Source organism: Musca domestica, unplaced genomic scaffold (assembly GCF_030504385.1).
Source record: "Musca domestica strain aabys unplaced genomic scaffold, Musca_domestica.polishedcontigs.V.1.1 21, whole genome shotgun sequence".
Taxonomy (NCBI): Eukaryota; Metazoa; Arthropoda; class Insecta; order Diptera; family Muscidae; genus Musca; species Musca domestica.
In genome coordinates this window covers 8,783,007-8,855,095 of record NW_026712258.1, presented here as the reverse complement: position 1 = coordinate 8,855,095, position 72,089 = coordinate 8,783,007, and the positions used below count along the sequence as shown (strand labels likewise).

The 72,089-nt window shown below is 34.7% G+C and overlaps 1 protein-coding gene and 1 long non-coding RNA gene across 2 annotated transcripts; one reads left to right on the top strand and one right to left on the bottom strand.

Annotated features, from left to right (window-relative positions):
* The first annotated feature begins 21,129 nt into the window (after positions 1–21,129).
* LOC109613532 (uncharacterized) lies at positions 21,130–21,944 on the top strand. The gene is made up of 3 exons (XR_002195046.2): positions 21,130–21,227; positions 21,344–21,606; positions 21,669–21,944. It is a non-coding gene; the product is annotated as an uncharacterized LOC109613532 (long non-coding RNA).
* A 5,879-nt stretch (positions 21,945–27,823) lies between these two features.
* On the bottom strand, positions 27,824–58,811 carry LOC101892813 (uncharacterized). Its single transcript, XM_020038483.2, has 3 exons — positions 58,679–58,811; positions 56,155–58,212; positions 27,824–30,198 (listed from the first exon to the last, which is right to left on the bottom strand). Exons 2-3 carry the CDS (start codon positions 56,948–56,950, stop codon positions 29,027–29,029), a joined length of 1,968 nt encoding a protein of 655 aa, XP_019894042.1. The 5' UTR covers positions 56,951–58,212; positions 58,679–58,811; the 3' UTR covers positions 27,824–29,026.
* Positions 58,812–72,089: the final 13,278 nt, after the last annotated feature.

Below are 72,089 nucleotides of genomic sequence, written 5' to 3'. Positions count from 1 at the left end.
ATCGGCTGTGGGGCGCTTTATTGTCCCGAGAATTGTCCCATTTGCGCAAATCTCAAAAGCATGATATCTTTTAATAAGCTTATAACTGATTGGTCGGATGTGTAAGGTATGTAGGTTTTGTAGTTTCAATAGAAACTTCCTGTGCTACAAATGAAGCATCTTACACGAAGATTCGAAAGAAATTTTATCATAGCATCAAAAGCAATACGCATATGAAATAAAATATCTTTCAATTATGCATGGGAGTTGATATCTAAACACGAGGCTCTACCATTACCACATGTTATGAAAATTAACAAATCGCTGTTTTTTTTATTTTCATAATTAACCTTAATTATGCACTTCCTAAACCTACAGAAAAACCTCAATCGAAGCTGACCCAACTCCAGTTGCAATGAGTGGAGAGCAGACGTTCTCTCTTTTGTGCCCACTTACGACTTCAGCTCCATCGGCTAACCATTTCTACTTACAGCATCAATATGGTCGACCTGGCTAAAATTATATGTATAAACTTGAAGCGAAGCAACAGTCAGCCGCCGCCTCTGACGACGACAACGATGAAGTCGAAGACAATCGGACAAGTGATCGCACAGTCAATTTGCACACAGACTTTCTATGGCTGGTATTCATAAGTTTTGGTTAGTAGCGTTAAAAATTCATTGCTGACCAGATTGTCCGCATTCCATTCGCTCACAACAACAACGAAAACACCAAACAAAACAACCTAACATCGAGTCGTCGTTGTCGTCAGTCACTTGTTCGGCTGACGGGAGTTGGATACTTCTTGGATGCCAATAAACGACTGCTTAGCAGCGACTTGCCTTGCTGACTGACTGACTCAACGACTAGGTCGGGGTATGGCTGGTGGTGATTACTATAAAAGACCAAATTAACAGCTATCCCACAAACAAACACGGTGTGTTCAGTGTTCGTTCCAGCGGACATCATCGGTTTGTATCTATGAATGGGGATGTTGGCTTGTGACAGTGACGGCAATGGCGATGATGCTGTTGGTACCGGTGGGGTAGGGAGAGCGGGGAGGGGCAAACTATTTGCTAGTTTATCAATAAGCAACCCAAAAACAAATCTTTAACCGCAAGATTCCTATGAGTACATACATGGGCGTGTGTGTGTGAGTGTTTGTATTTATTTCTTGGACACATACCCGTCCCTCCTTGACGTATCCGCCTAAAGTTAACGCCGATAACGTCAACGGGTTTACTACAGGTTGTATGGATGGGCACAGTGGTGCGTAAGGGAATTAATTTCTATAAAAAAGATAGTTCGAACGGGGTCAGTACTTCTGCATATTTCGATAAAATGCATTTTAAGAAAATGGTTTGTGGCTACAACCATTTGGTAGACATTTGGCAATTTTCAAAAAATTCAAGTCCATTAAAAAATCTGTTAAAATCTTAAAAATACCGAATGTAGCTGTATATTGGGATCTATACGACGACGTGGATCTGCATACGTAACTTTTGTCATAAGCCTGCACAGACAATTTTCTGGCATAGGATGTAGTATCCATTACGAACTTCGAATACAAAATTTGAAATAATTACGGTAAATAATGTCGCTAAAATCATCAAAATACCGAATATCGGGGGAACCGTTATATGGGGGCTATACGAAGATGTGGACCTACATGACCCATTTTCTGCCTTATGCTGTAGTATCTATAACGAACTTCGAATACCAATTTTGAAACAATTCCGTTGAATAATGTCGCTAAAATCATCAAAATACCGAATATCAGGAGGTACCGTTATATGGGGGCTCTACGAAGATGTGGACCTATATGGCCCATTTTCAATACAATACAAAAGCCCTGCAGACATAATACACATTTGAGTAAATTTTTATCAACTTACTTCATTTCGTTCGGAAGCTAGAGTGATTTCCACAGGCGGACAGACAGACGGACATTGTTAAATCGACATAGAATTTTATGCTGTGGGGTCTAAAATGTATATTTGGAGGTGTTACAAACAGAATGACAAACTTAATATACCCTCCATACTATGGTGGAGGGTATAAAAATACAAGTATACGGAGTATATAGAGTTAAACTTAGTCTGATATAAATATTACCACTATACCGGACACTCCCTTCGATTTTTATGCAAATCTTTGAATTAGTGTTGTGTGGTACCACTTTAGCTCCTGACCCAAGTGCAATTAAATACTATCATTATTATGATTTTTTCGAAATGGGGAGGTACATGAATCAGTGGTCCAATATTGCTCACTTCCTCACCTGACCTAAAGTTTTTCTAAACAATGTGCAAAGTTTAAGCTATTTCACTCAATATGAAGTTGTTATGTTTTCCGAACTTTTGTGAGGGTGGCACCAGAGAGTGTGTACTCATATATTCGTTATTCATACTTGCTATGAAATAGGCACAAATATCGGACACTTATTTCGCATCTTACAAGAGTTATCATCATTCAGTTTTCGAAAGAGTAAATTGATGTCCTCCATTAATCAGCGGCCCTAAGGCCGACTCAAATATTAAAACGTTTGAATTAAATCGGATATCCCTTTGCCTTTTTTAGGGTAAATTATTTTCTTTGGAAAATTTGATCTTTGGTGTTGGGAAGGTACCGGAAGAAGTGGACCGATTTTGCCCAATTACGAACCTGATCTATGTTGGATAGAACTATTACGATTTGCTTAATTTGGACGAAATCGGATACTCCCTTCGTGAGTTGTTGTGAACAAGCAAAAAGACGGACGGTATGTTTTGAAACGGAGTTCATTCAAAGAGACATAGAGTCTACAACCGTTATTTCGAAGAGACACATTATTGCCGCATTTAATGATCCAATATATTTTGGGCCGATTTCACATATTTGATGCACCAAATGCAATATATATGTCCGATTCCAATGAAAATTCAGAATGTGTGACGGAATTTGGTACAAAAATAAATTTGACAAATTATATTCAAATCGGTTCAGATTTGCGTATAGATCCCACATATTTTTTTGGGCCAATTTCACATATTTGATGCACCAAACACAGAATGAGTGACAGAATTTGGTACAATAATAAATGTGTCAAATAATATTGAAATCCGTTGATATTTGGGTATATCTCCTATATTGATGTCATGTATTTTATGCATCAAGCACGAGACGTATGTCCGATCCAATGAAATTCAGAAAAGAGACGGAATTATCTACAAAAGAAATTTTGCAAATTATAATGAAATCGGATGAGGTTTGGATATACCTCCCATATATATTTTCGACCGATTTCGTATATTTGATGCACCAAGTACGCTATGTGTCTCCAACATCAATGAAATATGAGAGATGTGGCGGAATTTTTGACAAAAATAAATTTTGCAAATTATATTGAAATCGGCTAAGGTTTGGATATGATTTCATTAAGAAACATTGACCCACAGCGCCTTTGTAATGGTTTAAGGCTAACAGTAAAAAACTACACAACAATTTGATTGATGATACGATTATAACGGGGAAGTATGTTGCTACCTCGAATTCTGTAATAGCAACAGAAATACCACTCAACTTCAAAATATTGTAGTTTCCTGCCCGCTTGGCATTTACTATGAAAATTATAAATCCGAAAGACAAACTCTTCGTGTATGCGGACTAAATTTGGCATGTTCCTTTCTTTGTCAGTTGTTCTTTTTCATGGTCAGTTGTTTCAGGCGTTGGTTGGTGGATCCAGCGATTTGTTTGTTTACGCATTAAAGTATTGTAATAAATACGTTTTTTAATTCATGAATTTTTTTATTTTTTTAACCACAAAATATTTGTATATAAAATTTTGGATGCATATAATATAAGAAGGCGTAGCATGCAAAGGGATAAATGAACCGAGTTCACTTACATATCTATATATATATATTGATAGATTTAGTGACAATTTCTTACAATTTTGAACAACACAATATTTTTACAATATATAGTTTCCAAACACTGTTCAATGGTGAAAATTGTGGATAGCGTCGCACCATATCAGTTCTCTTCGAGAAAATGTTCGTACGAAAAGGAGTACTTGTACACATGCTTAAAATCATTCCAGTCATTCGGAAATATGTCTGCAACAAGTGTTATCCACCATGTACCTGTATAAAATTAATCGAGCTACAATGAAAACCGGTTGTTCTAACCATACTCTTGAGACACTGTGAATATTTTACAAGGGGATAACTCTAATTCAATCTTAAGTAACAATTAATTGAAAACTAAAGCATGCGTCCCTTTTGTAGTTTCGAAGCAAAAAAAATATTCTCCCTTACTCGAAGAATATTACTTTGGAAAATAATAATGACCCAGTCGAACAATTGTTGGGTATTTGTACTAGCTTGTAATCGCGTATTCTAATTGGTTATAAATTCTCAAATTTTGTCTTCAAATATAAACAATATCATCGAAAAAAATAATTTCTAATAACGAAGGATGTTAGTGTTGGATGCATATATGTACGGGGAAATTGTGTTGAAGAATTGTTACTTAGTCGAATTGTACGATTTGATTTTTTGTTGCAAATTTTATTCTGTAACATATACATACGTATTGTAGAGTATTTGTTTGAATTGTCAATGGACATGAGGTTACCATGTCGTCGGTGTCATGCTTGTCTTTTTGAGACATACATAGCTGGTTTCTAAAGTTTTTCAATATACTCTCCTAAGTTTTTCAAAATACTCTTTCAGTTTTCTTTTTGTGAAAATCCCTTTGAAATTCTGGTGTAAATGGTTGAAAACTGCAGTATGTATTGACATTTTACCTGAAAATTCTAGAAATAGCTCCAAAAAAATGTTTCAATACTTTCAGTTTAAATCTCCATACGCCCCTTCGGTAACTAATAATAATGTTTTTTTGAGTTAAAACTGTATACATTTTGAGCTAGATTTTTCAAATTTCGCATTTAGGTCACTATTGATATGAAACATTAGATGTGGTGGTGTTTTTATACCCTACACCACATAGTTGTAATGGTATTATCTTTATCTTTGTGCATTTGTTTGTAACATGAAGAAGGAAGCGAGATAGACCCATAGTTACTTTTGAGGATCTCCATAGAATCACTTTCTGAGTTGATTTATGCATGTCAGTCCGTCCGTCCATCTGTCCATGTATTCTTATGAACAAAATACAGGTCGCATTTATTATCCGATTAAGATGAAATCAAATCATTTGTTTGGCCCAAGGACGAACCCTACTAAAATTGGAGATAATCGGTAAAAAAATTTAGATATAGCTCCCATATATATATCTTCGTCCGATTTGCCTTTTATTGTGCACCAATCGTGTAATATCAGTCCGAATAGTATGGAATTTTGCACATACAACTAAATTGGGCCTGAAAATAAGTATGCCAAATTTGATCGAAATCGGTTCAGATATAACTATAGCTCCCATATATATTGTTCATCCGATTTGTTATTTTTGTTCTCCGCAGCCGTAATATGCACTCTGTAACAAAAATATTTGGGGAAATATATCAAATAAATTTTATCGAGATCGGTTCAGATTTGGATATAGCTCCTATATATAACTTCGTCCGATTTATATATATATATATCTTTATCTGATTTAAAATTAATTTTGCACCAAATGGGCAAGCGGACAAGTCCGAATTTAAAATATACAAATGCTTTGGCATATTTAGTCCTTTGAACTTTAAATTATAATTATAATCATAGCGTGTATGATTAAATTCTCCCATAAAAACTTTTAATTGTTATGTGGAGCTCTACTAAATTAGCAAAGTGGTGTAGGGTATAATAAAGTCGGCCCCGCCCGACTTTAGGGCTTTCTTTACTGGTTTTCTTAATAATTCAAGTAAATGTACGAAGCCAGTCGAAATTTTATATAGGAGCTACATGTAAATCTGAACCGATTTCAATATCATGTGACATATTTATATGTAGACCAGATTCCTTCACACATTACAAAATTCTTTAAAATTGGAGATAAATAGCGTGTTTAATGCACCAAACACACGAAATCGGCCGAAAAAATATATAAGAGCTATATGCAAAACCACACCGTTTCCAATATAATTCGACAAATAAGTGTTTAGACTAAATTCCTTCACACATTCATTGAAATTTGACATACATATATGGGTGCAATCATGGTACAATGAAGAGAAGTTAGGTCAACTTTGAAAAAATTGCAAGTATAGAGGTCTACCTGTCAGAAATAGTATCAAAACAATAACAAAATCAAACAACTTGTTGCATTTATTTTGAATAAATAATTGAAAACCGCGAAAACTGAATGAAAGGTCAACACTTCTTTTCAAAACCAGGTTCTATATATCTCTAAATGATTATTTCGCTACAAAAAGTCTAGATTTTGTCACCCGAATTTGAATGTTTTCTGAACATTTTTTTTTTGTTATTGAAAAGAAAACACATACATAAACAAATAAAGATGACATATTAAGCCAACATACCAAAAATACAATACAGCTTGAGAATAATATTATGAAAACAGTTTATCATAAGAATTTTTCAACAATGCTTGAGAAACACTTTTTTGCACAAACTTTTCTCAAATCTGTCCTTTGTTGACAAATTTGTTTTGATTTTTTTTTGTGAAAATTGTCAACAAAAAATTATTTTCTTTGGTTAAAATCGAAATCACGCGAATTTAGGACCCATTTCCGGACGAAACTCTAAGGTAAAGATGAATAATAAATCTGGGAATCTGTAGTATAAATTATTTCAATCTCATTTCAGAATGGAGGCGTCAAAAAGTTGCAGGAATTCAACAGAAGTGAAGAATAAGTGGAGGAGATACAGAAGCTCAAATAAGGGGAAAGAAAGCATCTAGGTATCAAGGCAACAGGATGCAGTGACAGCTGGGATGGCAATCAATGAATGATATGTGTAAAATAATTAAAAAATGAATAAATAAATATTTTTTATCATTGAAAAAATAAGCTTTATAAAATATTACTTTCGTAAGCTTATTCTGCAATTACAAGAATAAGCTTATGAATAAGGGTTCCTTTTCGATTATTCTATAATTGTTAAACAAACATTTCTCAATACATTCTCAAGATTTTTTCAAGCTTAAGGCTTATATTTGAAAGCTTATTAAAATATTATTCTCAAGTCAATTTGGTATGTTGGGATATTAAGCCAAGAAAATAAAAAAATTGAAATCATATGGTATCATAGCCCTACCTTGATATCATTGTACCATGGGTGCAATATCTAAATTTGAATCGATTTCAAGAAAATTTGGCAAATAAATTTTTTTTACTAAAATAAGTTACACATGCCAAATTTTAAGACTTTTTCTGTAACCGATCAGTAGGTATGTGCTTACAAAATCTAATTTTTTGGGGCTTACTAAAAACAGGTGTGGTAAATATCATACCTCTGTCTGTTAGTGTTCATATCAAACTCCGCATATCTGTACTCTTAATATGTTCATCTAACCCTGTTGTATTGATTTACAAACATCAATGTATATCTTCTTACAAGAGTTAGTCGTAATTCAAGCATTGGAAAATTTGGTAAGATCGCTATCCATATTGTCCTTTTCATTCATTTCTTGTCATTTCATGATCGACCGGGATAAATAACCAACTTCAAAGCTATAATAACTTCGGTTAAGTTGATGAGATTCATCCAGTTTTTCCAAGAGAAACCGGCCATTATTTTAGTAAACTTAAATATTAATGGTTGGAACTGGAATCTAATATATGGTCTAAAGAGAACATTTTTACCTTAAAATCGCCTTATATCTGGTTTTCTATTAGTTCAATTCGATTGCGAAGTAGCTGTCACATGCTTGTATGAACATGAAGAAAAGTGTCGAAACTAAACTTAAATTATGATATGCTCTGTTCCAGAACTGCAAGAATGTAAACGTTTTTACTACGATAGCCGATTTTTCCTTTATGATATCGAAAAAATTACAGAAATAGTAGATGCTTGTAGGTTCTGCAACATAGCAATAGATTTGACTGATGACTCCAAAAATCATTAATTTTTTCATAACGGGCAAAACTTTTAATCAGTCAGATTATTTTGAGTGTCAACTGCCCGCGTGTTATTAAGTAATGTGGTACTAATTAATACCTATTCACTAAATATTTTTATACCCTACAACACTATGTGTTGGGGGTATTATAAGTTTGATTGGGCCAAAAATTATGTAACACCACGAAATATTGATTTCCCACATAGGAAAGTATATATGGATCTTCCTATCTCGCCGAGCTGAGTCGATCTAGCTATGTATGTCCGTCCGTCCGTCTGTCCGTCTGTCCGTCTGTCCATGTTAATTTGTAATCACTCTACAGGTCGCAATTATGGTCCGATCTTCACGAAATTTAAAATGGAGGTGGGGTTAGGGTCAGAATAGAACCCTATTTCTTTTGGTGATGATCGCATAATATCTAGGGGTTGAAATGGACCAAAAACTGAAAAAATTCCTGATTTTGCAGTTGCTCTACAGGTCGCAATTATAGACCAATCGACGCGGAATTTCGCATGTAGCTAGAGTTTAGGGCGGGGAAGAAGCCTACCAATTTGGGTGGTCATCGGATAATATTTAGCGGGTAAAATAGACCATATCTTTTTTGTTGAAAAAATTCAAAATTTTTCATTAAACCGCGAATATTTTAAATCCCGGCGAAATCACAAAGCCATGACAAGGTTACTTCTGATCTTTACATTGATGTTAAAATCCAACAAATCGGATATATAGCAAAATATGTGCGATATATATGTCTATCAAAGATGATATGCTTGAAAAGTCTCATATATGTCGAGAACGGCTGAACTGATTTCGACAGTTCTCATTAATTCAGAATTGCCTCTTGGCAGGAAAGAAAAAACGTCTAAAAAATCGCATCAAAATATCTCTCTAAAGATGAAAATATTGATTTCGTAAAATTTTCTCATATTTTTTCAATTTTGTCATATTTTTGGCATATTTTCATTTTGAATTAAACATTTGGTAATATTTCTACAGCTAACAAAACTAAGTAGTTAGGATATCAGGATATCATATACAGATCGCATTTATGGCCCGATCCTTACGAAATTTTGCATGGGGATAAGATGAGGGTCAGAATAAAAGCCTATTATTTTTGGAGATGATCGCCATATATTTAGGGGTTGAAATGGACCAAAAAACTGCAAAATTGTCAGCAGGTCGTAATTATCGCCCGATCCTCACGCACATTTGAATGGGGGTTACCGGACATTGCAAAAGCTAAGCAGTTTTGGATGGCCATCCAAAAATATTCAATGTGTGAAGGAGTTTGCCAACCTTTGTAGACAAAATACGAAAATGTCCATTCCAGTGACTTTTTGGAGAATTCACTTCTGACTATTTCGTTAACGCTGATTTCGTTGAAGAATATAGTCAAATGTCTATATCTCATATAGATGCGTTTCAGTCAAAAACCAATAATAAATGTTAATCTTTTGCCACTTCTGAGAGATTATAGGTCTTTGGGAAATATTGGAAGACCATTTACGTGCAACATCTACCAATAAATTGGAAATGAGCAAATTAGTTTAAGTTGCTATTATTCGAAAATTAGAGAACGAAACCTGATGGGTTTCTTTTATTATTTGTCACAATATCTTGTGGAATTCTGTCGAGTATGTCGCCTATATGAACTGTATGGTTTATTATAGTGTTGTAGGGTATTCAACGGTCGGCCCCGCTCGACTGTAGCCTTTGCTTACTTGTTTTTTTATAAATCCAATAAGGCACGATTTTTTATTGTAATTTTAAGAAGTTTAATTTATCTGGTCACTTCACAATCATTTGTATTCCGTATCAGTTTGGTTATGTTATGCCCATTTTCTGTTACATAGTTGAAATCAGAGCACTCCATTGACGAATTCTTTAACAGTGTTAACAACAATCAGTGCGACAGCATCCACTACATAATGCTCGGCTCAGCTGAATTCGAAACTTCAAGCGATTGCAGGTGTTGGAAATCGAACAACTAAAGAATCGTAGTTGGCATCAGCGTCAGCAGCGTTCGAAGACTGTAATCTGTGAAATTGTATGGTATTTGCAAGTTACAAAACAAGACAGTACGTGTTTCTGTTTAAAATATTTCGTTTTTTTTGTGTGTTTAACTTTGGAGTGATATTTAATTTATGAAAAAAAAAACATTAAAAGAATTCCGTAGATTCTTGGTTACAATAAAGCTCGTGTTGTTGATAAATTGTATTTGTGTACGTATGCAAGTATTCAATTTTGTTCTTCAATTAAAATCAAAGTAATAATGCAGTTTTTTTAACAATATATGATTTTTGTATTTGTTAAAATAAACCAAACAGGGGTCAAAACGAAAAGCTATGGGATTCTAGGCTAAATTTAATAGTCTCTGCTAAAATTCATCCCGTTTGGGCTACAATTTCTAAGCTGTATCTGATACCAAATATCCAATTGAAGTGTTGTCAATATTCTAAGAGTGATTCTCAGATTTGGTGTTTCTAAAATTCGTTTATTTCTTATAACACCTGCTTAGATTTTTAAATTTTAAAATTTCTTTATTTCGTATTTCTTATTTGAAATATTTTGTTGTGGAAAATATAACTTGATGCTTTTGAAAAAATGTCTTATACAGAATTTACTTATATACGTGGTCTGCTGCCCTGATTTTTTAATACCAAGTCACAATTCAGTTATCAGCCCTGACATTTTGTATACATGCGTCTTTGGTTTGAATTTTGATCAAGTACAAAGATTTGCTATATGATCCACGTTTTATTATTTTTTCACCCAATTTTATGTAAATTAAACGTTTTTGTTGCAAATTGCAAAAGAATCCATCAAATGAATTCTTTTTCAAAAAATGTAATGTATCGATTGTTGACCAAAGATAGATCAAATGGTTAATAATTTAATCCATTGCAACATGCATTTATCCTTGGTTAGGGTCAGTCAGACAAATATATAACTTCAATACCAGTATTTCTTTCCATGAATATTATGAGCCATTAAAGTCAAACATGGAAATTATGAAAATATGAAATAATTCGTAAACACTTGGGCATTCCAAGGTAACTACCATTGGCGGACTAGAAAAAAACACACACCACCGCCACCACCTAGGCCAAAAATACACAAATTGTGTATCAATCTATGCCAAATTTTCTCTCTGTCACGTCGCACAAATCCAATGGCGCGATGGAATTTTCGTTGTACTTTGGCTTCAATTGAATTCCAGTTGGTGGCGTACTTGTCGACGTGGGTTTGCATGCTTTGCATTAATTACCTGCACAACACAGTACAGCCGGGCTCCATTACATTGGGGGAATGTGTGGAGACCTTCCATCGCAGACCCAGTCGATCTGCCAACAGCTAATCCAAGTTGTCCATGGTTTTGTTGTTCATTGACTCATAAGCTCGTCAAAGAAGTTGAACTCTCACATACGTGTACCTAGCTCGGCTTTACCTCTTCTAGTGAAAATGTAATAATGTTCGAACGCCAAACGTTTAGAAGACTTGGGTGACAATTTATGTATGTACGGTGCGTTGTGGCGGCACGCCAGTTGTAATCGAAAAAAATATTCAGCCAAGGATTAAAATGCAGAATAGACAACATATCTATGATTTGATGCACAATGGCACGATTTCCTTTCCAAGGATTTGCGAATGAAATAAAATAATGTAAAAATAGTGGCTAAGAAAATGAATACGGATATGTGCACAGGAAAAAAGTATTTTGCAAAATTAAACAGATATTTCGAGAAATTATGTTCAGACTCGAAATATAGCAGATCACATTTTTTCTACTCTATATATTACTGTGGTACTATACCCTGTAGCTGTATCTTTGTAAAATTAGTTTGTAATGGTTCGAAAAGTAAAGAAGCGATTTGATCGAAAACCGAGTCGCAGCGGCCGAAAAATAATTTGTGAGCTGAACATATCGCAATATTTCATTCAGCAAATATTGAAAAATGAGCTCGGGGTAAAGCCATTGAAATTCCAAAAGGTGCAAGAACTTACACCGCAACAGAAAGAAAATAGACTCAAAAGAGCTAAAGAGCCGCTTGGCTTGGCCGAAAGTGGTGAACTGCCAAATTTGGTTTTCTCCGATGAGAAAACATTCGCTGTCTAGCAGTTTGTAAACAAACAAAATGATCGTGTTTACTTGCCAAAAAGGTCAGCTGAAAATATGAACCTTCGGATGGCCACCAGAACTGAAGCGCCGACAATGGTGATGGTGTGGGCCGCAATAACAGTCGATGGTCGCTCTCCGCCTTAAAGCCTTGGACACGCAAACATTTTTGCCGCAGACCTTGGACATTCCAGCAGGACTCAGCACCATCGCACTCAGCACGCGCCACCCTAGAATGGTTACGAAGTGAGGTTGCTCGCTTCATTTCCAGCGCACAATGGTCACCAAAATCTCCGGATACCAATCCGTTGGACTATTGTGTCTGAAGTAATTTGGAAAGCAAGGAATGGGCCAAAATACCGCAGAGCAACATTCGGGCTGCGTGTGATGTTTCATTGGCTGTTTGAAGGCCATAATTCGTGCCAAAGGTGGCCAATTCGCACAAATCTAAACTTATTCTAAAATTTGATGGTATTTCCGACATTTTTTGCTTTCATTCAATAAATTTTAAAAAAATGTAACAATTATGGCGTTCGACTTTATATACTAACAGACAAATGTTTATCAAGTTCCACGTTTTGGATTGGTAGTTTCAAGCTTTTGCTTTCATTTAGCTTTAAAACTACAGGGACGTCTGCTTCAGTATTTTAAAAATTTATATTTTAAAGCTCTTATTATTTCTTCTTATTCAAAAAAAAAAAGTGAAAACATTTATGCTACCCCAACTACACATAACCAACGGTATTTGAAAAATATTTATATTTTTGGGTTATTTAATGTATTATTTCAAAACATATATTTTCTTCAGCCATTTCGTAGTTGGGGCCATAGTGCATTGCGACTCGCGAAGGCATCGTACTGCATTACAAAATATTGCGATGTGGGCATGTTCTGCAAGTTTTGTAACCAGTGACATGTGTTGTTATTATTCAATTTATGTCCATAAATAAGTGAACATACTTAGTGGTACAAAATGTGTGTGTGTTTTTATAGCATATTTATGCAAACAAAATTAAATATTCTCAAGTAAGAGAAGGTTGGCACCGACAATTCTCTTGCGAAATAAAACGCAAGTGACACAAACATCCGGAGGAATGGAACTTTACTTGATAACTAAAACGGTGATTTTGATATAGCCTCCTGGAATACATCACGTTTTCAGATGTCCAACTTTCCTTTGGGTAGGAAGTAAACATTTTAGTAATATGTTCATAAAGACGCCTATTTTGAATCTTCATCGACGGTTTCTTGTCTATAAATAGAACGGTTTTGGTATTCAATATTACAACATTACTAATATATAAAAACAAAAGTGGGATTAAACTTGATAGTTTTGAGACAACGAGCAATCTATTACCGATATACATTGTTTGTGTGTCTGTCCCATTCTGCAAGTGCACTAAGCAAAAATTTGATTTTGTGGTACAGCTGCTCGAAAATATTAATTTGGTAGGAAAAAGATACAAATCTCTTGACATGCATGTTTATACCCTCCACCATAGTATGGACGGTATATTAAGTTCGTGATTCTATTTGTAACACATCGAAATATACCCCACAAAGTACATATATTCTTGATCAGCATAAAACTTAATGTCGATTTCGTCGGTCTGTCCGTCGGTCCGTCTGTGGAAATCACTCTAGCTTCCGAACGAAATGAAGTAGGTAGATAAAATTTCATTTTCAAATGTATATTATGTCTGCAGGACTTTTGGTATTGAAAATGGACTATGTAGGTCCACGTTTTGGTATAGCCCCATATAACGGTAGCTCCCGATATTCGGTACTTTGATGATTTTAGCGATATTATTCAGCGGAATTGTTTCAAATTTGGTATTTGAAGTACGTAATGGATACTACAGCCTATGACAGAAAATTGTCTGTGCAGGTACATGTTTTAGTAAAACCCCCATGATACCTAACTATACTAGGTATTTTGATGATTTTAGCTACATTCTAAACAGCATTTTTTTAACTTTCGCATTTGAATATTGTAATAGCTTATGACAAAAGTTGCCTGCAGGTCCATGTCGTCGTGTAGAACATAATATAACGGCTACTTTCTGTATTTTTAAGATTTTAACAGAATTTTGAACGGATTTTTTATTATTATTTTATTTTAATTGCCAAATTCTTTCCGAGCGGCCCGGCTGAACGTACCGAATTTTTACAAGTTCATTTATTTTTTGTTTATAGAGATAGTTTAATCATTACCAATATATAAATCAGATCTCAGTTTGAAAGAAATATTTAGATAAACAAAAATACTGACTTGTTTCGCATGATGTGAGAGATAAAATTATTCAAAATTTTGACTCTTTGTAGGGAAGGTACCAGTAGGAGTGATCTGATATATATTTCATCATTACATTATATCTTGTGCTATTGGAAATATTGAAACGCGTGTGAAGCTTAGAATGAATAACCGATTAATTCTTATTTCGCATTCTATTAAAAGTTGACTTAAATCCAAATTTTGACCTGTTGTGAGGGAGGTACCAGAAAGAGTGGTCCTATATATTCCACCTTCACGACGGATCTTTCGTTTGTAAAAATAAGAGTTATGCTTATTAAATGCAACATTTTTGTAAAATAAGATGATCCTTTCTTGTTCTATGAGCTAAATTATTTTCTATCAAAATGTTGACCCTTTGTGGGGGAGGTAGCGGAAAGAGTGCACCGATATTGTCCATCTCAGAACTCGATACAAGTTTTACAATTAACTTACGATGTACTAAGTTTGGATCAAATCGGGTACTCCCTTCTAGAGTTATTGTATGTACCAGCCAGAGAGACAGACGGACGGATGGGCACCCTTAGATCTACTCCAAATATCTTGAAACGGATTTGGTCCAAAAGGGGCCTAAGGTATAAAGCCGTTGTTTGACACTCTTTTGCTGAGGGTATACAAACACTAATGCAGCAAAAATGATCCCATATATACTCGTATATTCATGCGATTTCTTGTTTAATGTGGATAAAAAAAATGTAATATCAGCTAAAATAGGATCAATTTTTGTGAACATTGGTTCAGACACATATGCCTCCGTCAAATTCAGTAGAGATCGACTCAGAGGAGGTTATAACTCTCATATATGAGTTACTTTAAATTATAACTGATTTAAAACCATAATACATATTTAACAAGCTGTAAGTTTGGCCGGGTCGATCTTTGAATACCCTCAACCGTTCGGAACGAATTTGTCATTTTTCAAAAATAAAATCTGGTAAAAATTCTGTTAAAATCCTAAAAATACCGAATGTAGCCGTTATATTTGGGACTATACGACGACGTGGACTGGTGCAACTTTTCTCATAACCTATTACAATATTCAAATGCAAAACTTGAAACAATTATTAGGTTTATAATGTAGCTAAAATCATCAAAATACCGAATATGGGGAGGTACCATGGGGGTTATACGAAAACATGGATCTGCAAAGTCAATTTTCTGTCATGGACTGTAGTATTCATTACGAACTTAAAAACCAAATTTGAACAATTCCGGTGAATAATGTCGCTAAAATCATAAAAATACCAAATTTCGGGAGATACCGTTATATGGGTGCTATACGAAAACGTGGACCTACACAGACAATATTCTGTCCTGGGCTGTAGTATCCATTACGAATTTCAAATACCAAATTTAAAACAATTCCGGTAAATAATGTCGCTAAAATCATGAAAATACCGAATATCGGGATGTACCGAAGAAGTGAACCTACATGGCCCATTTTCAATACCAAAAGTCCTGCACATGATAATACATGATGATACATGATAATGCATAATATACATTTGAGTAAAATTTTGTCAACCTACTTCATTTCGTTCGGAAGCTAGAGTGATTTCCACAGACAGACATCTCTAAATCGACATAGAACGACAAACTTAATATACCCTCCATACTATGGTTGATATGATTTAATTCTAAAAAAATTTCCCATAAAAACGTTTATTTGTTATGGGTAGCTCTACTAAAAATTCAAAGTGGAATAGGGTATGATAAATTCAGCCCCGCCCGACTTTTAGCCTTTCTGCACTGGTCTTTACAACTTACAGGAAGTATTTTTCCTGACCAAAAAATTATTTATTTCTTTCAATGAATTTCCATTAAAAATTGACGTAAAAAATAAAAAAACATAACAAAAAAAGATGAAAATTTAAGTTGTTGTAAAAACAGATAATTGAAAACTCGAAAAACTAAAAATTACAAAATATTTCTTTCCCTTAAAAAAAGAGACAAAGAAACACTTCCAATATTTTTCAATTCAAAAACACATATAAACATTGACATTTGGGACCTAGTCCTGGTTTCTTCCCATGCTGTCAAAACACAACATTTTATGTCATTCATCTTGAGAATATTTTTTCGGTGCTGCTAGTTGTTGTGTAGTCCTCGAATGATTTTTTAAGCCAGCTTTACAAATAAACAGATTAAAACTTTAGCCAAAATCTGCACAACATATAGTAGATATATTATAAGGAAAACTTACATTGAAAATTTTCTGCAATAGTACATTTCCGTTGTAAAGGATTTTGAAAACTCAGTCGGTTTAAATTGCCAATTCCATTGTATAAACCTCAAATAAATCTTCATAATCAAGGTTAACCCGGAAAAAAGCTCTAACGTAAACATACTTTAATGGTCGATTTCGATTCTACTGAAAATGCGGGATATTGCACAGATCTTTCTTTTGTCTGCAAGTAGATCAATTTCGAAGAATTGTCTGAAAATCCACACAAGGACTTTTTTCTGAGTACTTTACCTTCTGAAAGAGAATTATTACCCCATACAACGGTACCCCCCCGTTATTCGGTTTTTTCATGACTTGAGCTACATTTTCCAAGGAACTCTTTCTGAGTACTTTACCCTCTGGAAGAGAATTGTTTATATAGGTTCATGATATCATTTAGCCCCCATACAACGTACCCTTGATATTCGGTATTTTCATGATTTTAGCCACATTTGTCAATGAAAATGTCTTTAACCCCTGGAAGATAATTGTCTACGATATCGTATAGCGCCCTTACAACGGTTACCCGATATTCGATATTTTGATGATTGTAGGCAAATTTTTCAATAAAATTGTCTGAAAATCCACATACGGATTTCCTTAATCCCTTGGAAGATTATTGCCAATATTGGTCCACGATATCGTATAGCCCCATTACAACGGTACCCCCCGAAAATAGATATTTGACGATTTTAGGGACGATCTTCACCGGATTTGTTAAAAAAAAAAAACCTTGAATTCGTAATGGGTACTGTAGCCTATGAAAAAATCAGTAAAGAAAGTCCTAAAGTCGGGCGAGGCCGACTTTTTGATACCCTACACCACTTTGCTAATTTAGTAGAGCTCCACATAACAATTAAAAGTTTTTATGGGAAAATTCAATCATACACGCTATGATTATAATTATAATTTAAAGTTCAAAGGACTAAATATGCCGAAATTCGGACTTGTATTGCCCATTTGGTGCTAAATTAATTTAAAATCGGAGAAAGATATATAAAGATATATATAACCATATATATGGGAGCTATAGATATATCTGAACCGAGTTCGATCATATGTGGCATACTTTTTTTCAGGCCTAATTTGATATATTTCCCTGAATATCGTTGTTACGGAGTGCATATTTCGGCTGTGGGTAACAAATACTACAAATCGGATGAACAATATATATAGGAGCTATAGCTATATCTGAACCGATCTTCACCAAATTTGACATACTAGCTTCTAGACTCAATTCGGTCATAAGTACCAAATTTCATCCCATTTGGGCAAATATTAGACGTTTGGTGCACAATAAAAGGTAAATCGGACGAAGTTATATATGGGAGCTATATCCAAATCTGAACCGATCTCGATAAAATTTAGCAAATGTATTTCTGAGCTGTATTTGATATATTCCCTCAAATATTGTTGTTGCAGAGTGCATATTACGGCTGCGGAGGACAAAAACAACTAATCGGATGAACAATATATATGGGAGCTATAGCTATATCTGAACCGATTTCGATCAAATTTAGCGTACTTATTTTTAGGCCTAATCTGGTTGTATGTGCAAAATTCTATACTATTCGGACTGATATTACACGTTTGGTGCACAATAAAAGGCAAATCGGACGAAGATATATATGGGAGCTATATCTAAATTTTGACCGATTATCTCCAATTTCAATAGGGTTCGTCCTTGGGCCAAACAAATGATATGTACAAAATTTCATCTCAATCGGATAATAAATGCGACCTGCATTTTGTTCACAAGAATACATGGACAGACGGACGGACAGACGGACTGACATGCATAAATCAACTCAGAAAGTGATTCTATGGAGATCCTCAAAAGTAACTATGGGTCTATCTCGCTTCCTTCTTCATGTTACAAACACATGCACAAAGACATAATACCCTTACCACTATGTGGTGTAGGGTATAAAAATGCCTATGCAGGCTCACGTCTTCGTATATCCTCCATATAATGGAACATCCCAATTTTCGGTATTTTGATCATTTTAGCGACATCATTCACCGGAGGTGTTTAGAGAGAGTTCGTAATGGGAACTACAGTCTAAGACAGACAATTGTCTATGCAGGCCCAGGCCTTCTTACAAGCCCCATATATCATCTCATTGTCAAAATCTATATTCATAAATCCATTGTATACACCCAAAATCAGAGATGACAACTGTTTATTTTCAAAGCGCGCATTTAACACGAGATATAATACGAGGAATTAATTAAATATGTTTTTGTTCATATTATTATTTTCAGAACGCATTAGACCAATATCAAACGGAAATAGGAAGCTGTACAGAGCGCCAACGTCATAGATGTAGAATCATGATTATTAATTCAGGCCATCAACTTGTTGTGCTCTCAACCACTCAAAACCTGCGATATTTCGGCTTAAACATGTCAGCATCTTTTATTTTAACTGGATGTTGTGTATATGTATATCAGAAAACACTATTTCAGAAATAAAATGCATGTTGCGCAATTTAAATGCAATAAGTAAAAAATATAAATAAAACATCGATGTATTCAGAAGAAGATTTCCTATATATGGAAATCGCATTCTCCTCAGCTGAGTTCACGTATAACGCTCTACTTATAAGTGGTATATAACATTTGATGCAGCCATAACGTGCCCCGTCGATATAACGGTTTAAGACCTTAGGTCTCTTTGGACCAAATTCGTTTCAGGACATTTGGAGAGGATCTAGGGGTATCCGTCCTTCTGGCAGGGACGTATGATAACTCGCGAAAGGACTTAAATCGAGTTCGCAGATGGGCAAATCTGTTCAAACTTTTTGGTACCTCCTACAAGAGATGTCATAATTTTCACAGAAAATAATCTACCTTACAGAATCACCAGATTTGGTTCCAACTCTGCAAATCCTAATATTTTTATGAGCTCAGATGAGAAACTGGAACATATCGAATACCTCCCCCCATATATCGTAAAATTTTTGAATAATAATTCTTATACAATGTGAAAAAAGAGTTCGATTGACTTCAAATTTTAGCATATCTCAATATTTCTTCCAACAGAAGATCTGGCACAAGATCAGATATCTGGATAAAAGAGTCCACTCCCCACAACGAGTCAAATTTTTGGATAACCGTGACATGATGAAGTTTTGGTCAGATATGAAATAGGGTAAGTGTACCAGTAGTCGGCACTTTTAGGATTTTCGCGTTTTTAATCGCTCACAATTCTGAATGGAAATTTTCAATTATTACAAAGTTAATTTATTCAGATTCGAAATTTTGTATAGTTTTTGCAATAATAAATAAAGTTTTAATAACTTTTTATTAAATTTCATAAATTTGTAGTTTTTTGCCAGTAGTCGGCACCACTTGCCAATTGTCGGTATGGCATGTTCCAGCAGTCGGCATACCAATTTTTTTGTAAGCATAATTAATAATAATAAATTAATTCATAAAAATATAATATTTTTGTTTAGTTAAACTGATTCGACGTCTTTATTGTACTTTTCTTAAGAATATTGATTGTTGAGGACCTTCACAGACAAAAATTTAATTTTTATTAGAATAAGTCATCCTTTCTTACCGAAATTGTACACAAAGACAGCTGACAATATGTTTGAAGTAAACAAAATACATTTAGTTATAATAGTTTCATTTATTTGGGCTTAAAAATAAAAAGTGTCGACTACTGGGACATGCCGAACTTAGGCACACTTACCCTATACAATATTTACTCAATCCTTCGGAACCTTCCCTACAAAGGGTCAGCAGAATGAATAACCATAACTCCATATTTTCCTGCGCATTGTCTATATTATGTACATTGTTTCAATGCAAATTTTAAAGTATTAAATTTGTTTTAGTTTTAATTTATTTCAGTAAATTTCCAAATTTTTAAATTATTATTATACGAAAAAAATAGAATTTTTATTTGTAAGAAGCTAAAGAATGTTGTTGCTCTGGGACGCAGTATACGATTCTGTGAACGCAAAGAGATTTGAAATAAAATTAAAGCAATGTATCAAAATCGTTGTTGTGCTCCCAAAAAGTATTAATATTTTTATTGCAGTTGTAAAAGAAAAGTCGAATTTCCCCATAGTATAATTATTGCACCCTAGCAAATCCCAGCTGATTTGACTCTATAGTAATACTAGTGTCAGATCCGATATGACGTTCTGTGATTTAATTTCATTTTTTCATATACACTTGTGCACTTTTTGATATAATATTTGACTGCAAGACAATGAAAACACATTTTTGCCTAATAATAGTAAAATTCGCTATTATTTTATTTTCAAGCTCTTTACTAGACAGAATAGCTTTTATTTATTATTAACTTTTTAAAATTCCACTTTATAATTTGAAATTCTATTTTATTTATACATACATTTTGTATTGTTTCGATGTTCGAAACAATGGAGTTGCCTCTTCAAAAATAAACACAAAATGAAATTGTATGCGACATGGCCACAAACGTTACAATCGGTTGGTACAACATGCCAAATATCAAAAAATTTTGATACTTTGTACAATCGAGACACAACATCGTACAACCGGGTCACAAACGACACAATCTTGAATACAATCTGTTGTATCGTGTGTGGCTTGCACAAGGTCTGCAAGTAAGCCCAAAATTGACAATTTATTTATTATTTATTTTTATTTTTTTGTCAAGAAGACTTAACAAAATATTTTTTTTAACCATTAAAAATGATATCGCTATCCATAAAAATGAAAGAAAGATTGATTTCAAAGCGTCTTAGCGTTAAGACGTTGAAAAATTCTAAGGATTTTAAACGCCGATTGAGAAAAATCTTTACAAAAAATACACGGACAATTGGAAGACAGCGTGGACACGAAATGCATAGTTGTAAAATGAGTTCCGTGGTTGAAACCCGAATGTTCGAAGAAAGCGGGGTACGATATCTGTAGATCCAAAATTCTTGCCTATAGCCAATTTGCACGGGGACAACAAATCTTCAATGATTCTTCTGGATCAGAGTAAGTTTTTAACAGGCAAATTAAATATGCAATACTAACAATTTCTCATTTATTGAATAAAGGCTATTCCGAACTACCTGTATAGACCAAAGATTAATTCTGTTGGACCTAGTAACATCAAATAATATTGATAATTTTTGTCCAAAAATTCGAAATTCGAAATTTTTTATCCATGCAAAATAATGAACATTTACACCTAAATTAATCCGAAACGGCAAATTATTAAATTCGAAATTGGCTTATCAGCTAGTCATGTTATAGTATTCTTATAAAACTGATAATTCTGACCCTTCCTTTAAGTACCACCCCTACAAAGGTTAAACAATTTAATTACATTCAATATATCTGTAAAAAAAATGTCTCCAATTTCTCTATAGACGAGCTATTTGTTTTTATGGACAAACTAATAGCGCGCTATCAATTGTGGTCCTAACTTGGAACCTTCACCCCGGAACCACTTAAGCATTACTTCGTGGTTCAGTTAGTGATTTTTACATCTTCATCCCATTTGAGGTTTATTATGTACGATTTTGGTATGTTCGACCGAATTAAGCCCATAAGTAAAAAATTTGGTGAAAATGAGTTAATATAGCTATAGCTCCCATATATATGTAGTGTCCGATTTGGTCTTTAAGCCCCTCACATTCGTAATGCGTTTTTTCATAAATTCTCGAAATGTGTTAAAAATGATAAATTTGTTAAAGGCCGATCATAATATGTATTTCTTCTCACTTTTATTCGCAAGTTAAATCCGATTCAATCGACATCAATTGACGTGGGAACAGAAAAACAAAACTAGTTTTTATGGTAACACCCTTAACTCAACCTAATGACGTTGATTTGACTGATTAAGATGGTGAAAGCTTTTGTTCAGGCAGGAGGTCAATTGGCCAACAATAAGTCAGCAAAAAAAGTATACAAAGTAAAAATCATTACATCTTTTGATCTGAACGAACGTTTATGGGCACTTGCATTGAAGTGTTTTTTTCGGCAGGTTTTTTTTTTTTTGCATTGCTTCGAGTTTGGCTGCATAAAGTCAGGAGCTTTCTATCTTTACGCGCCCAAGCGACTACTGGTGATAGAGTATTGCGGAGTGCAAAACAGCATAAATCCATATTAAACCCAAAAATTAAACCTTTACCCAACTCCGAAATTACTTAAGACCCGCGTTTCTCATTCGTGTCGTTGCAGTTGGCCGAAGTCGTTTTTCAGGTCTTCGAAAACAAAAAGGTGATCATGCCACATACGCACTTGTTTTTTGTTTTTCTTCTGCCTGCTTGCTCAATTGTAATTGTAAAATATCTTACGCAATTTCGCTCAAAAGACGCGATCATTTTTCACCAGCATAATTCCATGTACCAATTCAGCGAACAGCTAAACCACCAGCGGACCAATACACTTCCACCGAAAATAAAATAAATAAACAACCGTCAGCCCAAAATCACGTTGCCAGTCGAATATTTTGCGAATCGATCAATAAACGTGTTTCGAGCATAATTTCCAGGCCAAAATAACCAGTACTGGCTGCTGCTGCCATTACTGGCTACAATTTGCTTGAAGAACATATTTTGGCCGTATCTGTGTATCTGGACGCCGTAGATGGTCAGGTGATCGCTTATTGACAACGACATGTTGCAATATTAAGGATTGCTTGTAATAAAAAAACTATGCGTTTGACTTGTATATTAGAGTGTTCCGCAGATTGATAAGGGTATGGAGAAAGTTTGTCTCATTTTCAAACAATTCTAACAAAAACTTGGGCTCATTAAACGGTAATTAATAGAAGATTATTTTTTTAAAAGATTTCAAAGTTAAAAACATACTTTGCATTACCCTCGTATTTTTATACCCTCCATCAAAATAAGGTGGCCGCTTTTAACTCTTTGAAATACTCATGTCAGACCCAACAAAAAATATATGTTCTTGATCAGCGTAAAATTCTGAGTATATTTAGAAATGTCCGTTCGAACCAATTGAGGTAAATGGCTAAAATTTTGCACACATGTGTATTTTGCCAGTTCGTAAATTGACCGTACACCGGTATCCCCCGATATTTGGCATTTTTATGATATTAGCCCCATTATTCAACGGAATTGTGTTAAATCTCGTACTGGAAGATCTTAATGGGTACTTCAGCATATGACAAAAAATTGCTTATGCAAGTCCATGTCTTCGTATAGCCCCTACATAACGATACCTCCCAATATTCGCTATTTTTATAATATTAGGGACATTATTGACCGGAACTATTTCTATTTTCGTATTTACAGTTCGTGATAGTTCTACAGCCTATGACATGAACGATTCTTCCCGATATTAGGTATTTTGATGATTTTATCGACATATCCACCGGGAGTTTTCCAAATCTCGTATTTGAAGGTGTTAATGCATGTATAAGACAAAAAAAATGGGCATAAAGGTCCACGTCTTCGTATAGCACATACAACGGTACCTCCCGATATTCGCTATTTTTATGATTTTAACGATATTATCACCGGAATTGTTCCAAATTTCCTATAGCTCCCATATAACGGTTTTCATTCAAGCGGCATTTTTCGACGATTTTTTTGCAAATTTTTCAAGTTCCTTCCAAATGGTGTGCGGAATTAAAAGTTCGGCCTGGCTGAACTTAGCTGCTTTTTTACTTGTTTTGTTTTCGATTGTTGAACTCACATCATTTTTCATTGTTTACTTGGTGGATACAATTCGCTCATTCGAGCGACTCCCATGATTTATTTTTTTGTAAAATATGCCACTCGTCATAGGAAAATTTTTTAGATATGTAACACATTTTAATTAAAAGAATTCAATTAAAAAAAACAATTTGGCAAATGAGACTACCTTTACTGTTTTACCGCCATACAAACCCTAAAGAAAACAGACAGAACAAAAACTTCAGACCGCAATTACCCATCACTATGACATTTCGTATGGAAATCGAGGTCTAACCAGAATAGATTATGAACCGGTCGACGAAAAATATATAGGTGTTAAAGTTTAGGACTGAAAGAATCCTAGCCAAGTAGTGAGTTACCTGGTTCGAAATTTTCAGGCCAGTTCGCTCATCTTTTATAACATTAAACAAAGATTTTAAAATAAAAGTATTGATATTTGCAGTTAAACTACAAATGCCAGTAAAATCGGAAGGAGAACACAGTTTATATCACAAAGTGAGCGGTACCATTATATGGGGGCTATACATAAAAGGTGGACCTACTTAGGCAATTTGTTGCTACAGGGATTGTTATCAATACAATGTCTGCTACAATGTTTCATACCTATAGTTAACACCAACAATACATTTTCTATTCAAAAATGTGGGTAAAATCATCAAAACACCGAATACTCAGATGTTTCCCCAGCGGGTGCAGAACAAATTCTTTAGAAAATCGACCAAATATAGGGGCTATCTAAAACCCTGGACTTATATTAATGTTCTGCCATCTGCGACAGATCCTAGTTCGAACTCGAAGTACCGAATTTTATACAATTACGGTGAAATTTTGACTTCTGGCACCATGGGAATAATTACTAAGTTGACCTGCTTACTGTCACCTTTTGAAGTTTTGTGAGGGCTGGTACCAAGAGTCTTAAAGTGTGAGTATATTAGCAGTTTTGAGTCTTCGCGTGGCATATTTTATGATATATCATAAAGGGATTCCAAAGGCGCACTCGAATTCTGCCGTCGATTCCCTTTAATATGCCTACACATGATGCCAGGCTGCTTATGTACCCTCACCTTAATTCTTATCCATTTATTACTATGTGCCAAGTTTGAATTACTTCAAATATGCTACCTTCCATGGTACAATAAGGAGGTAGAACAGCTTCGTAAAACTGCGGAAACACAGCCCTGAGGCCATGCACGCTTACTGCCAGACTCGTTCAAAATTATATGCTACAAGTTGATTTCATTTTTTTATATTTTTCCAGATTTTTAAAATGAGTCAAATAGCGCGAAAAGTGAATGAAATGTCTGGAATTTCCCTTGAAAATATGATCTAAACTGTTTAATCTTTCAATTTCATGGCTAAACTAGTTAATAGCTTTAATGCGCGAGCCGCAATCTACGTGTCTTCCAATCATTGGTTTTGAAAATATTTTGTTTTCATTTTTCAAAACAATAAATACATACAAAAAATTAGCAGAAGTCGGGCACACTTAGAAAAAAATTGTAATCAGCTGATAGCTCTACCTTACCTTTTTATTGTACCATGCTACCTTCCATATTTCACATTTTTAAATTTATGTTTTTGAAAAATTTTCAACTTCAGTAGATTTCACATTTGCTCTAATATGGGGTATGTTAAGTTTTATTTAAAATTGATCTGGGAACAAGGGAACTGATGAGGATTGGTGGCTCTTTACGAAACCTAGGTATTCCCTGCCTTACCCCCTGGTAAACATTACTATTGTTCTCCAATAATAAACAAACGTTGTTTTTATAAAAACAACAATAAAGGGATCGAGCAACAACAAATTGGCCTGTTGTAAAAAAAAGTACTAGAAGGAGTGAATCAATACTGCGTGAAAACTATGCGGTTAGTGTGAACTATACCTTTGTGTGGACTTTCTTTTTGTGGACTTTTCCGAACACAATCTAATTTTAGCAAAAATATTACGATATGCCAGAATGGATACAATCTGTCCAGACAGACGGACCGACGGACATGTTTTAATCCACTCCAAATGTCCTGAAATGGATTTCGTCTAAAGATAAAAAATACACCAAAGATGAATAAGCCATAGGCTAAGTGTATAATATTAGTGTTTACACAATGTTACGAACTATGTCTTTAATATTTGGATTATAAGGAATGAATGTTCTAAATGGATTCTCCAACAAATATTTCGGGATATTCCACTCAATAATGGATATTCCACTCAATTATGCAGACCAACCTCAATTGGTATATTCATATCAATTCGCAGAATCCTACAGTTGGCGTTAACTCTCAGGTTTTATTAAAGTAAATTTATTCCAGAGAATGATTGCAATAATGACCCACCGTAGGAATTGTATGTCGTTTGCATTTGCTGATGACATTCAAATTTTGTTTAAAGAAGAATATGTGTTTATTTATGTGTTGCAGTCGTCAATTGATTTTAATATTAATATGTTGGTAACTTGGTTGTCCTGTAACGGTCTCTCAATAAATACTCAAAAATCTAAAGTTATGTTTTTTGGGAACTTGCAAGAGGATTCAATTAGAGTTTCCATTTATAGGACGCCTATAAATGTTGTAAGCTCGATGAAATGTCTTGGTTTGTTTCTTGATTCTGGTTTGGTGTTTGATGTGCATGTGAATTCTTTAGTGTCCAAAGTTGACTTTTTTTTAAGAAGTTGTACTGCTTGGACATAGTTTTGCCTAAGAAGATTAGAATTCAGTTGGTACATGCATTAATAATGCCTCACTTTTTATATTGTATTGAGATTTTTGGGGGTAGCTACGGTTTTGTTTTTCGTAAGTTAAAACTATTGTTTCATAGGGTAATGCTATATGTTTTTTGTGTCAAACGTCGTGATCATATATCTCCTTCTGTGAAAGAGTTTCTTGGTTGTTCGTTTGAGTGTTTTGTGAATTTAAGGTCAATGTTGTTCTTCTACAAACATTTTAAATTGAGGACATCTTCTACTCTTTTGCACCTTTTTAAGTTTTCGAGATCTGTAAGGAACCTGCAAATTGTTATACCACGCTTGACTCCTCTGTTGGAAAAATCCTTCTATGTAAGAATTGCTCGCATTTTCAACAATCTGCCACCTAATCTTAAGACATTCAATTCTTCCCTAAAATGTTATAGGCGTAAATTATATGCTCATTTCAATATTGTTTAAAATATATAGTTTTCTTGTGTTAATTTGTTTTTTTTCCTTGCATAGTTGATTTATCTAAATCTTCAATGAATTGTGATTTTTGCTAATCTTTTTTTTTGTTATTTTTTTAATGTTATGTTTAAGATTAAGGATCTTATGAATAGTTTTGAGTAGTCATGTATAGGAGTTCTTGGAACCATCAATCAATTGTTAATTTTATTCATTTTTTGTTAATTTGTTTTAGTGTTTAATTTTAAGTAATTCTTTTAGGGTTAAGGATATTATAATTAATTTAGAGTAGTCATGTATAGAAGTTTTTTGAACCGTCCATGGCCCTGTTGGCTAGGTTTCTGTACTAATTGAAAATAAATAAATAAATAAATAAATAAAAATGCAGTTGAATGTGTTTTGAATACATACATATTAAGACTATTTTATTTGTTACAAATTACATAGTTTTGTATAATATAAAAATAAAGTATATGTGTTTTTTTTTCTTCTTCAGTAAATACGCATTTATATAAATAGTACAATTAATAAGGGTGTTTGAATCGTTTTTTTGTTTTCAATGTAATAGTTTATAGTTTACACGAACATCTATGTATGTACTTGCGTACTCATCATGTATACATACGTAGAAACAATTAAAGCTAAATGTATCTAATATGGACAAAAATTCAACATTCCGGAGCGGATCCGTTGTTTACAGTTGGAGACTCTACTGTAAGTATTTATTTCTACAAATTGGTAATGCTATAACTAGATCTAGATTCTTCGCCTACTCCTTCGCACTGATAAACAAACACACATGTATGATACGTATGTATGTGTGCTATATACATAATATCAATGGACTCAAATTAAATTTCACAACGCCAAATGTTCATCTCCGACAGGTGGATGGACCAAATATTCTGCCACCGGATGGTTACAGCATTTACAATTTAATCTCGTTTTAATATCCTAATAAGGCACATGCGATTATGTTCTCTAGAATTTTCTTTACATATTTTGTTCAATTAATGACAGGCTTGATGTATATTGACATAGGGGATGTATCAATCCTTTGAAAAATGTTTTGGATAAGAGACTACCGCTGTGTACAACAATTGACATAGATCGCCCTGTTGACCAGCATCGCAAAACAATTGTTTTCGCGCTTCATAAATGGGTCAATCTGTGGTCTAACTAGCTTCGTTGCGATCGAACATTGGACATAAAACAAAAACCTATACAACGGATATAAGTATGTATGCAGTAGTATTTGTAAGTAAGTAAACTAAATTGTGAAAATCCTAACAAATGTTACGACTATCTTCGAGATAAACCTAGATAACAATAAGAATGGAAAATAAAAACTTAGGCGGTTATGTGGGTTAGGGAGTTGTCTTAGGCATGCTCGCGCATTGACTGGGAGACGTCGCGTCGTTATTTCGAATATCAACAATAGATTTGAATTGGATTGGATTGGAAGGAATCTTGCTATTCTGATTGACGTCAGCAATTTTGACTTCTATACGAATTTAGGACGCGATTTGATCTCCCTTCCCAGTAAGTTTATTAAACCATTTACGAACGACTTCGGGGGACCTTGCTCGTGGACTTCTATCTTCTAGGTTTGCCAAAGCTGCTGGATGGCCCATTGCCATAGATGGCAGCACCACCTCCATTGCCGTAAATGGCTCCGTTGCCGTTCATCATTGCCGTCTGTTTACGTTGCAGGGTGGAGGGTCCCATGGCGCGGGGATCGTCGTGACTGGGACCATCATTTAAATCCAAGCCGGCCACCATTTGAGCAATTTCTCGTTCTTTCTTCATATCTGGCGGATTGAATTGAAGACTAGCTAATGAGCCGTGACTGCGGCTGCGATGTTCTTGGCGTATGGAATAGCTAAAGGCTCGCTCGTTTAAGTGGCCCTTGCGTCGATAGATGCCAGTACCACCCGGTGATTCGGCTCCAGAGTTTCCTGAATCGTCAAGACCATTACCCATGGATGCGGCTAGTTTTCGACTTGACACCGACAATGGTCTTGGTTCGCCGATTACAGATTGCGCCAGAACACTTTGTGGCGGTGGTGGAGGTACAGGTCCCCCCATGGCCTGAGCGTGATGATAGGCATACATGGGTGGCACAATTGGCATTCCGACAGGGATACCTGTGTTTTTCTTATCCTTCTTTTTCTTCTTTGTGCTAGTCGTGGGCTGAAGTGTGGCGTACTGTTGCGGCATCATGACGGGCAGTTGCATTGGCATACCCATGTGTGGAGGCGGATGCTGCATCATTGGTGGCGGCATACCGGGATGGTGGGGTGGTGGACCCGGTGGAAAACCTCGATGACTAATTGTGTGATAGTTCCGACCCATCATCTGGGGCGGTGGTCCCGGCATTGGACCGTATATCATGTTTCCACCGGGGCCCGGAATTGGCATACCAGGTCTTTGCATTGTTGCCGGGTGGATTGGCTTTGGCCGTATCAAGGTGCCGGACAAACTTTGACTGCTCGATGACTTGGATGATTTTTTATCCTTCTTCTTTTTGCTACTCTCCTCTTTCATGGGTGGTGGGGGAACTTCAATTGGATGACTCATTTGTCGCATGCGTGCCGGTCGACCCAATGTTGATGTATTGCCTGAGTACATGTCGTAGGGGCTTTCCATAACAATGCTGTCCAATTGATCCTGTGAACCGCTCCAGACTTTGTGATTTGCATCGCCGTTGTAGAGCGATGCATCTCCATCATCGATGGCGACATTTAAATCCGCACTGCTACCGTAAACTGAAAAAAGAGAAAATGGGAAGATATTTTGATTATTAGGTGGCGTGTATGTTAAATATGTCATAGAAATGCCAAGTAAGGAAGAAAAATATATTTTTAGGCAGAAAAAAGTTTATACCAATATTTGAGCAGATTAAGCGGGTAATATTAAATATTATTTATTTTTCGTATACCGATCATTTTAATATCTATTAATAGTTTACAAACACTCCGTTATTTATTGTTTGCTTATTAGCGTCTCAGTCTCAGTGTCAGTGACCGTGAACTGAACGTGAACGAATTCTTAAAACCGCATATCTACTAAGGCACAGAAATTCAATATTTGCCCATCAATTAAAAGCAATGATTAGAGTAATCTTATATCTTTATTTATTTTAAACTAATTGTAGTTACTCGGTAACTGAAAGCCATTTATGCTGAAGCAACAAAAACAACAAAAAACAGTGGCAGCAGCTAGTATCTGGCATAACGCAACTTAAAATGAACAAAACGCAGTTAACCTTGGGCGTGCTATCACCTTTCGATTAGCAATGAAAAACGAACACGCACACACACACTAGCCACAAAGACGATCAGCTGACTGGGCGGACGGCCGTTCTGTCAGCCGGTGGGTTGTTTGAAATCTTTTTAAAATCGTAACGGCCGAAACGAATCGATCATCGTCATATGACTTTAATTGTTAAAAGTATGAATGAATGTCTGTAACAGTATGATGTGCATAACACATAGATCAGTTGATGTTGTTGTTGTTGTAGTTGTTTGTGACTCGCAAGTTGTCTATGGAATTTGACTGTCAAATTTAATTGGACAATTTGTAATTCGTTGCACAAATTTGTCGAAAAATATCAATAATGGTTTTATTATTGCAATTGAATATTAATTTATTTTGAGTTTTAAATAATTTGATGACACAAAATATGAAGGGCTGCCAAGGCCTTTTTTACGAGGCTTAACACTTGCTCAATACTGCGACATAAATTGTAAATCAATTTAAAGCTAATTATTAAATAATGAAATATCCAAATATTCGGTTCGTCGAATCTGTCCATGAAAAAAAAAAAATGATTTGCACTTCACAATTTTCCCTTCCATTATTGGAATATGTCCCTGCAGTAGTGGACACATCGATCATCTGCGATTCGTTCAGTAGTTGAGGCCTCTGACGCCGCCTCCAAATTATAAAGGTAATTTTATTGTATCGCCAATATAACATACATTAAGAAGTATTTTAATTCAGTATATAAATTCTGAAGAAATCCTTTTACCATCATCAACACATATGTACGTGTATCACCCTCATCTCTCGCCATCACTGGATAGTTGTTGTTGCTCTGGCAGTCGAAGCGTTTCCTATACTTTTCTGAGTTAAACTTATGATATGAAGCAAAGGCATAAGGATTTTCTGAACAAGGATTGGGTAAGAGCGAAAAAGAACATTGAAAATATAAATTTCTTGTTCTTGAATAATATCTCCTGAGCGAAATCTTTGTTAGATATTTGAATATCAAGATATTTTATCCTGTGGCATTTTTGTGAACAAAAAAATGACCGGGTTTTCGGCATTACAATTCGAATGTATATTTTAAGGAACAACACCATTTCCTTGTATGTTTTTCCATTTTTTATACCCTCCACCATACATAGTATGAAGAGTATATTAAGTTCGTCATTCCGTTTTTTAGACCCATCAAAGTATATACATATATGTTCTTGATCAGCGTACAATTCTAAGACGTCTGTTGTAATCACGCTACAGTAAAAACGAATTAAGATTGGATGCAAACATTTTGCACAGATCTGTCTTTTGTCTGCAGGCAGGTCAAGTTCGAAGATAGACTATATCGGTCCACGATATCGTAGAGCCTCCTTATAACGGTACCCCTTGATATTGGGTATTTTGATGATTTTAGCCACATTTGTCAATGGAATTGTCTACACAAGGAGATCTTTGTGAGTACTTTACTCCCCGAAATAGAATTGTCTATATAGGTCCACAATATCGTATACCCCCCATAAAACGGTACCCCCGATATTCGATATTTTGATAATTTTAGCCACATTTTTCAATGGAATTGTCTAAAATTCTACACAAGGAGATCTTTGTGAGTACTTTTCCCCCGGAAATAAAATTGTCTATGTAGTTCCACAATATCTCCCATATATCGGCATCTTCCGATATTCGCTATTTTAAAGATTTTAACAGACACTTCCGACACTTCTAACCCTATCGCAACGAATGGACTCATTTTTGGCCGATCTCTGACAGAGAAAAGGCAAGCGTGCAATAAATTAAACTTGTTAAAAATTTGTATAGTCAAATTACATTTAAGTGAATCCTGCAGACAAGTTTACGGCTTAGCCCGGATTTTTTCTCGATTTATATAAATAAATAAACCTTAAACAATTTTTCGAATGCCTGTCGTCTTTTGTTTCAAGATTAACATATCAGCCAATAAACCTGTAATCATGTTCATTTTCTCTTAATTTTTACGGTTTACAATTTTTTATTTATATATTTATATATATATATATATATATATATATATATATATATATATATATATATATATATATATATATATATATATATATATAATTTTGTTTTTTTGAATGTGTTCGAAAATAATTCAGTTTTTTTAGGTTTTAGCCTAATATAATTCCCAAACTTTAGGTGTTATCTTTTTTTTATAAAATGTGATATTCAAATGTCATATATGTATAGGTATGCTTAAGATATCAGTTATATTTTCGAAAGTGACAACAACAACTACATCAATAAAGGATCACATTTCCTCTTCAATGACTTAGTCCACCTATTGGCACTTTATCGGCATTAGATTGTTTTTAAACACAAACGATATCCAAAATTATTTAATGGTTGATAATTTAAAAAACCTAAGTGAAATTGGACTAAGGAAGCTCTTATTTTTGAGTAGATTGCTTGAAGACACTTTTCAATTGTTCGCAACCATCTAGTAAGCATGGCATCCAGTAAACAAGGCTAAGGTATTGTCCTGTACTGAACACCTCTAATATTTAACCTTTGATCTATTGTGATACATTTCACGAGATAAATAGCAAAACCTTCCCAAAATTTCTTCACAATAGATTAGTCTCAGTAAAACCAAAAATAATTATATTCATTTAAGTATATGTGCGTGCAATATCATAAACATATTTCTCCAACGTTTTTGTGCACGCGTTTAAGTACCCATGACCTCGAAAGAAAAAAGAAACGCAAACGACGAACAAGGGGTGCTACAAAATCTGATGGACATGTTAAATTGCAATTGGACCACCGCTTTAGTTTATCCATGAAAACAGTTCGACCTTTTATGGTTACAGCACGTACCAGTGGACATGAGAGAGGTTAACCCACTTTGTCACCCCATCAACGTCACCGTCATAGTCATCGTCGTCGTTATTCTTGTTGTTGCTGCCGTGTTTGTCATGTGTTAATATCTTTCGAGCAATTATTGCATTAGCCACAGTCATCGGAAATAGAGGTGAAGTGAATAGCATTTTCATAGTTTTCCTCGCGACTACCAAAGACAAGACCTGTGTTAACGGTACACCTTAAAGTCAGTCATGTACGCGTTTGATGATGACTCTATTCAACACCTCTACGTTTTCGTCTAAACTTTGTATCTAATTCTGTATATGTATGTACAACACGTAAGTACGTGTGTGTGTGAGTGCGAGAGAGAATTACAATCCGGCTTTTTTATTTGGGTGACAATATCGCGTTTTCATACTCTGTTACCATATTCCACTTTTTCATGTCAGAAGACCATATGTTGTACATTGTCGCATATCTATGTATGTCTGCATGTACATTCATAACAAATGTTATGTTTGGATGTCTGAAAGTATGTCTGTACCAAATAAGTTTGTCTTTGTCTGGTTTAGATAGATGTGTGCCACAACAACTTTTGCTCGGTCATGAGCTGTGTGTCTGTATTTTTGGATAAAAAGTGTAATGACCTCCCAAAGTAAGTACCTCTAGCCTATGACTCTTCGCAAAAAGATGCCAAAAATAAATAAATAAAAGAGTAACAAAGTGGGCACACTCCCAGTTTCGTTCATAGGGACAAGAATTAGATATATTTTCTTTCAATTCTACACAAAGTGTAAACTTATAAAATTTATATCATTTCAAATGATATATTAAGGAAGCTGACACTTAAAATGACATTATCTTAATCAAACGATCAATCCAACTCGTTATGAATAACTACAAAAACATCCGACTTTGAGCAAAACAGTACCTCCGTTTCGTTTCGCCTTAACATTGAATACAAATGCCTTAAAAATGCCAAATGCTTAATAAAACTTGTCCATATCAAATCTACTGTTAAATTATGAGCCTCTGAAAACGATAGATATCATGTTTTATCACACTAAGCCTCATTGCTCAGAGCTAAACAGCCAACAAGTGGCTGGAAATTCCAAACGTTCTTGACGTTTCACATTCGCATTCAAACTCAACATTGGTTGTTTTCAGTTGATCGTAAACAACGAAACGAGTTATATCATCGACAATATTGAAATCAAATCTCATAACGTCTGCCTTCGTAAGCATATCACTATTCCTCCAGATAATCTTGAGAATAAAAAAGAAGAACGAAAACAAATTAAATACAAAACTGTTCTTTTTCAAGAGCAATACTGGTAGAGAATAAGTATCGTTGTGCAGTAATAAGTATCGATATCCTAATATACAGTAGGGTTCATTTAATTAAAATCCGTGGGACTGCAGTTATAAGAAAAGATAATTTTTTGGAGACTTGAAAGTCTGCTATTTCGTTATTATTGCCAGTATAAATTCAACTCGACATAGATCAGTATTAGAATGTAGTAGATCAGGGCTATATTTTGAGATAAAATTATAGTTTTTATTGAATTAGACTGGGTAATACATTTTTTTATAAAATAACAAGAAAATGTTCAGTGATTATAAAACAGTATGCAGTAAAGGATATTTTGACGATTTTGGAGTGTACATTGGGAAGTGTCCTAAGGAGGGGAGTATACATTAGGAGGAACAATATCCCCAATTACTATATTTTGAAAAATGTTCCAAATGAGTTTTCTCCTACATGTATTTATTTCGGTAATATTGCACAACCCACTGTGAATTCAAATCAAAGCGCTAAAATAGATTTGCTGTCCACAAAGTATGCTTTTCCTTTTAAATCAGGAGCTGGTATTCATATGTTGCAAAGAGACCGTCCTTCTCTCCGTCGCTATCGAATTTGTCCAACAGTTTGTTAAAATAGTCAGTCGAAGAAAATTTTTACAGCTATAATTTTCTATGGAATGTTGCCATAAGTACACATACACACGACAGAGGAATACACCTTCTTTAGATGTTATTCGAAACATATTAATTATAATTCGAATCATTCGAATTGTAATTCGACAATTCAAATTGCAATTCTAATTATTTCAGTTCCTCTTTGAGAATTCCAATATTAATTCGAATTATTCTATTTGTAAATCGACTTATTTCAATCGTAATTCGAATTGTTCCATTTGAAAATTGAAGGAATTACAAATGTAATAATCCGAATCCCAATTTGACTAATTCGAATAATCGAATAACAACTGAAATAATTCGAATTACAAATGAAATGTTACAAATTAATTTATAAATTATTTGAATTACAACTAAAAAAGGTGTAGTAGTGCCACTTAACTAGAATAGTCGGTAAGACCAAGCTAAAGCATCATTGTTCTTAACTTTCATTCGTATTGTACCTTAAAAAACAGGCCGATAATTTGGAAAAAAGGTGTAAAATTCCTCTGCAGAACCTAAAAATGCTATGAAGACATTATAAAGACAAGCTCCAATCCTGTGCGGGAAATCAATTAAAATTTGAAAAATATTTTTCCGTTGAAAAATACTGCTATAACCATAACAATACCGAATGTTGAGAGTTACCGTTATATTGGTGCTTATACGAAGACATGGTCCTGAATATGCATTTTTATAGGTCATTACGATATTAAAATATGAAACTTGAAACAATTCCGGTGATCAAAATATCGAATATAGAAAAGCACCGTTTTGTGGTGGCTAAACCAAGGCCTGAACCTGCATATGCAATTTCATGTAATATGCTGTAGTAACCATTAGGAGCCTCATATAAGAAATTTGATACAATTCCTGTGAAAAATGTGGCTAAAATCATCAAAATACGGAATATATGGAGGTCACGTTATATGTGGCCTAAACGGTTACAGACTGTAGCACCTATTTCGAACTTACAATACATAATTTGAAACGAATCCGGAGGATAATGTAGCTAAAATCATCAAAATATCGAATATAAGGAAATAAAACTGTACCATATGAGGACTATACCAAAACTTAGACCCATTTCGACAGTTCTATGCAAGGATGTTTCTTACATAATGGGAACACATACTGCCAATTTACAGCGAATTCGCGTTACATTGTAACTAAAACACCAAAAAAACCTTAAATCTGTCGGTACAGTTGTATGAGAGCTATACCAAAATGTAGACCTATGTAGCCCATTTTTAATACAAAAAGTCCTGCAGACCTAACACATATCTGAAAAAAAATTATCAACCTATCTCATTTCGTTCGGAAGCTACAGTGATTTCCACAGATGGATGGACATCGCTAAACCGACATAGATTTTTATGATGATAAAGAATAAATATACTTTGTGGGGTCTAAAATATATGTTTCGAATTGTTACAAACGGAACGGAAAATTTATATACCCTCCATACTATGGTGGAGGGTATAAAAAGTGTGACGATTGATATTTTCTCTTACAACTTTTCACTGGAAAAAATTCCCAAGTAAAATTAGTAGCATAATTTCCATAAGAAGAGTTGCAATCCTTTTTAACATTTCTATTAGAGTTACGTTTCCGTACTTTCTAGGCAACGTAGTTCTCGGAAATTGCACTGCACATTTCTTTATTTTACTAGTTTTACTATTAAAATAGTACTGGAACATAACAGATGCTAGCTGAGAGTGCCCTCTTTCAGCCTAAGAGTACTTTTAAGGTATAAATAATGGCATGGTGGCATTTAATTATTTGCCCTGCCAGTGAGGTTTCCTTTGAAAGAATACAATTTAAAACCAACTTTTATTTAATTAATTTTAATAACAAATAATTGTTTCTCTTTCACGTGTTTTTCTATAAGTAATGAATTTTAGAGGCTTTTGCGTTTCACTCGATTTAGTGTACAAATAATTGTGGGCCATCAGCATTCATAAATTACATAAGCCGACAAAATGAAAAAGAAATGGCTGAATGCAATGCGGTAAAATGTGTTAGTAAATGTTTCCTTCATGCTACGACGGGGCGTGCGCAAGCGGCTAATATGAATTGCAAGTTCAGTCATGATCATCATCAACACATCATCGTTTATAGGCATTGTGAGTGAGTGAAGCTACATCGCATGCGTGCGTGAATAAAAATTTCCGTGTTATTTGTAAATAGAAGACAGGGTGAGAAGGGGGTAATCACTGCCAATATTTGGAATACAGGAAGCCTAGCTGTTTTCAAGTGTAAACTATAATTGAAATTCGTAACGGATATAGCGTCCACTATTATATAGCACATTTTTTTGGATAATTGTAAAGGGTTCCTACCAAATGTATATCTATATATATAAATGAAAGTTGTGTTAGTTACTACGCTTATAACTTAAGAACCGCTGAACTGATTTTAATGATTCATACAAATTCGGAATTGTCTCTTATCCGAAAAGGATAATATCCAAAAAAATCGCGTAAAAATGTGATATGTTAACATTTTCATTTTGACTTTTGAAATGTACAATAGTAATGTTTTATTTTGCATGATTTTTTTCCATTTTGACTTACTTTTTTCTAATGTACATTTGTAGTGTTTTTTATATTTTATTTTTGAATTCGAATATTAATACCAATTTATTTAATTGACTTGATTTCTTGAGAACTGAAATTGATGACGGGTTACATGGAAGTGTAGTACCGAATTATGTGTACGAAACGGAATAGATGATACCGAAATAATTTAATGCGGTCACACCAAAGTTAAAAGAAAATTACTTTTTCAAAATCGTTAAAAAGAAACACGAAAAAAGAGATCTCATTGCAACAATTCTCAAAACGGGAAAATATCGAAAAAAAATTCCAATGGAATTGAATTTTAAAATAAAAGTACATTCTATTGACAAACTTTGTAAGGATCTTTAAACAGTTGCTGTAAAAAATCAGCGAACAAGTTAAAGATTTTTTCAATTTGTTATTCTTCTTTTGTCAATTTTTTTCAATTTGTAATATCATATTGAATTCAGTGGATTTTTTGTGAACAAAATAAAGAATAATTTTTCACTATATACAAATTTTTCACCAAAAAAATGAAATAAGTGCGAAATACGATGGTAACTGACATCTACCTTTCAACTCCAGGGCCTACATCGTGCTTCAGCTGGAAGATGCGCAGACATTTAAACAAACAAAAATGACCGAAAAAGACTAATGGGGCTTATTTCAAAGCGTGGCCCTACTTCTTTCATGTGACAATAATCCGTCCAATGAGAGCTCAAAATGCAAAAATTTTTGGGAGTACAATCAGTAAAATGCCAAATATAAAGGGTGCAAAATAGTAGAGCGAATGGGACTTTTAGTAAGAAAAGGATTTCTATCCTTCCAAAAATTCTGCCTGAACATTTAAGATACCTTAAATCGCTTTAGCAGGTCATGATATCGATCATTTTTGGAGTCTTCGCCATTTTTTTCTATTTTTGGCCCTTATTTGGCATCTTTGTTTCTAAGGGGGGTAGAGAACCTCTTCGCATAAAATTTTCGGAGTAGGGCCCATATTGGTAGGGAACCATCGTACTGATAATTGCCACATAGAAATTTATTCATGTAAAGTCCCCACATTGGAGTATCCCCAAGTCCACTTTCACATCTAATGTGTGGTCAGAAAAGAAAAATTTGTATTCTATTGAATTTGTAACCCCCAAGAGAATATTGGTTGGGAACGTAGATTTGGGATATACATCTATATGAAATAAATTGTGAAAACATGAACAAATTACAAATATAAGAAAGTAGCACGGGACCGAATATTTGTTGAATCGTCATTAAATTATACTATGATGAAAAATATGGACTCCAACTTACAATTTAAATGGCAAATAAAATTAATTCCCATCTTACGGTAATGGATGTAAAATAGCTATATTTTTGATTTGGCCTCTATTTGTCATCTTGGATTATAAGGGGTGAAGAAAGTTTTCAATGTAGGTCGATGTTTCGCATTTTACCATATTTCAAAGGATTTGGCTAAAAATGAGTATTTGGGGATGAAAATCTTACACAAAAATTTCAACATATCTACAAATTTTAGGATTTTCTCCATGTAATAGTATCCCCTCAAGTCCACCTTTTGGCGGACAAACAGACCGACATGGTTAGGGGGACCTATGAGGACTCTAATGCACAATCTGAGGTGCTAATGGGTTCAAAAAAGTAATTAACTTTGCCTATTCTTAAATCAATTAGCCCTCAATTACGAGTTGTACAAAGTACAGTAAATTCCAAATTACTGCTCATTTGACTAAAAATTAAAAACTAATCGACCAGTACGTGAACATTTATAACATTCATATCTTTGAATAATCATTCTTTGACAAATATGCATAATAGACAAAAACTATGGGCCGGCAACGCGGACCGGGCCAGCTAGTAAAATATAAATAAAATTTGTTAATGGAGAACTCCCAATTTGAACTTCACTGCTGAAAACAGTAAATAGCAGGTTAGGAAATGTGGAGGCAGTTTTATGTGAGAAACAAATTTATTTCCTCCTGGTAAATTATAATAATGTCATTTAATTTATTCGTAGTTCATTTTATCCTAATGTAAATTTTTCCTCTTTTCTCATTATTTTATACGAGTTTTTTTTTTAAGGAGTGGCTTTGGATTGTCTGGTTTCAGTTTAATTGGATCAAAAATTACTTAATTATTTTGTGACATTTCATTTTTATATAATTACGTACATTATAAACCAGAGCATCTGATGATAAATTGGCTATTATAATAGAATCCCCCATGTTCATGCATGCATATATATTGGTATCTCAGGCTCAAAAGCTGAAATGTTAATGTCAAATATTTGCAGCTGCACATTTTTTCAAATAACCCAAATTTGCCACCTTGTTTGCATTCGATTAACTTGGCTCAACTCCACTTTTTTGTTCACAGCGTCAAAATCCAGTTATTGTTCGATGCCGCACAGTGAAATAGGCCACTCATGCATGTCTCTAATGAATATGAGTTTTCTTTATGCCGGGTGCCCGTATGTTGCATAGCCTTTTTTCAAAAGGCTAACATACTTTGTTATGCCGTTCAAAATCGCATCAATATTTTAACAAATCGATGTTTTGTTATTGCATGTAGGCGATGTTTTTTTATGCTGCGGAATGTCTATCCATAGGTCTGATCGATCTGGTTGGTGGCCACTTAAATTTACATTTTCACATTTTGCGTTCATAACAAGAATACTAGTTATTCTGGCGTTACTTCATCCCAAAGAGATTTCATCAACAACAACTTGCATAACTGCAGAAAATAACCGGAGCACACATGTACCAATGTACGATAGAAATATATGTAGATTTGAAAACTTGTTTGAAAGAATGCCAGAATATTTTGGTTTGTAGATCTCCAAAGTCAGTTAACCATTCACATCCTCTTGGTTGGATTGCGTCAGTGCGATGCAACATTTGGTCTAGAGCTTATTTGTTTATGAGAATATCAAACCTAAATGGGTTAATAGATTTGCAAATTGAAGGGGTGATAATCCATTAAATAAGACAAATATAAACTTTTAAGAAGTAAACTATATATATGAACCTTTATTTACTGTAACATATTTTATTTGTTAAAAATTTAGACTAGGTAATGAAAATAAATTTTGGGAGATCCCAAAATTTAAATATTTAATATATTCGACAGTAAATATCCTAACATACGAAACTTCTTCCTCCCAATTGACTGCACCGAATATAGAATAAATGTGTAAGAAACTTTGGAATCTTGCAGATATGAAAAGTTTAGGAAGTAGCAGCCTATGGAGACATTAGAAAGGAATAAATAAATATTAAGTATTAGAGGCTCCATGGGTCAACTTTTATGGAAATACCTAACAAAAAATTATATTCACCACATCGATTTGCTTTTTAATGGAACCATATGCCATGAAAGGTCCATGTTCTGGTATATCCCTTATAAGTAGATAACCCAAATTCAAAGTAAATTTTAGTTCTGATAGTGTAAACGACATTTTTGAGAAAAATACAAATGCATGCTGAGAAAACTAAAGGTTAGGCGGTGGATACGAACCAACAATTTTTGAGATCCAGGTAATAATTTCATATTTTCAGAGAATTTATCTAAATATATAGACAGTTAATCTCTAAAAAATATAAATGTTTGTCACTACATTTTCTCTACAATAATCTTTAAATTTTTGGCATATAGGTGATTTTAAACGTTTTTCTACGTCATCTAATTTTCAAGATATCCGAATAAAAACTTTAAATTTGCGGATTTTCTAGATATTGTATAAATATGTCGATAACATAAAAAATAAAAATGCATTGATAAAAAAGTATACCAAGTTCGAGAAAATTCTGTTGGAAAATGTAGCTAAACTCATCAAACTATCGAATAACTGGAGGTACTGTTATATGGAGGCTATGCGAAGGGTGGACCTGTATAAGAATTTTCTATCAGTGGAGGTAGTATCCATTACGAACGCTAAATACCAAATTAGATACAATTCCGGTGTAAGGAGTAACAAAAATAATAAAAATAGCGAATATCTGGAGGTACAGTTATATAGGGGCTGTACCCATTTTCAATACCTAACGACTTGCAGACAAGAAATACATCTAAGTAAACTTTGATCAAACTACTACAAAGCTACGTTGGAAAGCCAAAGACGGACATGGCTAAATCGATATAGAATCTTATGCCGATCAAGAGTAGAGGGGTCTAAAATGCTTCCATAGTACGGTAGAGGGCATAATAAGAATATTTTGCGTTTTGCTTTAGAAAGTAAGAATTTGTTCCACCGGATGGGGACTGTCGGGTCGTATGTAAGACTCATACTTTTCGCCGCTAATAAAATCCAATCTCTTCCCAGCTTTTATTACCGGGTCAAATATTACAGAGTCTCTAATCTTTGAACAATAATCATTTTAGTTTTTTAACCTAATTATTAAACTATCTTATTCGGACCATTAGATTTGTCCTGCTTCCAAAAGATCTTTGCATTTTTTTTTAAATTTGAAAAATACTCTACCCTAATCAAGTGTGAGGAGATGACTTTCGAAATCCCTCACAACAGCTTTTGGACCGACTTAACTCAATACTTGTTTCATAAAAATTTCAATTTCTGTGCAACGCCACACGACTCTCGTATTTTACATATTATTGTTACTGTAAACGCTGTCGATGGAAACAATCGCGATGAAGATGATACGATACATCTCAAATTGTGTTGGAAAGGGAGGGGAAGAAGTGAAGAATTATGTGATGTTACACTGCATCAGCTATCAGTGTAGAAAAAAAAACTACCTCAAACAAGCAACTACCGCCATACACGCCATCAGACCTGTAAGCGTTAAACAACTGAGTTGTTGTTGTTATTGTTGTTTTGATAGTTCTCTAACTTGATTTTGGCCGCTGTTGGAGCTGTTTCGTTGTGTTTTTTTTTTTTTTGTCATGGTCAAGTGGTTATGAAATTGTATTGCACTTCTGGTTTGCCTTCTTCTTCATTTTATTCAACGCTGTAATTTACAGGCCACAACAGTTTCCATGGAATCGATCGATCTATTTTACATACAGATTGGTGATAATTTATCAATTAGCATTTCCAATATAACTGGGTTACATGTTGTTTTCCTATGGCATCCATCAGCTACACATTGAAACAAGGTGTTGTATATAATTTCATACTGGCGATGATATCAAAGTCAACAGGTTTGATGGCATCATGTTGCCATCGTCATTTCTACGCTCAAGTAGAAACAACGGGGTTTCTAAAATGAGCCAATGAGACAATCATTCGAATTTATTTTGTAATAAATTCCAGTTAATTTTTTTAGGGGAAAATACCCAGTATAATGGGAATGGTGTACTGAATATATCTCGAATATGTATTGATTAATATCAAAAATTTTTATCCGTATTATTTGTAAATTCGAATTTCTGTTTCTATATAAATTTTTTTGTTTCATAATTGTCTAATTTCAGCATGAATTACAATTATATTTGTGTAACGCGAATTAATGTTCTCGTCTTAAGGCTCGTCTTAAGAAATTTAAGTTTTAAACTCCACAAAAGATAAAAAATCTTGATCAGCATATAATTCTATATCGACTTAGCGATGTCCGTCTGTCTGTGGAAATCACTCTAGTTTCCAAACGAAAGGAAGTAGGTCGATAAAATTTTACTTAGATGTGTGTTAGGTCTGCTGGACTGTTGGTATTGAAAATGGGCTATATAGGTTTTGGTATAGCCACATATAACTGTACCGACAAATTTAAGGGTTTTAGGGCGTTTTAGTCACAATTTTAAACCAAATTTTCTGCATGTAAGAAACATCCTTGCATAGAACTGTCAATATAGGCATATGTATAGGTACCTCCAGAAATTCGGTATTTAAAGTTCTTAATGGGTACTACATCCTATAACAGAAAGTTGGACGTACAGATCCACGTCTTTCGTATATCCTCCATAAAACGGTACCTCCCAATATTCGGTATTTTAATGATTTTCGATGTCCACCGGAATTGCTTAAAATTTCGTATTGTGAGTTCGTAATGGGTGCTACAGCCTATGACCAAAAATTTTCTATTCAAGTCCTCGTCTTTGTATGGGTTCCAATATAACGGTAACTCCATATATTCGGAATTTTTAAAATTATATCAGTATTTTTCAATTATTTTTTATTTATTTTTTATTTTTTTAATTTGCAAAGTCCATCCAACTGGTAGATTATATTTACAGTTCGACCGAACATACTGCTTTTTACATGTTTAACTATAACTTGTAATACGAGCGGGGAGCGACCATTGGCTGTTATGACAGCCTACACCATCACCAAGGCCGGCGCTTGAGTTCTGATGGCCAACCGAAGGTGCACATTTCAGCTGACCTTTTTGGCAAGTAAACACGATTACACTATTACACTATCCCGATTGAATTCAATGACGAATAACTTTTTTTTCTGGAAAATTCTCACCAAAATGTTTTTGTACGCTTGTAAACAATATAATGAACTGTCACTGGAATAATTTTAACAGCTGTCGGACGAGTGGCTTAGAAATGACAGCAGTCTGAAATTGGTTTCAGTTTTCCATCTAACCCTGTATATTCCTATTATTTTATATAGAGATCTACGACAATGGACGACGTAATTCCTATGGGTTTGATGAGAGGAGAAACCACACTGGCATATTGGCGGCGATGAATAGGGGACAGCAGGAGAGCCGTCAGTCAGTAAGTGATATATAAATGTGTTATGGATCAGGTATTCCTGATTGTCACTTAAAGACGTTCGCAATATGTTTTTGTGCGCTTTCACTGTAAACGTGATCTTTCAAAACTGAAACAACGGGCCAGCTATGCGGACTGGGTCAGTTAATTTTCCTATATAGTTTACTAGTATTTGCAACTCTAAATGTTCATCTAGGTCCTGCGCTTGAAACATCTGGCTCGAATAAAAAATCTTATAACTGTTTCTAATATTTGTACCGGGGTTTCTCTTCTCATGGTAGTGGGCATTAAAAATGTATTTTATCCCGACCGCACTCATGGCTGTCTTTATACACTCTTAATAAAATTACTGCATCCACAGCAATAGCCAAAATTTAGGACCGCTACCTTAATAACTGTATCGCAATTTCGCGTTCTAAGCTATTCACATAATCTCTCACAATCAATGCTAAAATCTAACTGATTGCCTAACAAAAATTTTATTATGGCTCTTAAACTTAAAATAAGGCAACGTTTTCATGGTGGGTTCCAAAAATTTTAGTTTCCTACAATCTAACTCACCAAACCGAAAACGTTCATTGACACAAAGTTGTATTTAGCTGCCTGACTTGACAGTGTTTTTATAAGAAACAAAAAAAAAACGCTTTTAATAATCGGCGAATAGCAGAATGTGGAACAAAATTAAAAAAGAAAAACCAGTTTGAGTTGGTATTTGCAGAGCCCAAACCCAAATCATTGGCGGCACATAACATTTATATAGTTTATAACCCAGTACTGCATATAAATAGAATAGACATACATATTATGTATGTGTGTGTAGACGAAATATGTAAATCCACCTGTGAGAAAGAATTTATGATCCAGAAAGACTGGCAGTCCCAGAAACCAAGACTCACATGCTTTTTGTGTTTTCTTTGCGTCTCTTTTATCGGCCAGATTGCTGACGCTGTTCTTTTCTGTGCGATGTGGTGTCTGTCCCTGTGCGGTGTGGTGGAATGGAAAACGAAGAGAACAAACAAGCAGCAGCAACAACCAGAATAAGGTTACATAGCAGTTTGTTGTCAATTTTTGCCACAAATGTTGCCATTTGCCATACTTCTTATGGCAAAAGAAACAAAAATGTAACAATACGCCATTTAATTTGAGCCAAACAACTGGCTGGCTCGCTCGCCTTTTGTTGACTCAGAGTCAAGAGTCAGTCATTGGTCGTATGAAGAACACATTATGGAGCAATTATTAAATATTTATACTGGAAATATTTTCCAAGACTGACAATGCTAGCCCATGGTATGCAACTCACAATACTCAAGTATTTGTTGTGTGCGACTCTGTAGATTTGACCACATGGGGGATAGAGCTAAATATTTTACTTAGGTAGGAAACTTGGCCATGTTTCATTTCACCTACAGCCATCATCAGTAATACAGTTCAGTTTTTCCTTTTGATAATAATATTAACGATTTAAAATTAAAATTAGATTTCCAAATACGGTCGTCAACGTCAACCTTAATCTTGAAAACCAAAACTCACAAGACCCACAAATAAACAAGCATACGTTTCATTGTCTCATGAATAAGTAATAGGCTAGGCATTTCTTTTTCTGTTTTCTGTTGAAGTTTTCAGTTGCCAGCTTAAGTTGAAAGCGCTGGCGTGAGTGTGCTTAGCTTTCTCACTTAATATTAGGAGAAAAAAAAAAACAAAAACTACTAAAAATAAATAGTCGACATTTTATGTGTCTTTGCCCAAGAGGCTAGACGATCAGCCAGCCCGCCAACTAACCAGTCCCACCAGTCGTAGCACCCTTATTTTTCGAGGTCTCGTGAAATTTCAACAATCACCAGAAAACCAATAAAACAAAACACACACGGATATGGCAAAAGTATTTGAGTTTGGAAACTTTCTCACGCGTCTGCGCCACTGCTAATAAATACACGGGCATTCATATGGTGGATTTTATAGATGTGGTCTCTAGTCGAGATGGCGTTGTCATGCCACAGTGCCGGAGGGTATTTAGTAGCTGCAGCGAGTGCTGATGGATTTCGCATGTGGATTCGTACGAGCTAAGTAACATTTGACATGAACCTTCTTCTTTTCCTGTGGCAACATGAATGCCATCTGCCATGCACCCAGCACGTCATGTGCCTGAGGCCAGAGCCAAGAAAACATTGTGTGGTGTTTGTTTCTCATTTTCTCTCACCAATATTGTCGATGTCAGTGGTGGCATCACAAAAAAGAAACAAAAACATAGAAACGTTTACCAAAATTTACTCTTATGTCAAAGGATTATGCACACCAGAGAATGTTGTCTGTTATTTGCAACAAATCAATGATGATTTGGAATTGAATACGCTTCAGCCTTGCCAAGCCAAGGTGAAAATAAGTAATCAAATTTCATGGCAAGGCTAATTAAATTGTAATTAGCCAAGAAGAAATCACCTGCCAACAATGAGGCAAAAAAAAAATCAATTTGTGAAAGTCTATTCAAATCAGTTGAAAGCCAATAAATAACTGTTTCGCGTGTATTATTGGGTCTATTTGCATTACTACACGTTATGCCCTTCAGGAACGTACACAGAAATACCCATCGAACCAATATTGGGAGCCCAACTAATCCTAAGCTTTATGGAATTAACCTCTTCAAAATGACGGCTTGGGCGAAAACCGTTTCAATGTAATGGAGTGATCCATCCACCGGTATTTCTGACTGATGACCAACTTTGCACATCACAGGTTTTCATCAAAATTTAATCTAATTGGTAGGTCCAAACGTTCCATTCTTGCTATTACTTATCTATAAAGATACATCGTAGTATTTTTTCAACATATTCCATATTCCACAACATATTCCACTTTTGCGCTCCATTAGATTACAAAAAGAGCTTCCAACATAACATGAGACCTATAAATTGGTGTTTTACGAAGCGTATTTAAAAAATAATACTAAAGAGAACTCATAACAAAGATGTGCAGGCATATGGGAGCAATGGACATACATATGTATGGTTTTATGTAAGCACCTATCTTGCGGTCTATCTAACAGTTGTCTTAGCACCGGGCGAATATAATGCATTTACCAACGCCCCCACAAAAGAGAGTACCATTTAGCTCGCACGCATTTGGACGTGGTCACTTGCCAAACTCTTGCCATTCTATCGGTCAGAGACACGGTTGATAATGCAACTCCACATTCGAGCAACAATCTCTTCCCACGATTTGTATTTAAACCACAGCCACCGCGATGCATCCACGAAGAGGCCGACACCATCCGCAAAGCTAAATCCGAGGACCTAGGGGCACCTGGCACCCGCGGTACCAGAATATAGCTCGGATCATGCTTCGTAGCATCGTTACTACCCATTGAACAATGGGGGCAATGAACACTTGTAATGCTAAAGCGGGAGGTATAGCCGAAATAGGGAATTTTTTAAAAAAGAGAGTATGAACATGTCCACATCCTTTAAAATCGCTAATAAGAAAAATTGATTTTGAATCCAACACCCTTTTTGGGGGACTGAAAGATATATATTCCAATAATTGCTCCTGACTTATGTATGATAAATTTTTCATCTTTGTGGTGGTGGTTTTAGAAGTTTGGACGAAATCGAATACATACTTATATATTGAAAAAAACCAAAGAGGAGAAGCATTTTTTGAAAGCCAGTATTCTTGCATTGAAATAGAAACTAGTGGTCAAAATGGTCTTGCCAAAAAAAAAAAAAAAAAAAAAAAAAACATAAACGAACATTCCACAGATGTATCTCTTCTAAAAGACTCCAGAAATGATTTCAAATCTGATAGTATTGAAGAATGTCGACCAAAAAAAAAAAATAAAAAAAACATACAAAAACAAAAAAAAACCTGGCCACATGCAATATAATTTGACAAAACATGTCAAAACAAATAATGACCGAAGCACAGGAAATGTTGGCAAAAAGTACAGAAGTTGGTATAACGAGAGGGAGGCAAATAAACAAAATTTCGATTTTGTCCTTGCAAAAATTTGCATTCAAAATCTTAGACGATTTGTTTGGTTTTCATATATATAATATTTGCTACAAACTCTGCCAAAAAGACATATATATATAATTTTTTTTTTCATTATATACATATTTTTGGATTTTTTTTTGTAATTCAAAATGTTGTTTTATTTTCTATTCAAAAAACGTCTGTGCAGTGTACATTTTACTGCCTCTGTATGGACATTTACATTCCAGGCAATGTTATTTATGTCAACTCAACAACAACAAAAAATCTAAAACTTAATTACGAAGTTTCACAAAAATTTTAATGGTTCGCTTTAATGATGCTCCAAGCAAGCAACAAAAAACAACAACGACAACAACAACGAAACGCGAAAACAAATCTCGATTTGTATTCAAATGATTTAAAAATACAACACAAAAAATTTGACTCGAGTATGAATACATTTCAGATTCCATTGAATATAAACATTCCAATAGATGACAAGTGATGGGCCTCACCTTAAAAACACCAACACACACACACATATAAATATTCAAAAAAAAAAAAAAAAAAACAAAGATGAAACTTAAAACAAAAACAACATTGATGCGTGAATGATTTAAGCTTGGCCTGTTCATACAACAACAATTATTGACACCTTTTATTTTAGCCGAGAAAATATCTAAAATATTGCCATTAAGTCGTGATAAATGGCTGGTGACAACAAAAACGATTTGAGTTTAGAAATTTGTTTGGAGTGCTTGGGTGCATCTTTATTGCACACTTTTATACTCTCCACCACAGTATGGAGGGCATACTTAGTTTGTCATTCCGTTTGTAACACCTCGAAATATTTTATACATTAAATATTTTAGACCTTATAAGGTATATATTCTTAATAATCACTAAATGCAGTTGATTTAGCGATGCCCGTCCGTCTGTGGAAATCAGTCTAGCTTCCGAACGAAATTAAGAAGTTTGATAAAATTTTACTCAGATATGTTAGGTCTGCAGGCATTGAAAATGTACTATATAGATCCACGTTTTGGTATAGCCTAGGTTTTCGGTTGTTTTTGTCACAATTTTAACCAGAATTTGCTGTAAATTGGCAGTTTGTGTCCCCAGTATATTGGAAACACTTTGCATAAAAATGTCAATATAGATCCATATAATTGTACCTGCAGATTTAAGGTTTTTAGTGTTTTAATCACAATTTCAAATAGCTTTGCTATAAATTTAGAATATGGATTCCCAGTATGTATGATATATCCTTACACATAATATATATCCTTACATATAACAGTACCTCCAGATATTCGTTATTTTGATGATTTATGTCACAGTTTTCACCGGAATTGTACAAAATTTGGTATTTGGAGTTTGAGAGAAAAAATTTCCTGTACCGATCTACGCCTTCGTATGGTCCCCAAGTAACCCCCTATATTCGTTTTAGTTAAATTTTTCAACAGAATTGTCGCCATCGTGGTATTTGGAGTTCGTAATTGCCACCACCTTCTCTTCCAGATATTTAGCTGTAGAGGTCCACTTTTATGTATAACTCCACTAATGCCAGATATTCGGAATTTTTTTAAACTATAACGTCATATTTTTTCGTGTTAGTTTCATTTTGCAAGTTTCTTCTAAATGTTGGAGGATACAAAAAGTTCAGCCCGACCAAGGTTAACTGTTTGTTTACTTGTTTATATATCGGTTTACCCTGAAATTTGTCCTCAATAAAATAAGTTCCAGAAATAGATTTGTCTTCCATTTTGTTTATTTTATTACATGTTTAAGAGACAGAAAAAAAGGAAAACAACACATTGGGCGTGCTTTGGTGAAGGGTGAAACCCCCCCTCTGCTGAGAGATTGCCTTTAATATGTCTGATGAATAAATTACGTTTAGTTCCCTTCATACGACAACACCCAATGTATACATTCATATGTACGTATATATCGTTGCAATACTAATATTTGAACATTCACTCAAAACAAATATGGTTTGTTTATCATTCCGATGTGGAAATCTCAAAAGCGAAATGTTTTAAATTTGTTAATACAATGAATTTCTTGGTAAATGTTGACTGCCATCACCATCATTTAATCAAAGCCAATTGGTCAATCAGTCCGACTTAATCTCATCTAGATTGCTGGCTATAACGTAAGCATATAAGCTATACAAAATAGATCGATAAAATTATCAATCTGATGATTGTGGCCATCAGATAACATTGAAATGCTAATTCGTATTGTAAACACCTCTTACATTTACCTCGCTGAGGCATTTCGGAATAAAATCGAACCGCATTCAAACAAGTTGATCGCTGATGAATGAAACAACAAATGTTGTGCGACTTCAGGTTGCCTCACAAGTGGAGCGGACCTGGAATATTGTCAAAGTGTTTTGTTGTTAAAGAAAAGACACACACCATCACACAATGGACTCTAGTATTTTTTCTTCAGTCTCACGAATGCCATTTGTGGGACAATGTTTTGAGTTATTACAAACATACTCAATCCTCAAAGACCCGCACTCATGTTCATTCTTTATGGAGTTGTGGAAACCTGTTTCAATCGATGGTCTAAACTAAGGAAAAAACGAAAGAAAGAAAGAAAACCATTGATAGTTACTTTACCTGTGATTAGACGTTGTGGTCGTCGCATATTTTAGCCAAACTGGCTGGCTGCGACGTCAACAACAAACACAACAAGACTGGACATAAAGCCATAATTCCATGTATATTTTTAACCATATTCCATGGTGACATATAAACGCACTCTCACACACACACGCACACGGGCATACTCCCCATGCCATACATATTGACAAATACGACCAATCCTACCATTGCGGAATGAGGGAAACGAGTTAAGCTATTTCGAACGGAAGCGTTACACATTTAAAGACGGTGACTGCCAAAAATGTAGAATGAAACGAAACGCAACTAACAAAAAAACACCGACTAATGCCCAGATTTAGATGTAGTTTTAAGTAGTTATGTATACTTGTTCATTTGCCCATTTTTTCTCCATTTCTTTCCTTGCTTTCATGTCCGACTGACCAGTGTAGAAAGTTTTGTGAACTGAACGACCATTACCACAAATTTGTGAACTTAAGTAATTACCAAGTCGATGGCAGAAATAACAATTCGCCATATACGTTAATACATTTTCATTCTTTGTGACAGTACCACACCACAATATTATGACGATGTTTACGAATTTAATTATGACGAAGATTTTACTCATCGGACAATTATTCGTTTTGTAATTATATTTTTGTTATCGAGTTTAAGGTCTACAGAGAAGAGGCCCTAGGATATGAGTCAATGACGAATCTCGTTTAAACTCATCTTAAAAATGTTAAATTTGCCACTTACATATATGTGGTGGCCTTGTAAATACAATACATAAAAAGCATGTTATTGAGGTCAAAAACTATCGTTATCTTATCGTTATATCGTCGTGGAAAAGTATTATGGAATATAGTGTTCTTTGGATTACTTGGGGCCCAATGCCGAAAATAATTGTACATCTGTTTAATGAGAGCGTCAATTAAATCAAGTGCCCTAATTGGTTATGCAAACATTTGCAAATTCCGTTATATAAGGCTAACCGTAAAGTACCCAAAGTGTAAACAGCAGCTAATTTGGTAGAAATTTGGGGCCGAAACATAGAACCCGAAATATCAAATAGCAGCTAATTTAATTCTAAACCTTCAAAATACCGAAAAGCAGGGCTACCATTATATGGATCTAAACCAAAAAGTGGACCACTTTTCCATTTCCTAGAAATATAATCAATGCCTGGATGGATCTCGATAATATATATTTAGAGGTTTTAAAAACGGATTGCCAAATTTAAAAACGTTACACATGACGGAGGGAATATAAAAATAAAATTACACAGATTTGTTTAATGCTAGATATAAGACTTGTCTGTCTAGAATTATTCCCAAAGATGACAATTACAGGGTGAAATGAAAAAATTGCAACCAATTTCGGACTACTGTCATTTCTAAGCCACTCGTCCGACAGCTGTTAAAACTATTCCTGTGACAGCTCATTATATTGTTTACAAGCGTACAAAAGCATTTTCCATTGCTTGCGAGCTGAACATATCGCAATATTCCATTCGGCAGAGCCATTTGAAATTCCAAAAAATTCAAGAACTTACACCGCAACAGAAAGTGTCCAGTTTGTAAATGTGCCCCTTCGGTTCGCCACCATCACCGGCCATGCTGATGGTGTGGGCCGCCATAATCGAACGTGGCATCAGAATAAATGTCGTATATTATCGCGGAAATATTCTGGAGGGCCTTGGGCAAGTACTCAGCACGCGCCACCCAAGAATGATTACACAATGAGGTTCCTCGCTTCATTTCCAGCGCACAATGGCCAGCAAAATCTCCGGATACTAATCCTTTGGACGATTGTGTTTGGAGTATTTTGGAATGCAAGGCTGGCACTAAAGAATACCAAAGCAAGCGCTTCGCCGGAAATGGGTCAAAATACCGCAGAGCAACATTCGGGCAGCGTGTGACGGTTTTATTGGCCGTTTGAAGGCCATAATTCGTGCCAAAGGTGATCAATTCGAACAAATCTAAACTAATTCCTAAATTTGATGTTATTTCTGACATTTTTGGCTTTCATTCAATGAAATTAAAAAAAAAAAAATGTAAAAATGATGGCGTTTGACTTTGTTGCAGTTCTTTTTTTATCTCAATTAACGTTTTATGTCGCCACGTCGAGAGAAATAGTTTTGAAAGGACAAATCACATCTCTCAACTTTTCAGGGCGGATAAAATCTCAAAATGGAAATGTTGTGGTTTAATGGCTATTTGGTCCAATGTGTTATTGATGGTTTTGGTTCAATTGGTTTCATATCGACACTTAAAGCTTTTCGTCATAATTTTTTAAGGTTTCATCTTTGATGCCAAATTTGGCAGTGATTCGTCAAAACTCATAACCCAGAAGATATGTCAACTAACATTCCAAATGCACAGTAATTTAACACAATGTCGTCTATAACATTTTAAAGAAAAATGCCAACACTGTTCTGTGAAATGTTATTAGAAAATGAATATAAATAGAATTCTTAAGTAATTTTTTTGTAAAATACAACTGCAATAAAAAAGTAAATAAATCTTCTCTGGCATATTAACGGTTTACTATCTGTCTTACGTAAACATTTATGACTACTTCAATAAAATATGCAACAAAGGCATGATTCTAGACTTGCGAATTGTTTTTCATTTAAATTATACAAAATCGTTGCTCATATTACTGACCTGGTCGTGTGCACATAATTTTAAAATCAGCGCGAAGTTGTTGAAATGTAAAAGCAAATAATTGCAATTGGGTCACTGAGAAATATTGAGTATGTGTTTTTATACATATATATAGAAACAGCTGTATTTTTACCAAATAAATTCAAATTTGTAAGTTAGCATTGAAGTGTGTGAGACAACGAAAATCCTAAAAAAAATATTTTTATGTTTTTATTAGAACAGTGCTGACGTTTATTTGTTGGGATATCGTATTTTGTTCTTTCAATATGGCCAGAATTAAACTCATTTTTTTCGGTTTTTAAATTTCTTTATTATTTATACCTCTACCATAGTATGGAGGGTATATTAAGTTTTTCATTCCGTTTGTAATACCTCGATATATAAATGGAAGACCCACAAAGTATATATAAATTCTTGATCAGAAAAAATCTATCTATCTCTTCGTCTGTGGAATTGACTCTAGTTCCCGAAAGGAATGAAGTAGGTTGATAAAATTTGACATAGATGTGTGCTAGGTCTGCAGGTTGTTTTAGTCAAAGTTTGGCAGACTATTTTCCCATTATATAAGAAACATACTTGTATAGAACTGTCTATACAGGTCTAAGTTTAGGTATAGTTTCGGCATTTTGATGATTAGGGGTAACACAAATACTACGAATGTTTGAAATTTGGAAGTTGAAGTTTTCGTTCAGCCCCCATATAACGATGCCTCCCTACATTCGGTATTTTTACGATTTTAGCAGTATTTTACAACGGAGATTTTTTTAAATTTGCAAATTCCTTCCAAATGGGTATTCAAAGTTCGGTCCAGCCAAACTTACTGCTTTTTTAATGTTTGAAAAACATACATATATTGTAAATTTCGATCATATGTTAACTTTTAATGTTGTTTTAAAAACCTAATACATATAGTCCCAGCTATTAAATCGCGTAAATCGGAGAAAAGTGACAATGTTGACCAAATGGTAAGGCATGAAAGAGTATTATTTAGGAAAATACCATCAATCCTCATCAGTGTTCTTGCTTGGTTGTCCTTAGAGTTATATAAAATCAATGGAAGTTGTGGCTGGAAGAACTTTTTATGCCAAAGTGACGATCGTCAATAAGAGAGAAAACCGAGAAACAAAGTTCACTTGGCGAACTGATCGTCATCTTCCTCCTCTAAAATATAAAAGTACAAACAACAATATCTAGATTGGACATGGAAAGCCTGGCTATTTAAAAATAATATTATTATTTTACGTATTAATTTTTAGTTCTTTTTCTCGAACTTTCTCTGTGCTCAAGATAGGAGAACATAACATGACGTTAAGTTGGAACTTTTCACAGTCCTTATACTAAACTCAACTAAGCGACATTTTTTTGAAAAAAATATATTTGTTTAAATCCTTTGTTAAAAGACTAGTTTAGTTTTATTGGAATAAATTCTCATACAATTTTGTTTCACCGCCGACCATATACATAATAGTATTATTTCATTAAAGGTTATTTACAATTATAAATTTGTTTTTTTAGAAATAAAGAAAAATAACTTTTTTGTACAAGTTGTTCTTTAAACGTTAAACATATACTTCTAAAAGCCAACTTGAACAATAAACTACCAAAATAGAAATTCACCAAAACGGTGTTATTCTTCCAAAAATTAATAAAATACAATCGACTTTTTTCTTCCAGGAAGTTAGAAAAACAGAAATTTCATACGATTTGTGTATTTCAAATCAAAACATAGGAAATACACATAAACTACAGACACTCACACGCATTCACCCAACTACAAATATTATTATTATTGCTGTCAATCTCTGAAATTATGTCATATCCACTTCAGTTCAAGTGCTTTATTCAGACCCATAATGATTTTGCGAATCTAAAAATACCCCCATGTGTGAGCGAACGAGTCAGTATGACTCACTACGAACAGCTCATATCTGCAATATCTGCATGTCTTTACAGGTTTACTGTATGCGATGAATAGCGTTAACAAAAGCACTGAAAATAGCTGTCAATTTCAATTTAATAATCTTTTTTTTTTTTTTTCATTGCATCTATGTTCAATCGAACAAATTCGAAATTATTTGGCAATGCGAGCGAGAGTGGGAAAACAAAAGACTTAAGACACAAACCTATGCACACACAAAAATACATATTCATGTACTTACAATTCTTGACAGATGTATAGCCCTCGGCGGCACTGCTCGTGGTATCGCCGCCATTCATTAGGTGACCATTCGATTGCCGTCCAACACTGTTCAGGGTGGTGATGCTTCCCGCCCGGGATCTCCATCCAGCGTGGCTGGCTGACGATGACGGTACATGATGATGGTGATGATGATTGCCATTCGAGAGGCCCACACTGGTCAAGTCGCCATTCGATTTGCTGGCCATCATATTGCTTTTGAGTGTCCCATAAACACTGCTGCCTGCACCGCCGCCTGTACTGCCCGTCTCCAGTTGGCGAGCATACGAATTGTCGGCATAGGCATGGAAACAGCATCTGACTAGAGCATTTGCAGCTGCCTCGCGCTTGCAAATGAACACATGACATTCCAGGACTTTGATGCCGGTGGTGCGACGCAGAATTGCTGCGAAAATCGGTGGATGTTGGGCACGCGGCATGCGTGCAAATGGTGAGTCGAGCGGAAGAAATTTCGGTTCAGGGTTTGAGTTGCCACGTTCGGGTATGAGGACCTGCCGAACTGCGGCGCAGTAATGCAACGACTCTATGGGAAAGAAACGGGTGATTTCCTTGAGATTTTCATCGACATTTTCCAATAGAATTCCATTCGACCATACGCTGAGCCACGAGTCAATGCCTTTGGCCCCGACTGCACCCTCCGAGGGGTAAAGACTGCGTAATGGTTCCTGAATACCCTGCAGACCATCCTTGCTTTGGCGCGGCACTGCGCTACCCAAATAGAGTACACGGCACCGGCAAATTGGGGTTGAGTCACCCATTTTAATGGCGGAGCTTAGTGTCTCCCGTGGTTGGATATGAATAATGTGGGTCCGTCCCTTTTAATTCGGTGGAAACAAATGGTTAGCGAAATAATTCACTTCCTTGAGAACACGTTTTCAATGAAATGTCGATGCCACCAATACCAGCTCACATTCACAAACACGCATGGACAGCAAAGATGAAGAATGTGAACAAGAATTACAAACAGCAAAACAACTACAAGAAATATCCGCACAAGAGTGTGGCGTAGAATAGAGCGTTTTAGTCGCTGTCTTTGTATTCGCTGGCTTAGAAATGTGACAAGACTTCGTATGAATAACGTGATAATAAAGCGGGTAACGCAACGTCAAAGCGGCGGAATGTTCAGAAGTGGAAAAAATCCAAACAAAAGAAACAAATCAAGCGACGAAACAACCGACAGACAGACTCTTAGGCAGACAGACTGTTGGTATCTCAACGTCTTTCTGTTTTGGTATTCTATGTATGTGTTCTATCGTCGTAGTCGTCGTGGTCGTCGTCGTTGTTGTCGTAGATGTTAGCTGATTCTGTAATTGCTATTGTTGTTGTTGGTGTTTTTGTTTTTGCCGCTGCTGTTTGTTAAGTAAATATTGCTGTTGCTGCCACTGCCGTTGTTAGTTGGTTGGGTTGGCAAAAAGGTTGTATTTCAGGTTTAGACGCTGTAGAATTTCTAGGTTTCTTCGAGAAACTCTTTTTTCTTCGGAATTCTTTTATTTTTTCTTCAATCTCCGCTATTGTACTGCGCGGTGTTCACTGCCCGTTCGTTGTTCTTGTTCTCAGCTCTGTTCGGTGTTGTTGCAATTGTTTATTCTCGTCGTCGTAGGCTAATGTATTCGTTTAAGATTTCAGATACTAGTTTAATTATGATATTCTTATTCTTCTTAGTCGTACTGTTGTTTTTACACTTATTTTTGTTGTATCTTCTCGTTGTTCTTGTTTTGTTTTTTTCTTCTTCTATCTAAATGATATTTTAATTTCAATCAATTGTGGGTATTACACAGATTTTTGTATCGGACCTGGGATCAAATTGCAAAATAAATCAAATGGCGTAAAGGAATTTTGATATTTCTTCATCATATTGTTGTTGTTGTTGGTTTAACGTTAGCGGCTGTGCCTGTTATTGGTTTTGGTGAATTTTTAATTTTTTTATTTTTTGAATTTCTTTCTCAAACAATTTGTGGAATTTTTATATTTTCTTCTTTCTTTTTTATTGTGCTTGTGGATGGAAGTTTTAACGATTTCTCTTCGAAAACAACAAAATTTATTTTTATTCGTAAAATCGTAAAAGATTTTTATTTAAATTTGCACTTTTCACTTTGTTAATCACATCACATCGTCGTCACCAACTCGCATACCAATGCAGAGCATTCCTACACGGACAGGGGTACACACGCACACACGTCCAAATGCAACACACTCTTACCGTGCATATACGTATGTATGTATGAACGCGACGACACGGGTATATGAGACTTTGAAAAGTTCACAGCCGACCGTCAGAGCGACCGATAGTTAGAAAGACACACACCGATTCGTTGGAGGAATGGATAGAATAAATAACAAATGTTTGCTTGCTTATCCGCTCGGATGGATTGATGGTGTGTGTGTGTGGTGCATGTGTATGGGTAAAGTTGAAAAAATGTCAGTTCACTTGTATGTGTGTGATGCGAACAGAGGAGGAGAAAAAATCAAAGTAAAAAATTACACACTGAAACGCGGAGCCCGCTTAATCCACATCCGTACGATCGTTGTTGACGCGGCGCAGGTTCACTCAAGAATAGCTCAACGTGTGTTTTTCCTCAAGTAAATTCGCTGATGTAGCTGTTGTCTAGACGTTCGGCCTAAACTCGACTGAGTTGTTTTACCACTTTTTACAGGTTTGGCATTTCGTATACACGTAGACGCGCACATACTTGATTCCATGGCTCTCATGCCATTCGCTCATTTACTCTTGTTGGCCGTCTTTAAGGAATTGAGCCAGAGCGAGAGTGAGCGTGAGAATTTCTTAGTCTCTTCGTTGCACAGGTGAGAATTTCCGTGAGACAAAGAGTCGATTTGTGCTTTACCTGAATTCGGAGATCCACTGGTTTAAACAAGCACAACAGGTAGTTTGTTGTCCGATAACACCACTCAGGTTATTAAGGGTGTATTGAATTTGGATTACCAGCTGGGATTGCTGAATTTTCGGTTAATTGGTATGCCACTCATTGGATGTGTTTCCCAAATCGAATTTTGCTTTAAAAGGAATTCCCAAAAAAGTACTGTGTACATGGTCAACGGTTGATTATACGGTGCAAAATGCAGACATTCCACAGTACGGTTCGTATAGGTGGTTATGTTAATTGTTTCAGCTCATTATTCCTCCCATTTATGGTTCTTCAACGACCGGTCTAAATGTCAATACTTTGAAGGCTCTTATTCAATCGCACTATATATACTATTTTATAACCTCAACCATAATTCGTTCCAATAGATCGTGTTAGGTCTCTTTAGAACCCAAAATCTACAATTTGTTCAGTGTCACAATTTTTTCAGTCAAAAGTTCGTATTTAAAAAAGATCGTACTAAATTTGCAGACTTTCAAAGTTTTATGTATAACAATGTACCCACATCCAATTTTTTGACCAGAACTATTTCAACGTCTCCATATGTAAACCCTAAAAACCAATAGTGACCTAAATATGAAATTTGAACAACAGACACCTCAATATAAAATTCCCGGATTCCAGCTCTATACATTCATTCAATACCAAATTTAGTACTTAAATGTCAAATTTCAGAAATTACCATTCAGTACTTTTTGTACAATTTTCAAAACCAAATCTCAATCACTTTATGTGCACCCAATACAAAATTGTACTAAAAAATCTCAATACCAGCATTTCAACGAAAACGGAAATGTATCAAATTTAGTACAGCCATTACACCTTGTACTTGATGTAAGGAGGTGGTCTTGTTTTCCCCAAATTCCAAACTTAATACTATTTATTACTTTTAAGTACATATTTCCAAATCCCTCGCCAGGTATCAATCAAACCTCACAAAAGCTGGACCTAATTACAAATTGTAGAACTTCAACCCACATGCCAAATTTAGTCCCATTTAGTATTTGTTAATACGTATTTCCAAGACCACCGCCAAATCTCAACCCTACGCACTTACAGTGATCTTAATGACAAATTTAAAATTTTACGTAATTCGAGATTTAGTACCTTTCCTACGCTTGCTGAACGCATTTCCAAACCCATATTTTTATCTTAACCCTGGCCACCAGCATAGATCCCAGTACCAACATTTTAAATGTCCAGATCAATCCGTTGAAGCAAAACCAAATTGTACCAAATTTAGTACGGTTGAACACCAAATGTCAAGATTTTAGTTGTATCCGTTCACAAAATACCAAAAGGTGCGAAATTAAGTGATTTTAGTACTTTCAATACACTTCCAGTCCGAATTTCCATATACATATGTTTGTGTGTGTAGAAGAATACGATTGTCTTCAAATTTCTCAGTATTTTTATCAATACAAGATCTGATAGGAAGGTGGAATATAGCGGACCATTCCTTCTAATATCTCCCCTACAAGGGGTCAAAATTGGGAATAACTAGAACGCCCATGAAATGTGAAATAATCATCACGACAACATTTTTATACTATCGACCATAGTATGAAGTTTGTCATTCAGCTTGTAAAATCACGAAATTTATTTTTAGACGATGTCCGTCCGTTATTATGTTATTTTTCGACGGAATTGTTAAAAATATGGCAGCACATATAACGTTTCCCCCTGATTTTCAGATATTAATATTAATTTTAAAGCCATTGTGTCAACCGATTTTTATACCATCCACCATAGTATGGAGGGTATATTAAGTTTGTCATTCCGTTTGTAACTCTATGAAATATACAATTTAGACCCCACAAAGTATATATATTCTTGATCAGCATAAAATTTTATGTCGATTTAACGATGTCCGTCCGTCTGGGGAAATCACTCTAGATTCCGAACGAAATGAAGCAGGTTAATAAAAATTTAGTCAAATGTGTTTTATGTCTGCAGGACTGGGTCATGTAGGTCCATGTCTTCGAATAGCCCCCATATAGCATTACCTCCCGATATTCGGTATTTTGATGACTTTAGCGACATTATTTTCCGGAATTGTTTTAAATTTGGTACTTGAAGTTCGTAATGGATACTACGGCCTATGACAGAAAATTATCTGTGCAGGTTCACGTCTTCGTATAGCCCCCATATAACAGTACCTCCCGATATTCGGTATTTTGATGATTTTAGCTACATTACAAATAGATTTTTTTTTCAAGTTTCGCATTTGAATATTATAATAGCTTATGGCAAGAGTTGTCTATGCAGGTCCACGTTCTCGTATAGACCCTAATATACGGCTACATTCAGTATTTTTAAGATTTTTACAGAATTTTTAAGGGATTTTATTTTTTTTTTTAATTTCAAAATTTGTTCCAAAAGGGTGGAGGGTATTTAAAGTTCTTCTTGGTCGAGCAGCTTTTTTATTTGTTTTTTTTTTTTGCAAAAAAATTGATGATTTTTCTTTTATACTTCGCAAATTAGTAGTAAGAGTTCGACGTTATATTTATTTCCTTCAGTATCTCCATAATAAATTGTCAACATTTTGAAAATTAAATAAATGTTATATTTGGCTGAGGGGTATACATATATCTTCAAGAGATCAATTGGAGTTTTTCTTTGATTATTCTTTCTGAATCAATTAAAGATTTTCTCATTTTACCCTTAAAGTCTCCCTAATCGCGGGAATAATCGACAATACATTTTGTGTAGGGTATTCCATTGAAATAAATTACTCTCCAAACATTGTACATACTCCACTCCATTTGAACATGCATTGGTCTGTTCTATTTACTGCACTTGGAATGTGGATTTGCTGACCCACGTCAGACATGTACACCGCTTCAATGTGAATGCCTTTGGAATGCATTCAACAATGTAAATTATTGGATTTGTATAAATCGCAATAAATAAATGCAACAATTAATTCTCCGCGCAAATCGAAAAGAACAACAACGTGTTTAGCACATTCCAGTTATGTTTTATTTTTTGTTTCGTCATTTGCCGTTGGCTGTGGAATCACTAGGAGGTAGCGAAAACAATTTATAGATCAGAGTAAACAATATTATCTGCTCACAAACGTACATAAATATATGACATTCAATTGTATTCATGAAGCGGAATGTTTGTACCTATGTATATGCATGTATGCATACAAATATTTTTAATAATTAAAAATTAAATATTTAAGGAAGTAGTGTGGTCAGCAACATAAATTCTGATGAAAAGTACATCAATATGTTAAATAAAACTTCTTTATGATATTGTCAAAATACACAGCTATTTAAAACAAATTAACATAGACTTATGACAGGTGCGAAAATGGACAAGTTAGCTCGCTCATTATTCTTACCTTTCCAATAAAGTTGGCAAGTTCACCATTTGGGACGAATTTGGCAATTTTCAAAAAATAAAATCTGTTAAAATCTTTAAAATACCGAATATAGCCGTTATATTGGGGTCTATACGACGTGGACCCACATAGGCATTGTTGTCATAAGCCATTACCATATTCAATTTCGAAACTTGATATAACCGGTGAATAATGTAGCTAAAATCATCAAAATATCGTATATAGGGAGGTACCGTTATATCAGAGCTATACGAAGACCTGGACCTGCATAGACAATTTTCTGTCACAGACTGTAGCTTCCATTACGAACTTCAAATACGACATCTCAAACAATCAAATTGTCAAAATACCGAATTTAAGGAGATACCGTTATATGGGGCCCGTACGAAGACTTGGACCTGCATAGGCAATTTTCTGTCACAGACTATAGTTCCCATTACGAACTCTAAATACGTAATTTGAAACTACTACGGTGAATAATGTCGCCAAAATCATCAAAATACCGAATATTGGGGGTACCGTTATATGGGGGCTATACGAATACGTGGACTTGCACAGACAATTTTCTGTCTCAGGCTGTAGTATCTATTTCGAACTTCAAATGCCAAATTTGAAACAATTCCGGTGAATAATGTTGCTAAAATCATCAAAATTCCCAATATCGGGAGGTACCGTTATATGGGGCTATATGAAAACGTGGACCTACACGGATCATTTACGAACTTAACCTGCCTACTGGCAAAATAAACATGTGTGTAAAATTTTAGCCTTCTATCTCAATTCGCTCGAAAGATAGCGTGATTACAACAGACAGGCACACAGACGGACAGACAGACAGACGCACACACAGACAGACGGACAGACACACAGACAGACAGACAGACACACAGACGGACATGGCTAAATCGTCTTAGAATTTTACGCTGATCAAGAATATATATACTTTGTTGGGTCTAAGATCATTATTTCGATGAGTTACAAACGGAATGACAAAATGAATATACCCTCCATGGTATAGTGGAGGGCATAAAAATTATAAACAAATGTAGGCTGGTTTGGAAGTAGTTACGATATCCAACAAATAGCTAAATTAAAAATTTAATCAACCCAAAGACCCGAAAATATTTATGCGTATAAACTTCCCATCATAGACACTCAATTTTGTAAGAGTTATGTACCAAACAAGTAAAAAGCAGTAAGTTCGGCCGGGCCGAACTTTCGGCTCCACCATTTGGAACGAATTATAAAATTGTCAAAAAAAATCCATTAAAAATTCTCTTAAAATCTTTAAAATATCTAATATCGGAAGGTGCCGATATATGTTGGGATATACGGTATTGTGGACCTATATAGGCAATTACCTTTCAGGGGTTAAAGTGCTCACAAAGAACTCCTTGTGTGGATTTTCAGACAATACCATAGGAAAATATGGCTAAAATCATCAAAATGCCGAATATCGGGGGTACCGTTATATTGGGGATATACGATATCGTTAACCTATATATGTCAGGGGGTAAACTGTTCACACAGAACCACTTGGGTACAATTTCAGACAATTCCGTTGAAAAATGTAACAAAAACATCAAAATACGGAATATCGGGGGTACCGTTATATAGGGGGCTAACGATATCGTAGACCAATATAGATAATTCTCTTCCAAGGGATAAAGTACTCACAATGAACTCCTCATGTGGAATTTCAGTCAATTCCATTGAAAAATGTGGCTGAAATCATCAATATACCGAATATCGGGGGTACCGTTATATGGGGGCTATACGATATCGTGGACCCATATAGATAATTCTCTTCCAAGGGATAAAGTACCCACAGGGAACGTCTTGTGTGGATTTTCAGACCATTACATTGGAAAATGGAATATATATCCCCCATATAACGGTACCCCCCGATATTCGGTATTTTGATGATTTTAGCCACATTTTTTAATGGAATTGTCTGAAATTCCATAGAAGGGGTTCCTCGTGAGTACTTTACCCCCTAAAGGAGAATGTTTATATAGGTCCATGATATCGTGTAGCCCACATATAACAGTACCCCCCGATATTCGGTATTTTTTTTATTTTAGCCACATTTTTCAATGGAATTGTCTGAAATTCCACACAAGGAGTTCCTTGTGAGTAATTTAGCCCCTAAAAGAGAATTGTTTACATAGGTCTACGATATCGTATAGCCCCCATATAACGGTACCTCCCGACATTCGGTATTTTGATGATTTTGGCGACATTATTCACCGGAATCGTTTCAAATTTGGTATTTAAAGTTCGTAATGGATACTACAGCCAGAAAATTGTCTGTACAGGTGCACGTCTTCGTATAGCCCCCATATAACGGTACCTCCCTTTTTCGTTATTTTGATGATTTTGGCGACATTATTCACCGGAATTGTTTCAAATTTTGGTGTTTGAAGTTCGAAATGGATACTACAGCCTTAGCGATGTTTGTCAATAGAATGTACAATTATTTTAAAATTCGATTCCATTGAACTTTTTTCGATTTTTTCCCGATTTGAGAATTTTTGCAATGAAATTTTTTTTCGTGATTTTTTAGCGATTTTGAAAAAGTAATTATCTTTTAACTTTGGTGTGACCGCGTTAAATTATTTCGATATCATCTATTCCGTTTCGCCACCACATAATTCGGTACTACACTACCCGCAATCAATTCCAATTCTCAATAAATCAAGTCGATTAAATAAATAGGTATTAATATTCGAATTCAAAAATAAAATATAAAAAACACTACAAATGTACATTAGAAAATAGTAAGTAAAAATGGAAAAAAAATCATGCAAAATAAAACATTACTATTGTACATTTCAAAAGTCAAAATGAAAATGTTAATATATCACATTTTACGCGATTTTTTGGATTTTATCCCTTTCGGCCAGGAGACAATTCCGAATTTGTATGAATCGTTAAAATCAGTCCAGCGTTTCTTAAGTTATAAGCATGATAGAAGAATACAGGTAGTGGCATCAACACAGCTGCTGGGACAATGAACTGTCAAAACGATTTTGAAATTGAAAATGTTGAATGAAAAATTATTAAAATTCGTAAAAACAGCTGAAAAATGCATATTATAACAACCTCCGATTTGTGTCGTATAAAAAAACATTTAAAAATCTACTTATGTTTGACAAAACATTTTCAAAATATTGACATATCAATGTTCTCAAGCGTTGATGCATTTACCTATATTCTTCTACCATGGTTATAAGCGTAGTAACTTACCCAACTTTCTTTTATATATATAGATGGATAAATATGTGGATAAAGATGGTATTGTTTACAAGAGGTAAGTCAGATGATTCCTAAAAGAGCCCTAATTTTCATCCGTTTCCCAATAGAAGAGGAACCAAAGAATTAAATATATTTTTCTCCACTGATAAAAAAAAAGTTGTTTTTATAAAACAGTCATAATGCGATGAAGGTTTACCATTTTGCAACGAAAAAAAATAACGTTATCCCAAATAAAATGTCAACACTGTTCTAAAGTATGTTTAACAAAAAACATAAAAGCAACCACAGCATTATCCAATTTTATTGGCCTTATATGAAATTATTACTGAAGATTGGTCTTATATAAAATTAGAAAATAGAACATTTGATTCCATTGTACGGAGTATATTATAGTGGCTTAAAATTAAAAAAAAAAAAAACGTTGTATTTCTTTGACTGTTTGTATAAGGTCTAGTTGCCGTAATTTAGTGTTGGATAATATATTCATACATATAGTATGCATAAGTAATTTCTTTTATTCTAAACGTTGTACTTGACAAAATAAAAAGGGCTTTTGTTTATTGAAGACGACATATCTCAATAAACAACAACAACTCAAGTGTCCGTCATTATTTGCACTAGTAATTATAATATGTATTGGGTACTCGTTACCATGTTCCAGTGGGCAACTGTGGCGAAAACCGCAAGTATGCCAACAAACTGCTCCCAAGTACTCGCCCAACTTAAATTACGTCGATCTCTTGAAACGGCGAATACAGGCATATAGACCCACTGACTGACAACCGCGACAAAGCAACGGCGTACGAAACGAAAACGTTTACAACAAATAGTGCCAGTCTTTGTTGGTTTTCAACCAAAATGGCAGAATCGATTGGAATGGAATGTTGCTTTAATGGCCACCAACAATAACAACTGTAAACAGTGGTTTTATTTAATTTTGGTTTTATTTGTCGAGACCAAACAAATAGAAGTTGAGGTTAACTTAAAATGATTAGGGTGTAGTTAAGGCGTTTCTTTTTTAAGAAATATAGACAAGTAATAAACGCAGATTTTTAGTTTTAAACAATTTTGACAATGTTTTTTTGTAATTCAAAATGAAAATATTTATAAGTTACAGGATGACCCGGTCCGCGTTACTTGTCCGATATTTCAGTTTAAAAGACATATGATGGCTTGTGACTGAAGTCTATCTGAAAATTGTTGTAAACTTTTCCGTTCATTTCTCACAAAAGCATAATATTTAAGATAAATTAATGAAATAGACACTTGTCACACTCCTAAGATGATTGGTATAGGAATTTAACTATGTAGAGTTCTACATCATAAAAAGGTCAAAATATTGCCCTGTCGACTATAGTCACGATGAAGTTCCTAGACACCGAAGATCATGTAATTTGATATTTTGGGATCTCAATAGGTATTTTATATAACTTCTGTATGATGGTAGTACTAAATCTTACGTTTTTAAGTTCTTTAAAATATATACAACTTTACTAATGTTTTAGGTATTTTCGTGTTTTCGGCTTACAGATTGACTGTAATATCAATATGGAAATGACATTTGAGTGGTTTATATATCCTACTCACATTTTCCAGCCACGTGGCTTTAATTCAATAATTCTAATAAAAAAGGCACCTCGATCAAAAATTGTATGTCATATACATAACTACACAACTCTATTATCAGAACGGTAAAGGTCGCCCAATAAGTGATGGTAGTCCAAACTGAACCTACCATACCATGGAGGTATATTAATTTTGCTATTCAGTTTCTAAAACTCCGAAATATTTGTACCCACTGGTACATATTCTTTATCAGAGTAAACAATTACTTTTTGTTCAGAACATATTATAAACGAGATTCAGAATTTTTCGGATCATCAGTATTTAAGGTTTGAACTTACTCCAAGACTGACAGGATGAAGTTTGGGAGACTTGTAAAAGAAAGGCTAGGGCAAGAAAACATTGAATGCCTAAGCATAGATGACATTGACAGAGATATCCACTAACGGACGCCTCAGTAAAGTCATTCGAAGAATGCTGTCCCCTTCGAGATGGGACATCTGCCTACGAAAACCCCTGGATGACAGGTGAAATTCGTAACAAAGGAAGGCTTCACAATAGAGCTGGACGTAAAAAAACAAGTAGTATTCTGGGATAGCTACCATAATAAACATAAAGAATGCAACAAAATAGTAAGAACAGTCAAACGGAAGCTTTTTTTGGAAGTTTTTCTTCGAACAGGTTGATAGCGTTAATGAAAAAAAGTTTATTTCTAAAACCCATACACAAGCCGAGGCAATGATGGATAATATGGGTACTAAGATGGAAACAATAGAAGAGACCGTATGGCTTTTGATGAACACACACTTCTCGCCAAGCATCACGACATACGAAGATATATCGGTAGATAGAAGAAGGCAGAAGATTTCATACCCAAATTTTGTAAGGCAAGTTACGCAATACCTATGTCTTTTCGACCGATAAGTCTAACATCGTTCTTACTCAAAACCATGGAACGCACAATCGACACCATGGTTAAGAGCAGGATCGCAAATGATATGCTGAAATATAAACAGCATGCATTCGTTAAAGGACGTGCAATGGAAACCGCATTACTCGAGGTTGTACACTACACCGAGAACAACTTCGACAAAAAGATGTATACACTGGTAGTATGCATTGATATCGAAGGCGCTTTAAATAACGTCAGCACAGATACACTCATTCAATCCTTAGACAATTTCCAGGTTCACCGGGTCCTCAGGGACTGGATAAATCATATGCTAAAGAGTCGATGGATAAGTTGTGGGCTATTTAACGTTAACATAAGGGACAGAGTTGGTCAAGGAATGCCACTGGGAGGGATTTCATCACCTCTCCTGTGGGTGTGGCAGTAACAAAAAAAGCTGTAAGTTCGGCCGGGCCCAACTTTGAATACCCTCCACCATTTGGAACGAATTTGGCAATTTTCAAAAAATAAATAAAATCCGTTAAAACTTCTGTTAAATCTTAAAAATACAAAATGTCTCCGTCATATTAGGGTCTTAATGACGACGTGGATCTGAATTGGCAACTTTTATCATAAGCCATTACAATATTCAAATGCGAAATTTGAAAAAAATCGGTGAATAATGTAGCTACAATCATCAATACAGGGAAGTACTATTATATGGGAGCTATATCAAAATGTGGACCTGCACAGACAAAATTTCTGCCTTAGCATCCTGCAGTATCCATTACGATCTTCAAATACCAAATTTGAAACAATTCCGATAAATAATGTTGCTAAAATCATCAAAATACCAAATATAGGGAGGCACCGTAATATGGGGGATTACGACGTATTCGTTACGAACTTCACCTACATTTTCAATACCAAAAGTCCTGCAGTCAAAATATACATTTGAGTTAAATTTTATCAATCTACTTCATTTCGTTCAGAAGCTAGAGTGATTTCCACAGACGGACATTGAATTTTATGCTAATCAAGAATATATATACTTGTATGTAATGTATTTTAAACAAACGGAATGACCAGCTTAATATACCCTCCATACTATTGTGGAGGGTATAAAAAAGTAGACGACCTTATAATACTTCTGAAGGAAAAGAACCCTAACTTCTGCAGTGGAAGTGAAACCTTTTGCTTTTAAAATAAATCTTCTACAATCGAAATGAAACTTTTTGGAAATCAAATTAAACTTTTAGATTTATAGAATGGAACAAAATTAGATTTTTTTATTTTTAGTACCCTTAAAATTAAATCAACCAATTATTATTATTATATAGTTAAAGTGTAATCTTTATTAATATAAATATTTACTAAGATTATTTCTTAAATTTCCAATTATTGTAATAAACAAGTAAGCAAAGGATATAGACGTGCGGGGCTGACCATGTGATACCCTACAATATCTTAGAAGCCCCCTTCTGTCCAAACCTATTTTAGAAGATTTCGCTTTTCAATTATGTCATAGAGCACAGCCCAGATATTACCTTTAGCTTTTTGACCGAGAATATTTGCCTAATATTTACGCACTCCGTCGTGATGTTACTTTTTGCGGTTCATTTTACAGCTAACCATAACCCAATGATCATCCAAAATTCTAGACTTCTTCGCTGTCCTCAACTCTCTTCTCAGGCAACATTCTGTGTCGATTGGTTTCAATTGTGTGTTGTAAAGTGAAAAAATATTTCAAAATGTATAAAATATTATTAAAATTATAAGTCAAATTGAAAAAATCGCATGCGATAAAAAATTTCAAAAAATTAACAAAATATCACAAAATACTACAAAATCTATATTAGCATCATTATTGGCATATTTTTATGCGTTTTTAGATTTAGATTTTATTCTTTAATGCCAATACGGCATTCTGAATTGACATAATTTGTCAAAATCGGTCCAGCCATTCTTGACATATAAGCATTCTAGCTGACATTCCCTTCCTTTGTATGTGCACATTGTATATATTTCGCTATATATCCGATATATTTACTATCGGCATCTACGTAACGGTCAGAATTGACTTTTTCGTCTATTTTACTTTTGTTTAACACAAATGTTATGGTCTATTTCACCCTCTAAATATTACCCGATGACCGTTCCGATTGGAAGACTTCTGCCCAGCCTAAAGCTCTAGCCCCATGCTAACTTCCGCGTCGATTGGTCTATAATTGCGATCTGTAGAGCAATTGCAAAATCAGGACATTTTTCAGTGTTTAGTCATCTCCTCAAGCAATGGGCTTCTATTTTGACCTTATACCCACCTCTATTTTCAATTTCATGAGGATCGGGCCATAATTGCGACCTGTAGCTTGATTACAAATTAACATGGACAGATGGACGGACGAACATACATAGCTAGATCAACTCAGCTCGGCAAGATAGGAAGATCCATATATACTTTCCTATGTGGGAAACCAATATTTCGAGGTGTTACATAATTTTTGGCCCAATCAAACTTATAATACCCCCAACACATAGTGTTGTAGGCTATAAAAATTATTCTTTATTGATTTGATATAAAATATTTCCACATTCAATATTCTTAATACTTAAGGTTAACAAAAAAGTTCGGCGGGCCAAACTTTTTATACCCTCCACCATTTGGAAGAAACTTGCAGAATTTCAAAAAATTCCGACGAAAAATACCGCCCAAATGAAAACTGTCATATACGAGGACGTAGTCTTGCATAATTAATTTGTGTCACAGACTGTAGTAACGGTTCCCAACTTTATATACGAAATTTGAAACAATTCCGGTGAATTATGTCGCAAAAATCATGAAAATACCGCATATCTGGGGGTACCGTTATACATATGGGCGATATACTAAAACGTAGACCTATTTAGAAAATTCGCTTCTAAGGGGTAAAGTACTCAGAAGGATTCTCTTGTGTGGATTTTAAAACAAATCCATTGAAAAATTTGACTAAGATCAAAAAAAAAATTCGAATATCGGGGGGCCGTCATATGGGGGCTATACGATATCGTAGACCGATATAGCCCATCTTCGAACTTGACCTTCCTGCAGACAAAAGACAGATCTGTGCAAAATTTTAGCCTCCTATTTTAATTGTAGCGTGATTATAACAGGCAGATAGGGCCAAATCCTCTCAGAATATTACGCTGATCAATAATATATATATTTTGTTGGGTCTGAAATAATTATTTCGATAAGTTACAAACGGAATGAAGGACTTAATATAGGGAGGGTATATTAAGTCCTTAAGTCCTGGTGGAGGGTATAAGAATTGAGCTGAGTTTTCACATGGGACTATTATAGAAGTTCATATAGGGTTTTAACACTCAAAACAATGCCTATGGCTGAAAAATAAGATCAGGCTATTCAAATTATTTAAAACCGATCGTATGTGAACATCTATTACAATTACTGCTATGTATATTGGTTTCTATTTAAAAATCACTATGGAGTCATCACCCATAATAAAAAATGTGCAGCTTACACAAGTCAGATCTGTGCTTTAAAAAATATGCATCAAAGCCTAAAAGTATGGGCTGGCAGTGCGGACCGTTCCAGCTAGTATTAAAATAAATATAAAATGAAAACGTTTTACCCTGTTTCTTTCTGTAAATGTAAAAGATTCATTTGATTTGCAAAAAGTCTCATTTTGGTTGCAAAACGTTTCATTTCCACTGCTGAAATATATTTTTTAGTTTGGAAATGCTATATATTTCGTACGAAAGAATCAGTTCAATGAATGGGAACCGATTTTATTTCGTTTTTGTACATAACTATAAATTGGTGTAGGATATCAAATAGTTTGCTTCGTCCGATTTTGATCGTTTCCTTATTTGTTTCTTTTTTCTATTGAAAATTATAACTTTCCTTCCAATCACAAAAATAAATTTGGCATTTTTGACGGGATGGAATTGCA

What these genes read in the sequence shown, in the direction of transcription:
- LOC101892813 (XM_020038483.2), bottom strand. Translation starts at nt 56,950, where the DNA reads ATGGGTGACTCAACCCCAATTTGCCGGTGCCGTGTACTCTATTTGGGT. An exon ending in CTATACATCTGTCAAGAATT is followed by an intron (nt 30,199 to 56,154) that starts GTAAGTACATGA and finishes CTCTTTTTTCAG; the next exon opens with TTTACGGTAGCAGTGCGGAT.